Source organism: Dermacentor andersoni, chromosome 3 (assembly GCF_023375885.2).
Source record: "Dermacentor andersoni chromosome 3, qqDerAnde1_hic_scaffold, whole genome shotgun sequence".
In the NCBI taxonomy this organism is placed as follows: domain Eukaryota; kingdom Metazoa; phylum Arthropoda; class Arachnida; order Ixodida; family Ixodidae; genus Dermacentor; species Dermacentor andersoni.
The window spans coordinates 23,452,475-23,524,563 of record NC_092816.1 but is presented as its reverse complement, the minus strand read 5'-3'; the positions used below and the strand labels follow the sequence as shown (position 1 = coordinate 23,524,563).

The following is a 72,089-nucleotide window of genomic DNA, read 5'->3' as shown; positions in this document are numbered from 1 at the left end:
GAAGCAGCGAGCGAATTGACCTTTGTGCTGCCGCTCGCATCAACGTGAACTAAGCGAAAACACAACGCGGAGCGGACGCTGTACACGTCGGAGATAACTTTCAAGATAGAGCGGCCTAGGAAGGCGCGCACGGGCCGCCCGGTGGAGAACGCGTCCACCCCCCCCCCCCCCCCCCTTATTCTCCCCCTGGAGCATTGCGCGTGACAGAAGACGGCGCGCTTCCTCCTTTCGGGCTCAAGATTGAGCCGCGATCGCCGGCTCACCCTCGCACGCTTTCACTTGTACTTACAGGATACGGCGAGCGTTGACGTATTTTATCGCCCTTGGACTATATACAGAACCTAACGGTTCTGTATCAAGTCCAAGGAAAAGTCTATAATAGGTGGCGTTGCTTTGCCGCGCGCTCAGCGCGCTCCTTCATCCTTTCCTCGGCGCGCGATTCTCTCCAACTCCAGGCGCCTTCCTCCACTGCTTCCTTCGCGGCTTTGAACAAACATTCGCCGATTGCGTTAACTGGCCAGTTACGCTTGCGCGCAAAAGAAAAATAACGCCGCAGTTATTGCTCGCCAGAAGTGATGCATGACCTAGAACGTCGACAACCAGCGCGTATCACACGCATGACTTCCGAGATTGGGCACCACCTGCGGCACATTGAAAAAAAACTTTCAGAGGCGATGTGCTGGGCGACGTGCACTGAGCTTTGCCAAGATTGGCTTTAATAGTACGAGGGCAAATCAAGAAGTCCTTGCCCTTATTTTTTATTAGCCAAATTAAGCTACATACAAATAATTACAAATATACGTACTACTCTACGTACCTTATACTATTTTACCGCATAGTCCCCACAGCGGTTTAGACATTTGTCCCGTCGCAGCACTAAATTTGAGATGCCCCTGTGGTAGAATTCGTCCAGCGGACTTCAGAGCAGGCTGGTGGCCGTTCTGCAACGACTGCTAACCCATCGCTCTTACGCATCGCAGGCCTTCCTGACAAGACATAGCTACCGGCAACAGCCCAAAACAGTGGCGGAGTAAAAGGCTCACCGACTGCACGCACGCGCATTACCGCTTGCTTCCCAGCACGTGCCATCATCGACTACAGCATATCTACCACGGGATTGATCACGGGATATCTATGCGACGGGGGGCGTTTCCTACGCCTTTAAAACTGCACCGACACCGACGGAACCCACTTCAGAGAAGGCTGGTGGCCATTCTGCAACGACTGCTAACCCATCGCTCTTACGCATCGCAGGCCTTCCTGACAAGACATAGCTACCGGCAACAGCCCAAAACAGTGGCGGAGTAAAAGGCTCACCGACTGCACACACGCGCATTACCGCTTGCTTCCCAGCACGTGCCATCATCGACTACAGCATATTGTTGGGGTTTCGGTGCTGACGCCCGTTATTGCGAATGGGTCGCAAGCCCCAAGGGTAGCGTTGGCCTGGCGGCCTGGGGCACTGGAAGCATCCGAAGGTCCCGGCAAAGCATGAGAAGACTGGTAACAGAACAACTTGTTTATTCTAACATAGCAAAAGAGCGGCCGGTCAGGTCGACCGAAGTGGAGAGACGGGAGAGCACGTAACTCAACAGTACAAATCGGAGCCTCTCTCCTAGCGTCCGGGGGCAGCTGCTCTTATACTCTCGGCGTCGCGGGCCAGAAGGAAGGTCACGGGATGAGCCCACGCGACGGCGGAGCATGAGCCCACGACGGCGCGCACGGTCGAGCCGAGAGACATGGTGAGCCGAGTGTAGTGACGCATCGCCAACCCGCCGACGGACAGACCTGCTGGCTCCTCACTTGGGGAGCTCCGCTCCCCGGCTGCCGCGCTTTGACAAGCGTGGGCACACACACACACACGCACATACGAAGACACGTGGCACTGAAACACGCCTGGACACGCTTGGCGGGGAGGCGTTGCGGCGGCGTCGAACGGGCCAAAATGTCCGCCGCTTTGAACGAAGCCCCGGCGTCCGTTGCATCCGCGCCGGCATTACCGCGCGTTGTAGGCGAAACGTAACAATATCTACCACGGGATTAATCACGGGATATCTATGCGACGGGGGGCGTTTCCTACGCCTTTAAAACTGCACCGACACCGACGGAACCCACTTCAGAGAAGGCTGGTGGCCATTCTGCAACGACTGCTAACCCATCGCTCTTACGTATCGCAGGCCTTCCTGACAAGACATAGCTACCGGCAACAGCCCAAAACAGTGGCGGAGTAAAAGGCTCACCGACTGCATGCACGCGCACTACTGCTTGCTTCCCAGCACGTGCCATCATCGACTACAGCATATCTACTACGGGATTGATCACGGCATATCTATTCGACGGGTGGGCGTTTCCGACGCCTATAAAACTGCAGCAGGCAACAGCAGATTTGTTGAAGGATGGTGGACAGATTGTTCTAGAAAAACTGGCCACCCTGTATATGCAATGCCTCATGACTTCGAGCATACCGGAATCTTGGAAAAACGCTGACATAATCCTAATCCATAAGGAAGGGGACGCCAAAGACTTGAAAAATTATAGACCGATCAGCTTACTGTCCGTTGCCTACAAAGTATTTACTAAGGTAAAATTTGTCATTTCTGATTTCTCATTTCAAATTTCTCATCCACTTGATTCACTTTCGCGCGGTGGTGATGTAGCCCTTTTTGTTCATAACAGTCGCACCTATACTGAGCATTGCCCAATGTCTCCTGCAGCACATCTGATATCGAAGCCTTATTTATCAGACTGGACAGCTCTGTTATCATAGGTGTCGTGTATCGACCACCTAATTCACCTGTAGCTTTATTTCTTCAAAAACTTGAATCTATATTTTTCACTCTAGTGTCACGACGCAAAGGTCCGGTTATAATTAGTGGTGACGTTAACATAGACACAAGTCATACAAACCATAGTGACTATACGTATCTACTAGAGTCCTTTAATTTTCAAAATCTGATCACTGTCCCCACTAGAATAACAAATACATCAGCAACTGTCATTTATCACGTTTTAACTAATATAACCTCGAATATTAATGCCGGGGTATGCAACCAACCCATCTCAGACCATCTCCCCACCTGTGTAACGGTCAAAAACGTCATAAAAACAAAATTAACGCACGCCAAAGTATGTACGAGGATTGACTACGCTTTGCTGACATCGAATATCCAGTTAATCGACACTAGTACCATATACCACGATGACGTCGACATAGAATTCTCCAATCTAATCGACGTCCTGACTTGCATTAAAACTAGCAGCAGTATTAAAACATCTGTTCTCTCATATAAGTTGCCCGTCTCACCCTGGATCACAGAGCAGATTTTAGCAGTATTACAGCAGAAGGACTTTTGGTATCATAAATGGAAACGGCATAAGGATAACAGCTATTACTTGGGTCAGTACAAAAAGGTACGCAATAAATCTGTGGCAGTTATGCGTACACGAAAAAAAGAATACTATGCACGTTTAATCGAACAGACCTCCGGTAACTCTAAAAAAACTCTGGGAAATCGTGAATAGTGTTATAGGCAAGCCACACAAACAAACGGTTCCCGACGTGGTTGATCGTACTGTTGTAAACAGCTTTAATTCATATTTTACTACGATTGGAATATCTTCAGGTACCAATGTAAATAATACAGATATAAACTCTTTCTTACCAAACCCACTCCGAAACTCATTTCGTACGGATGACATTGAACTTAACGAGATACACTCAACATTAGCAACTATGGTTAGTAATAAAGCTGCAGGTGTAGATGAAATTACAGTACGTATGTTAAAAGAAAATATTGATGTTCTAGGTCCTGTATTATGCCTTACTTTTTGCCTACGCAGATGACTTGTCCATTGTCGTCCCGGACGAAGCATCAGCTTTCGGCGTCTTGGAGGTCATGGACAGTTACTGCAGGACGAGCGGTGCAAGGTTGAATAGGTCGAAAAGTGCAGCCATGTACTTGAACTCCACTCCGTTCAGTCCGCAGCCCGTTCATGGTCTCCCCGTGAAAACGCGGCTGCGCATTCTAGGCTTCCAATTCGAACCAGATGGTCTGTCTCCTGAAAACTGGCAACAGGCTAAGGAGAAGCTTGAAACCAGAATTCAGGAGTTCAGCGCGTTGTCATGCCCATTGACTGCTCGAGCGACAATTCTGCGCTCACTTTTGTTTTCGTTCCTGGCGTATGTGGCGTGTGTGTCTCCTGTCCCAACCCGAACCAAGCTTATCTTGGAGAGGGTCCTCTTTCGCTTCCTTTAGAAGGGTACAAATGGTTGTGTAGCTAGGCGGGTGCTCAAGTTGCCCAGGGATAAGGGAGGACTCGGAATTCCCGACCTGGGCATCGTGACTACTGCACTACACGTCAGATGAACCCAGGTCGCTCTTAACTCGGATATGCTCCTGACTCGAAGCTTTACCTCGTTTTTCCTTAGCACCCGACTCCGCTTGTTTTCGCAGAGCACATTTTCCCACTGTGTTCCTCGCTCAGGTACCCCGTCCACCATTTATGCGGCGGCTGCCAACTCTTTGGTAAGCCTCCGCACGGTTTGCCCCGACATCGACGTAGTTTCAACTCCACTCCAAGAATTAGTAGACATCCTTACCCCAGGCTTCCCCCCGCATTGCCAAATGTATGACCTGTCCATTCACCGGCCAAACTGGAAGCTCATCACGGCCAGTTTCCTCGACGCTAAGCGAGCCACTTTCATGTATCGCCTGGCGCGAGGGTGCCTGCCGTTGGGCTACTGGCCCTTCACAGCCGTCCCGGCTAGAGGAGTGTGCCCGTTCTGTGGCGCTCGTGAGGACTCGGTTCATGCTTTTGCGCAGTGTTTGCTTCCTGCAGCTCTTCTCCGTAAGATTTCTAGTCTTTTTAATCTCCCAGGCGTCCCTTATCAGACAGTTCGATTTTTGCATCCTTTGCCTAATCAGGCTGTCAACCAGTTCGTGCTTCTCCTCGCCGAGTGGTCCTACCAAGTGTGGTTGGCACGTCGCGATGCAGTTTTCGGGGGGAGGGCACCGGGCCTTCACGAAGTGCTTGCGAAAGCACGGAAGGAGGTCTGGTTCCATCTCACTCGGGAGCGGCACCGCTTGGGCGAGAAGTTTCTCGAAGTGTGGGCCCGTCCTGCGGTGATTTTTTATGAGTCAGGTGGAAAGCTATCCATTAAGCTATGATGCATGCTCCTAAGGTCGCTCGACTCGGCCGTGTGTGCCAGTCGATCTACGGGGTTTTGCTTGGTTCAATGGAACGCATAGCTGGAACTGGTGGTGGCGCACCCTTCGTTGGTCGCGCTGCTCCGCGGACGGCTTTGGTGCTCTCCATGGTTGTATGCCTTGGCCTGTTCTGCGCCGAGGCAGTCCGAGGGTCAGTCAGGCTTGAGCCCTGTAAGACCGACATGGCTGTTTGCGTGTTGAGTGCAGTAACTCTGTGTTGCTGCACCACAACAGCCCCCTTGTCCGGGAAGGACCGTTGGCCCGAACCAAAGCCCCCCGCCCAGTCAAACCGGGTTGAGGGGGGGAACCGGGGTCAATGTATCGAATGATGCTGGGTTGATGAGTACACGAAAGCTCATGGACGCGGCGCCTTCAAAGGTGCCAAGTCCTCTTCCCATCTGACAACGGTTCTGCGAGAACGCCTCGCGTGGCCTGCCTTCGAACGCGCCACCGTTCGCGTGACCGTACGCGCGAACGACCAGCGTTGGGATCCAGCATGGGGCGAACATATTCGCTCGTTATCCGGTCGCGGTGAGTCGGACTTCTAGATTTGTCGCGCGCCCATCGGCATGTTTTGTAGATAGCAACTCGGCTAGCAGGCATTGATCTGTGAAAGGTGCAATAAATGCCCTTGTGATTGTTTGCACTACTGTGTTGTCGTTCCTTTGTCCCAAGAGTACGGATGAGAATCCCACAATTTCCATTCACGTGGAACCAAACCGTTGCGCCAAGACTCGTAATGATTTAGCTGCATGAGTCGTGCTTTCTGCCCAAGATTCGCGAGCGCCGTGTAGGTAACGCCGTCTGGCCCAGGTGACGAAGAGCGCCTGCAAGTCGCCAGTGCCGCTTCAAGCTCCTCTACCGAAAACATTACATCCATGCGGGAATCCCGTGGCACAGTAGTGGCACATGGTGTAAGTGCGCGTTGGAGCTGCGAGCTGGCAAGCCTTGAGCAAAATTCTTCAGCAATGTCTATTTCACTGCGACCTTGGTGCAAAGCGAGGGATTTGAAAGGAACACGCTGTTGCGGTGATACACGAAGTCCACGCACAGTTCTTCATATCTGAGATAATCGCTGACGTGGATCCAACGACTCACAGAAACGTTTCCATCTTTGTGATTGTAGTGCATCAATGCGGCGTTAAATCTTCTTTTGCATCCGCCTTGCCTCTCTGAGATCATGGATGGATTTGGTTCTCCTGTACCTTCTTTCAGCACGCCGGCGAATTGCTCGTAGTCGCTGCAGTTCGGCTTCAAATTCTTCGTATTTCGGGAAAAACTTAAAAGCACGTGTAGCATCTTGCATGACTTTGAATTTCGTGTTCCATACTTGAATGGTTCCCTTGCTGACATACTTCCTCCATGCGCGACCGAAACGCTGACCAGTCAATTCGCCGGGCGGGGAGTCGTGGAGGAGCATTTATATAGTCCCTTGATCTTCAGGTATGTGGGAATATGGTCGCTTCCATGTGATTTAATGTCTGGAAACCATTGCACGTTTCTTTCAAAACGCTGAGAAACCAGGGTCAAGTCTAGGCAGCTGCTATATGTAAGCCCGCGTAAATATGTCGGACTACCATCGTTGAGGTAGTAAAGGTTGTGCTGTGTGGCAAAGGATGCTAGTTTCCTACTCCTGGAGTCCATCTTCAAACTCCCCCAAAGGGGATGGTGAGCATTAAAATCTCCGGTGGGAATCGTATGGACGGGTGTTGCTGATAGCAGGTCGTGCAGTCGTTTAGAGCCGAAGCCACTTGAAGGAGCAATGTAAACAGCGAGGAATGTGAACGTAAGCTTCTTCGTTTTTACAATTAAACAAACGTACTGGTTGTCGTCACGTATGTCAGATCCCATCTAATATATACAATGACCTTGCTCACATCACCACAGGTAGAGCACATGAATGCCTCATAGCCAGAAATGCGTATGACTTTATACACGTTCTGTTCTCAAATTACGAGTATGCGAAAACGGTTTTCGAAGACAAAGTGTCTAAAATCTGAAATTCTCGATTTCAGGCCACGGGCATTCCACTGCAATAGAGATGCTTTCTTGACTTCCTTGTGGAAGGGCAGCGAGGGGCGGGCCATGGTGCTATGTGATGCTTTTAAGTACTGGAGTCAACGCGTCCAGTACTTGCAGTGCCCTACGAGCAGCCGGAGTGTCCATGTTTGTCAGTAGTAGCCGCATGACATTAATGAGCGATTTGAGCATAGCAATCACTTGTGAATTCTTGTCTCGCATTTGGTCCACTGAAGTGACATTTGACTTTAAGTGGCGAGTCATGTGCTGTAGCTCTAGCACGTGGCATGTCTTCGGCAGTGCTGGCCACACCTCACTTCATGAAGTATGAAGAGCATGGCTGCTTGTTTCGTTGACATTCGTGCTCTTACTGGAAACAGATGGAATAGGAGGCGGCGTTGCCGGACGAGACATTTTCCTTGAACCGGAAGAGGATTTCGTAGACTTTCGTTTGCGGGAGCGATGCAATCTTATCGCTGCAGAAGTATATGTGCGTGATGATCAGTCTCTGGCCATTTTTCTCAAGATTTTCTGCTCTTTCTTTAGGCGTGGACAGTCTTTTGAGGATGCAGCGTGCGAGCTTTGGCAATTTGGGCACTTGAGCTCTGTTGCACGGCAAGTGTCAGTGTCATGTTGTTCGCAACATCGTGGGCATGTCGTATTTCGGCAGACAGCACTCATATGTCCAATTCTTTGACACCTGCACTGAAGTGGTTTGGGTACGAAAGGTCGCACCACATGCCGAAAGTGGCCGACCTTTACATGTGATGGTGGGCAGTCACCTTTAAACACGAGCCTTACACAGGTCGACTTGAACAGGCGCCGAGCTTTTAGTAAGGCAACACCATCTGTCGCAGGTTTGATTAAAACTGGCAGGTCGCTGTCGCTAATCGATGTGTCAATATCATAAACAACTCCAGCCGTAGTTTCGTTGTCCTGCGGAATGAGGTAGTGGACATTGATTTTGCCCAGGAGCTTTACTGGCATCAAAGCATTGATTGCGCTTCGGTTATGGACATCAATAGCCAGGACGTTCTTTCTAGTATGAATTCTGATATCTTTGATTTCTCCTGGGACAAGAGCCTCCAGAGCAACGGAAATCGCTTATCGATTGAGGCGGTTGAGGTTGTCGGCAGGTATGTCCGGCACAAGAAGAATGGTGTGCGCCGATGGCCTTCTCTGTGGCATGACGGTAGACTTACTTGACGAAGGCCGTCCGCTGATGTTTCTTCTCTTGGCCTTCCGGTGTACCACTCTTTCGAACCCTTCGTCATCTGAGGCGTCATCGCCTGAGCAGTAGTACAACACAGTGCCCTCGCTGTCAGCTTGACTAGGAGGGCAATTTCTCTTCCTCGGGCCGTTTCCTGCCGAAGCAGTCACGTCGCGTCGGCAGTCTGCCGACTCCACTTCCATTGCCGTGGCAATGGGAGCGGCGTCTCCCAGTAAAACACGGGAAAACGCCGAAAATACTGCAGCGCGAAAAAACAGTGGTCTCTACAAGACTCCGCCTTCTTTCAAGCTCGTTCAGCTGATGCAGAAGACAGCCGCCTATCGATCCCGCTGTCTAGGACAGATGTTGCAAGGATGCTGGCCTACTTGCATGTCAATGCAGTACATCAGAGTGAAACGAAACACATTTTACGCACGCCCGTTTATACACCCTGGATCCAACCTTATAAGCCTCCGACTTCCACCCAGACTTCCCCGAAGAGCCGCGACCCTTTCGTGTAGGCTATGGTTGGGCGTCGCGTTTACCAATGCCTACGCGTTCCACATAGGGATCGCCGACACCGCAGCATGTGGCAATTGTGGCGACGTGGAAACGATTTGTCGTGTTTTTCGCCAGTGCATGCCCGCAGTACAGTGTGCAGAGACAATCGCTCTCCGTCATGCTGAACCAGTTGAATGACCAACTTCTGCCGGAAGAAAGAATTCTGAAACATCGACGCGACTTAACATCGCATAAGAAGGCCGTGCAAGCGCTACTGCGCTTGTTGAGATCGACCGGCCTGTGTGAACGCCTGTGGTCTGAAAGCCTTTTCTATTACCAGTTTCCTTTTACTTTCTTTTTCTTCTTTTCTTCTTTTTTTTATTGTTCCTTTTTTTCTCCTCTCGCTCTTTGTAGCCTTTACAACCCCTATATTGGGGTGGAGGGGTGGAGGAAAATCGCCTGAAGCTACCGGAACTTCCCTCTGGTTAACCTGCCTGCCTTTCCTCTCTCTCGCGCGCGCTCTCTCTCTCCTGTGAATTTCGATGGGCGTTATTCACTTGCTCCATAGAAATCGAATCACACTTCGTTGCTCGTACACTGTGGACGTGTGAAGTACAATCGCCATCTTGAACTGACAGCAGCGATCTGCCGCGGAACTACCGGAAGATAAGGTCGGGTCGGTCCAACAAAGGTCCACCGCTGGAAATGGATATGTTGACTTCTCATATACAGCCATATTTTGGCTAAAAAAAGAAAGAATAGTGGCAAAGACTTTCTGATTCGCCCTTGTATATACTTCTCATTTAGACCCAAGTTAGCCAAAGTGAAATCCCTTCGCAGTTGTGCTTGAACTCGGACATCCACCACTGTCAGCGGGATTGGCTACTAGACACTATACCAGTGATAAAAAAGGAAGGAAAAATGAAGTGGGTGGTTAAAAATAAGGCCTCAACGCACATTTTTATCAGCTGCAAATGATTTTTTTCAGTTGGTTGGTGAGGCCGGGGAGGCATTTTTTGTCCAGCTCAGCTACATTTACAATTATTCGTGTAGCGTGAGACCTGTTATACTTGGTAGATTTCCGCAGAGGGCACTTTGTATACTCACTCTGTAAATGATTCCGCACAGGGGCGTGAGTTCTGCGTAGCAACCGCTTGCGTGCGTGCTTGCGTGCGTGCGTGCGTGCGTGCGTGTGTGCGTGTGTGTGTGTGTGTGTGTGTGTGTGTGTGTGTGTGTGTGTGTGTGTGTGTGTGTGTGTGTGTGTGTGTGTGTGTGTGTGTGTGTGTGTGTGTGTGTGTGTGTGTGTGTGTGTGTGTGTGTGCGTGTGCGTGCGTGTGCGTGCGTGTGCGTGTGTGCGCGTGTGCCTGCGCGTGTGCGAGTGCGCGCGTGTGCGTGTGTGCGCGTGTGCGTGTGCGCGCGTGTGCGCGTGTGTGCGTGTGTGAGACAACTTTATTAAATGTCATGGCCTGGGTCTAGTCCGCGCCGGGGGCAGCAGAGAGTGCGCGTCTCTAGGTAGTTTCCCTCCTGCTGTTTTAGTGCTGTTTCCTTCAAGTACGAAATACACCTCGCAAGCATCGTTATCGGTTTTACGATGGCGGAATTAAGGAACGTTGTGCAAGATTGCTACTACGCACGTCAAAAGCGTCTCAGTTTTACTTATCTTCAGTAACCAAGATTACTTTCGTTTCGTTTTATGACGCAGCCCTGCCTCTTATGCAGGTTTTTTTTTTATATATATTTAGAGGAGGGGCTGGCTTACGGCATAACAAAAAAAAAAAACTGCAGAACCCATCTCACGATGACTCTCAACGGTGATGATTTAGCATTGAGTCAATATCGCGACACAACGTATTGCCATTGTCGAAACGAGTTATGTATGAGGAGGGTATTGCGGCGGCACTTCTTTTTCGCATTTCCTTAATTAGGAATTCTTGGCGCCAACTAGCGACGTCGCCGCGAAGCCTGCGCTTGGCCTCCGAAATGCGTGGCGCGCCAGTGCACGCGACCACTGAGAAACGCGCCATGCGGCAGCCGGGCTCCTCTTTCGCGCTTCTTTCTAGACACAATGCGCCATCTAGTGGCGCTTCCGAGCAGTCCGCGCGTGACCTCCGAGATTAAAAGGATGGTGGCGCACGGGTGCGTGTGAACGCCGAGAATCGTTCTTTCGCTTGCCGCGCACCCAGAGGCACGTACATAATGAACCAAGTTGGCGAGAGGTTCACTGAATAGCGGCGCATACCCAGTGCATTTGTGGCGCAGGCTTCTATATCGCCGGATTGCTGTCCTTGAGGAAACCGTGTGACGTGGGTTTTATTCTACTATACATCGGATAAATTTAGAATGTCTTTTTTTTGTCATTGCAGAGCGACACACACCCATTGGCACAGTCCCAGTGACCCTACTTGGCATCAAAGATGTACTGTGAAGACCAACACAGACCGAGTGACACATGCCAAGCGCTCCAGGTTGGCGTCAAAGAGCTTCATCGAAGAGCGGTACATATGCAGTCCCGCACTTACAGTGACCCATCTCGGCGTGAAAGAAATTCGTTGAAGAGCGGCGCACATGCACACATTGCCACGTACTGAGTTACTCAAGTTGGTCCAACGGATGGTTTCGAACCCTGTTCTTTCAGCATAGCAGTGCGATGCTCTAACCTTTCGACCATGGACTACGCAGTGGCACAAGTGGGCAGGAAAACAGTTAGATGCAAACATACATAGATAATTAGCAGCCGAAACGTTGGTGGACTACCCTAAGAATGCTAACGGACTAAAACAACAATATTAATGCAGCCCAGCATTGTGCAGAATGTTCAATAAGTCTACAATCAAAGCCATATTGACACACTGCCAGCACCGTGTCCTCCGCGTCGTATTTATGCTTCTTGTGTATTGAAATACTTGTGTTATATGGCTCCCCCCCTTGCCCTCGCCCAATATGTAGTACCCCCCTCGCGAGGGTGTCTATGGCCATGAAAACTAAACGAACAGCAGCGCTGTACTGCAATTCCTAGTGAACGGAGGATACAGTTTTCGGTAGCACATGCCGAGATTTCGCGTCTGCAAATTCATTGCTCGCTTTGAGGCGCAAAACAAAAACAGAGTCCAAAAACAGGTCCAAAAACAAAAAAGCCTCAAGCGCCTATCAGTGGCACTTTTTCTAGATATAAAAGGAGCATACGACAACGTCGCCCATGAGGCCATACTGAACTCACTTGAGACTGTTGGAGTTGGTGGCCGGATGTACCAGTGGCTTCGGGACTATTTGACAGAGAGGTGTTTTTTCCTACAGACCGAAGACGGCCCAACTTCTGAACATTAAATCTGCCGTGGTGTGCCGCAGGGTGGAGTGTTGAGCCCTATTTTGTTCCACCTCGTTCTGGTAGGACTAGCGGAGTACCTACCACAGACAGTTCATGTCTCAATATACGCAGACGACATTTGCATCCGGGCCTCTGCGGTGCCTCGCCCTCAGGTACGAGCCAGACGTCAGCGGGCGGCAACCATGACGGCGTCCTATCTCCGAGAATAAGGCCTCAGTGTGCCTCCTGAAAAGTGCGCATTGGTTGGCTTTACGCGCAAACAAATGTCATTGTATCCTGTTTCAATCAATGGTCAAGCTGTATCCTATGTTAAGACGCATCGCTTTCTGGGTGTAATCATTGACCGCAACCTCTCGTGGAGCCCTAACTGCGTCTATCTGAAGAAGTTAGCTGCCATTGCACAGGTCTTCAAATTTCTCTGCGGGAAAAACTGGGTTACACCAGTCCATTCTATGATGCAGCTGTACAGGGGACTGTTTCTCGGGCGCCTACGTTACAGTCTACCAGTGTTGTCAAATGCATGCAAGACGAACTTTCGCGCTTTGGAGAGCATACAAGGTAAAGCCCTACGCACGTGTTTAGGGCTGCCTCGGTGCACCTCAACAGCAGCAACAATTGCCATCGCGTGTGACCATATCATCCAGAAACATGTAGCTGTCGACTCTCTCAGAGCGCACATTCGCCATCTGTCAAGCATCCCCGACCATCATTTGACCTCCCTACCAGTCGAGAGACCTCAAGCGACCTTTTCAAGAGTGATTAACGCTCATCAAGAGTGTATACCGTCATCTTTTACACCGGCGGCGAAGCCTTCATCTCCACTGTGGTGCCTGCGAAAGCCTCAAGTGAATTTTACTATCCTTGGAATTACAAAAAAGTCCAATCATCCATAGCCGGCTCTGAAGCAACTTACGCTCCTATTACTGCACCAGACGTATCATGACCGCATACATATATATACCGACGGTTCGACCTCACCTACTTGCTCAACTGCCGCATTCGTCGTTCCAGCTCAGCAGGTTACAGTTAGATTCAAATTGTCACACACGACTACATCTACGTCTGCAGAACTTGCAGCTCTCCATGCCGCTATGACGCATGTCACCGAAAAGCCACCAGAGAAATGGGTTGTATTTTGTGATTCTAAGGCAGCTCTTCACAGTATCACGTCTGCATTACACCGCAGAACTAACGAGCAGATGAACTTACGAGCGCTCGCTTGTGCGGGTACAAAAGCGGGAGTAATATTATGCGATAACAAATTAGCTATACGAAATTTTAACAAAGGGAGAATCTCGGAAGAAGCCCTCCAAATTCTACTCAAAAACCCTCACAGGAGGGACATAACCTTTATTTGGGTTCCGGCCCATGAAGAAGCCCCAGGCAACGAAGCCAATCACGAGCTCGCCCGAGCACTCTGCCACCGGGCAACTCTAGAGCAGCCAGTTCCAGGGATCAAAGATAGCATCATCACGTACAGGGAAATTGTAAGGGAAATTGTACAGGGAAAGCCGAAAGAAGAATCTTTCCGCCTCCGCATCGGTCTCTCTCTCTGAAGGACGCTCGCATTTGGCGGCGCCTCCAGGGAAACAATTATACATCCCCACATTGGACCTACTTAACACAGACGAGGTACTATAATGACGCCCTCTGCAAAATTTGTAAGCAAAAAGGTACGCTAGACCATGCAATATTTGAGTGTGCTAGCTCCCCAGGGGCCAAGGAAAACATTCACAGTAGGGAAGCCTGGGAGGCCTTGCTCCAGAGTGAGGCTGAAGACGACCAGCGTCGAGCAATCCGCCTGGCCGTTGAGGCCGTGAAGACTCACCGTCCTCAACGCGCGGGGACTGCTTCGTCCTCCCCCACTACCTACGTGTAGGTTAAGAGGCGGGCACCTCAGCTAGGTGGAATACTAATGTTTTCAATCAATCAATCAATCAATCAATCAATCAATCAATCAATCAATCAATCAATCAATCAATCAATCAATCAATCAATCTGACATCAGGGAAGTGCACCGTCATGCTCTAGAAAGAGGGCACAACATCATATTTCAGTGGATTCCTGCTCACTGTGGCATCGTCGGCAACAACCTAGCTGACAAGGCTTCCCGATTTGCCCACGATGATACCCAGACGCGTTCAACACCTTTGGAGAGGTCGGACGCTGCCAGGGAACTTCGCCTACTTGCACGCAAAAAGTCACAAGATCTCCGGACTTCAAGTGCCTTCAATTACCGATTACGTAAACTGGACCCCACGCTACGGCTATAACTGCCATCTAGCCTTTCCCGCGGCGAAACAACCTTGCTGTGCTGTTTGTGGCTGGGAGTGGCGTTCACGAACGCATATTCCTATCGTTGAGGAATGGCCGAGAGCCCGATGTGCGACTCCTGTGGGCGCGAGGAAACCATCGAGCACCTACTGTGTACCTGCCCTTGCTACGATGTTCAACGCCTCTCTCTGCGGGCGACTTTGCACCGACTGGACTCAATACCGTTCTCTGAGTCAAAGACACTCGGACAGCAGCCACACCCGTCACTGGCACGAAAAGCGGTTCGTGCACTAGTGCAATACTTGAAGTTTAAGAGACCGTTTATAGTGTCCCTCTGTATAGTGTCCCTCCCTCACGCATACAGTGCATACTCTCTCCCTTTTTCCTCTTTCTATTCCCCTTTACCCCACCCCCAGTGTAGGGTAGCAAACCGGGTGCTCTTCTGGTTGACCTACCTGCCTTTCCTGTCCTTGCTGTCTCTCTCTCTCTCTCTTGAGGCACAAGTGTGCAGCCTGGTGCAGATTCTAAACTGGCACCGGCATGGTTGAACGTACGAGCGCATTCGCTATAATTATAATGCGGCACCGCCATGGACAGAGCTTGGAAGGTGAGCCCGGCTGGATGCATTGCGCTGAAACAAACACTGACACAAGCACGCATCTGTTATCGTTGAAGATGTAGCGCTATTATTTTTTTTTTACCAAGCGGAAAGTGTCAACATATCTTATTCGCACACTCAAACATCCGTACAGCACCTCCTGGCCAGCGCTAGTTTTCCTTGCAACCGCTGGCGTTTGAATTCAACGTGAAACCCTGTACAACGCGCTTCTTGCCCATTTATATATCTATCTATGGGTCCTAATATACGATCAGCCCAGTCATCGTCGTGCAGCGCGTGCGCGGTACCTGTTTGTTTTCCGTCCCTCCAGAGATTTTAGTTAAATTCTAGGGTTTTACTTTTTTTGCCACAACCACCATATGCTTATGAGGCACGCCGTAGTGGGAGACTCCGAATTAATTTTGACCACTTATGATTGTTTACCGTGCATCTAAATCTAAGTATGCGAGTGCTTTTGCATTACGCCCGCATCTAAGCGCAACCGCTGCGGCCGGGATTGGATCCCGCGGTCTCGTGCTCAGCAGCGCAACAACTTGGCCACTGGGCTATCGCGGTGGGTCCTAATATATACTATCATGAAGTATTGCCGGGTGAAGGCAGCATTTTAAAATAATGATAGTGAGCTTAAATACCATCGGGTTTGATGGGGGGAGGTAGAGAGAAAAAGCTAGGGGAAGCTTGACTAGCTCTGTCCTCCCCTAACGAAAATATATCTTGTTTCTTTAATTTGCAGCATCAGCGTAAGCAAAACATACATACATAAACAAAGCTGAAAACACACACGCACACCCGCACACCCACAGAGAGTAACAAAAAGTGACAACACTCCAGCACATAATGTTGCTCTTGGAACATGCAATTATAAAGAGCACAGATTCGGTTACACATAGCAGTGAAAGAAATTCGTGAATAAAGCAAAGACCATAGTAATCTGTAGAACAGGCGCTAATACATGTAGAATCCCTATATAAAAATAGAGTAAGTATAATAAATAATGAAAAGCAGAGTTTGAGGGTCTAAAGTAATGCTTAAGGCGAAACACTTATCTATTTTTTGTCATTGGAACAGGGTTTAGGTTATTATAGAGGCATAAATTTAATAGTTTAGTTGAAGTGCGCTTTTAATTTCTGTACTTTATATTGCTCTGCAAGTGTATATGTGCCACGTCTCAAGTTTCGGGCGTGTATGATTTAACTTTTACGGAGAAGTGCTATTTCTTTAAGATACGATACAATATTGTTTACTTCCATTCGACACTGTTACATTAGGTGGCAAATCCAAATATAGCATACCTTTATTATACAGGCTCTCTCGAACAGTGATGCTGAAGGGTGGTCATACGCTAGATTGTATACATTTCTTAACATTTTTTCTTAAGTATATGAAATTTCTTTAAATTTGCCAGTGATGTATTTCTACATACTTTACCCACTTAAGTGAAACCTCTTTTGTATAACGCAGTGTTTTATCCGCATATAAGTTACTGTCACTTAGACAGCAATATATATGCGGATAAAACAACGCGTTATATATATATTTATTTATTTATTTATTTATTTATTTATTTATTTATTCAAAAGAACCTTACAGGCCCTATGCCAAGGCATAAAGTAAGGGGGGCATACTAAACAGTAAAGGTATAAAAAGTACAAATTTCCAACAGGAACAGTGCTATAAAAAGATTAACGTGTTACACAATATTGAAGGCACTAGGAATACAAAGCAATATCTGAAGGCACACGAACACTTGTTACTGTTAACAGAGCGAAGGAATACCGTTTATGGAAATGATATACAACATGGCAAAAATGCACGATAACATACACTAGACTGGTCAGTCGTGAACGGTATTAAATGGGAAAAGCATGAGCAACTGAGAGCGGAACGTGTCGGGATTAGATATGGAGGCTATGTTATCAGGGAGGTCATTCCAGAGACGAATGGCACGTGGTAGTGCAGATGAATTAAATGCATTTGTTTTACCGTATATGCGCATGAAACTGAACTGATTATGTAATCTGCGTGAAAAAGAGTGGGGTATTTGTAGTTGAAACCGGGTTCGTTTATTAGTGTAAATATATTTGTGGAATAAGCACAGAAGAGCGATGTTGCAGCGGATATCTAATGGCGGCAACCGTAGGTCTAGTTTAATACAAAAGAAGTTTCACTTTAGTGGGTAACAAGTGTCTGTGCTTAAGTTAAACCAATAATACTTGCTAATCTCTTTGTTATGTGGTCACTAAGTAAATCCCACGTCATGTTTTCGATGAAGAATTCACCTAATGTTTTAAAAGCTCTTACTATCTCTATTTCTTTTTTCATATCGCATCATTGATGCATAAAATTTTGCTTTTATGACGATAAACAATAGCCTTCATTTTACTCGCGTTAATATACAATGCATTATACTGTGACCGTATATGAAGCCGCATGAACGTGGTGCTAACTCTGGTGATTAACTCTGAGATAGTTGGAGCGGAAAATAGTAATGTCGTATTATGTGTATTATGTGTATGTGTGTATGTTATAATTCAAGTATATATTAAGAAGAAAAGACCAAGAATGCTCCCTTGAAGGATTGCATATAGGATTGTTCTAATGTGAGGAATGCCCACCTGTATCCACGTATTGCTGCCTGCTACCTATAGACACTGCTCTGATAGTGTCAAACTTTTACCTCGAAATTTATAAGTTTCTAGTTTCTTTTAAAAGAAACATGCGGTTAAGGTGGTCAACCAATTTTAACAATTTCCAACCATTCGGGCTAGTTTAAACGTTAAATGTCACAATTTATCACAAGAGAGTGGCCTGCAGAAACAATGGAAAACTGAATGGCGGCCACCATCTTTGCGCCAATTTCTGGCCGTGTTGCCGGATCCGAGATAAAGATGACGCGTGCCCGCTAGATGGGGCAATGGCGGGATTTGCGCGCGACAGGCATAATAGCTGCATCGCTGCATGAGGCCACCCCAGATAAGAGCTGCCGGGGACGCGGGCGCGATGGTGTCACAGGGGCTGCACGAAATTACCCGAGAGACCAGCGTGGAAAGGTCCGGCCAGTATAGCCGCGCGAGCAAACAAGCAACCATTCAGTCCGCTATAGCGATGCGTGGGCGGGTTGCGTGTTCGTGTGTGCATAAGGGCGTCGTGCTTGCGATTGCTGGGGAGCGCCTAGCGCGTTACCCGTTTATGATCCCGACCGGCTGCCACAACAGCGCACGTCTTCGAGTTCAACGACATCCACAAACAGCGCGCATTTCTTTTTTTTTTTCATTCCTACGCTTACGTGACCAGACGGATTTACCTGGATACAATCTACAATGTAGGATCGCTCTCGTGGGTACACTGTACTGCCTAAAGCCCGTCCTACAGGACAGAACAGCCTTGTTTGGCTGTGTTAGATGCAACGAAGCCAGGCAAACTAGCACTAATTCATCAGCGCACTCTGACTAGTTTCATAGTAAGGTCTCAGTATAGAACAGCAGTGATGCTATTTTATTTTGCTGCGCTTTGCGGCATCTTGGAAAAGAAGCTACGTACCATTATAGTCACAGAACCCAGTTTCCTACTAATCTGCTGGAATCAAATTCACGACTTTCTTAAGAACTGTTTGCCATTGGCCGGTCCCTTTGGCTAACAATGTGTACGAGATCACGAATAGGCCGCCGCTTGTTCTTACACACAGCTCTTGCGTATCAACTGTTTTGTGAATGCAGGCCTTGATTAGCAAAGCTGGTACAGTGACTGGCTTCTGGTTAGACTGCCCGACTATAACGTATTTTTCATCTGTGGCAGGGAAAATGAGAGAGAGGCTCTTTAATTAAAACTGGAGATGTTGGCCTTCCCGCTCGCCCATCATGAAACTCCGATTAAAGGGAATTCAGTTTTTCGTACAACCCGCATCGGTCCCTCTATACAACTTCTGCTGCAATTATCATTTTGCTGCAACCTACCAGGCTGCCTTACCCGCCAGCTGTTGCGGACACTCCTGACGCAGATAAGGCAATTCGAACATCAAACCAAAAAGACCGCTGGGTACCCATTCCTCTCTCAAGGACAGACGCTGCGAGACAGCTTTGCGTTCTAGCACGCACACTCTCGTTAGCTGAGTGAACATGCAATATCAGAACACGGTCCTCACCGATCATCGGCTCAGAAGGCACTAAAAGCACTTTGCTTTCTGAGAACGTCTGGCATGTGCGAGCGCCTTTGATTCTGTAGTGCTGTTCGCGGACGTCTCTCTACCCTCTCTCTCTTTCTCTCCCTTTTTTTCTATTCCCTTACTCCCTTACCCCAGCGCAGCGTAGCCAACCGGACTCTCTGACTGTTTAACATCCCTGTCTTCCTTATATTATATATATATATATATATATATATATATATATATATATCCTCTCTCTCTTTCTGTGAAGGGTGGCACTTACCACACCAGTCACTTACATGCTTGGCCACAATATCTCAATAGACCATACGGAGATATCTGCCCATATTGTCTGGATTACGCATTCACAACTACCATGAAATACATCTTGTGGGCGTGCGAAGGCCTAAGCCATGTCCGGTCACCTCCTGAAAACAGTGCGCTTTCATTCCAGGAGAACACCGGACTACGCCGGACTACATCCCTGGCTACATGCCCCTACCACCGAGTCCTGCTGACGTGTACTGCGGAAGCCGGCCTGTATGTGTATATTGAATAACTTATGCCACTGGGCAAAATTCAGAAAGACAATAGGAAACTAATAAAATGGCTGATAATCAGAACCACGGAGAGTGGATCTCCTGCAGCTACGGGTGACGAGGCGCTGTCAGGACCTTTGCTCCCCTTTCACTCAGAGCAGAATAGCCAACCGTGCTCCTCGTGGTCAGCTTCTCGGTTTCCCGTTGTCATTTCTTTCTCTCTTGAGCAAGCACCATTTGACAATGCCGGGCGTCAACGCCGACGTGGGAACCCCGCTATTGTCGGTTTTGTGCGACGCCTACGCAAAATCGATTGTACGCGAATAATGACGGCGACGTATAGAACCACGCGAACCACTTTTTTTATGCGAAAGCATCGAATGGCCCATTGATCCCCTAAATTCCCATTGGCAGATTATGTGGCAGTCGGGCAAGGTAGCATGACGTCACGGATCGAAGTGCACCGGCCTTGTGCTTGCGTCACGTTTTGCGTCACGCGAAATCAAGAAATATCTGGAGTCTCGCCGGTCTTGTCTATACTGTTCATGGAAATGCTCTGCTGAAGGATCTTCAGGAAGAAGACGAAGTGCCTTTCAGGCAGAACGCCGAGTCTTCCAGCTCTACTCATTTTGTGAATTTCTTGGACTCTGCCTTGAACTGCTGTTTCCTCCTTAACTGCGACGGAGATGGAGTCTCACGCGCGTCCGCCGGACTCGGCAGTGTCCGCGACGGCTGCCTCCAGGAAGCGCAACGGCACCGAGAGCGACACTGACAGCGACGACACGATGCAGTACTATGTCAGCGGTGAAGATTCTTGTGACGACACCTTCGAGCTGGTGCGGAGTCGTAAAGCAAAGCGAAGATTTCTCAGCGCATCATCGAATTCCAGTGAGTCCACCGTGAGATCTTCGCGCAATACCGAGGAGCTCACCATCCTGTTCGCGCCAGTTCTCGCCACTGACAACCTGAGACGCCTCAACAGGCAAGCCGTGTCTTCACATCTAGAGGCGCTAGTTCCGAATGAAATCAAAGACATCAGAGTGAACACCCGTAAGAACGTCCTTGCGATTGACGTAGAACACGCAGCTGCGTTGGATTCTTTGCGCAATGTCACGGAACTTGACGGGATGAAAGTCCGCCCTCATATTCCGCTGGGCAAACAAGTCAGTACTGGCGTAATTTACGATGTTGACGAGACCATTGTCGACTCCGATCTGTCGATCTTAATCAAGCCGGCTACCGAAAACACCGTCATCACAAACGCGTTTCGTCTCGGCACGTCACGGTGTGTGAAGATCATATTTAAGGGCGAATCCCTCCCATCGCATGTAAAAGTGGGCCACTTTCGACACGCAGTTCGCCCATTTATACCAAAACCGCTGCAGTGTTGGAAATGCATGAAGTTTGGACACGTGAGTAGTGTGTGCAAGAACACTACCGTCTGTTCTCGCTGCACTGGGCCCCACACCACTAACACGTGCAAGGCCAATGTGCTGAAGTGCACAAACTGTAGCGGCCCTCACGATGCATCCTCGAAGGAATGTCCTTTGATACGAAAGGAAATGGCAATATTGAAAAAAATGGTTAGAGATCACTCGTCTCACCGAGAAGCAGCAGCATCTATTAAGCGACGACGATCACGTCGCCGACGTCGATCAAGAACCTCCAAAGCCTCTGCAGAACGCCAGCCGCGGACATTACCACCCGCTCTTCCGCCCCGGCCAAACGCAGTCAGCTCAAAGGACACAGGTGCATCGAACAGCACGGCTGCTGACGCTTGGCCTGCACTCCCGCGGCTACATGCCCCTACTGAGCGAAATCAGAGCTCTACAGCAAGGGATACCTCATCTGTTCCTGATAAATTGTCAGACCAGGATCAACAAGTTGTTGTCATGATAAGCTCTCTGATGAGTGCTATTCGTGTTCTCCTGGACAAGCTACAGACACCAACAGCTCGAAGTGCGTTGCAAGTGCTGGATGCCATCAATCCGGTTCTTGAGAGCCTTCAGAAGTCCAGTGCTTGAGGGCTTCTACAGCGGAACCATGGCTCATCGACAACAACAGCGATCGTTCCGGGATTATGTCAGAAGTGCCTCCATATTCCAATGGAATGCGAGAGGCTTGAGGTCACGTATTTCGGAGTTGCGGCAGTTCGTGTTTGACAACCACTTCCCTATACTGGTTATCTGTGAACCGAACTTATCAGCCTCCATAAGACTATCAGGGTATGAACCTTTTGTTTCAACCACGTGTGTCCGAAGTAGTAAGGTTTTGGTTTACATCCGCAAAGACCTTACGTATTTTTCCCAATTCGTAGCGCCAAACGACGGTAACCAATATGTCTGTGTTACTGTGAAAAAGAAGAGGCTGTCTTTTACTCTTATTGGCGTCTACCTATCCCCAACCAGTCAGTTTGATAGCAAAAGACTAGAAGATATCATGACTGCTACTCCCGGTCCTTGGATAATAACAGGGGATTTCAACGCTCACCACCATATATGGGGAAGCTCCAGGATAAACTCGAGGGGCAGGTCACTAATATCTTTTGCATCTGGCCACAACCTATGTCTTCTAAACGACGGAAGCCCGACATTTCTGCGAGGAACAACGTACAGCAGCTGCCTTGACTTGACTTTTGTGTCACGTTGCCTGACTTCGAGCGTGCAGTGGTTCACCGATATTGAAACCCATGGAAGTGATCACATACCGACCTATGTGAGAATCGATGGATTAGACGCCGCATTACCGGTTGTATCTCGCCAAATCGACTGGTCAGTCTTTCAAGCTCGTGTAGAAGACACATGCAAGAAACGTATTGCACGCAAATTAGAAGAAATAATTGCTGACGCAATGCAAGATTGCACGCGTTGCTTCACACATTCATCAAAGCGTACAGAGAATGACATTGAGTTGGAAAGGCTTCGTGCACTACGTCGCCGAGCTGAAAGGAGGTACAGGCGCACGAAGTCAATTCTTGACCTCAGAGAAGCTCGGCGCATGCAAAAGAAGATAAAGCGGCGAATGGATAAGCTAGCGGATCAAAGATGGAAATGCTTTTGCGAGTCACTGGACCCCCGCAAGCCATTATCCCGTGTGTGGCGTACCCTACGGGGTCTTAGCTCAAGCCCCCAGCAACGACGCCCTTTCAACGCCCTTGCTCTCTATGAAAACCGCCGCGAGATAGAAGTTGCGGAGGATTTTTGTGCGAAAGTCGCCGGCGGCACAAATTTAGTCTTTGACATGACTTTAGGTGACATCCCCGGTCCACGAGATACAAGTATGGACGTTCCATTCTCCATGGAAGAGTTAGAAGCTGCTATGGCGCTCTGTAGGTGTTCATCTTCACCAGGGCCCGATGGGATAACATACAGTGCTTTGCGCCACCTAGGTCAAGAAGCACGAAGAGAACTCCTCAGCCTTTTTAACAGCTCATGGCGAGATGGTGTCGTCCCACAGGAATGGAAACGAAGCCGCCTGGTACCGCTACTAAAAACTGGAAAGTCACCGCTCGAACTGGCATCGTATCGGCCGATAGCACTTGCCAGCTGCGTCGGGAAACTCTTGGAACGTATGATCCTCATGCGTCTCGAATGGTACCTTGAACACAACAAAATTTACCCTGACTCAATGGCGGGATTTCGACGAGGCCGTTCATCGATTGATAGTGTCATCGATCTGGTATCATCTGTAGAACAACAAAAATCTCGGAAGCGATTATCAGCAGCACTCTTTCTTGACGTGAAAGGCGCCTACGACAATGTTTCCCATCAAACCATTCTAGACGCACTTCTGACAGTTGAACTAGGAGGGCGAGTATATCGATGGATCAGAAACTACTTGACACAAAGGTCCTTGTTCGTGCGTACGGAAGATGGTCCGACTACCGACCACTACACATGCCGAGGCGTTCCCCAAGGCGGTGTTCTAAGCCCTGTTCTTTTCAACCTCGCGCTTCTTGGGCTGGCTGAATCCCTACCGGAAACAGTGAGTGTTGTTACGTTTCGCCTACAACGCGCGGTAATGCCGGCGCGGATGCAACGGACGCCGGGGCTTCGTTCAAAGCGGCGGACATTTTGGCCCGTTCGACGCCGCCGCAACGCCTCCCCGCCAAGCGTGTCCAGGCGTGTTTCAGTGCCACGTGTCTTCGTATGTGCGTGTGTGTGTGTGTGCCCACGCTTGTCAAAGCGCGGCAGCCGGGGAGCGGAGCTCCCCAAGTGAGGAGCCAGCAGGTCTGTCCGTCGGCGGGTTGGCGATGCGTCACTACACTCGGCTCACCATGTCTCTCGGCTCGACCGTGCGCGCCGTCGTGGGCTCATGCTCCGCCGTCGCGTGGGCTCATCCCGTGACCTTCCTTCTGGCCCGCGACGCCGAGAGTATAAGAGCAGCTGCCCCCGGACGCCAGGAGAGAGGCTCCGATTTGTACTGTTGAGTTACGTGCTCTCCCGTCTCTCCACTTCGGTCGACCTGACCGGCCGCTCTTTTGCTATGTTAGAATAAACAAGTTGTTCTGTTACCAGTCTTCTCTTGCTTTGCCGGGACCTTCGGATGCTTCCAGTGCCCCAGGCCGCCAGGCCAACGCTACCCTTGGGGCTTGCGACCCATTGGCAATAACGGGCGTCAGCACCGAGACCCCAACAGTGTTTCAATATACGCCGACGACATCTGCATCTGGACATCAGCGGTCACTCGCCTGCAGGTTCGCGCAAGGCTACAGCAAGCAGCAACACAGGCATCTGACTATCTTCGGACACAAGGGCTTACCATCTCAACAGAAAAATGTGCGTTAGTCGCTTTTACGCGAAAAGCGATGTCTGGTTATCCAGTGTACATCAATGGCCAGCCTATCTGCTACAAGAAAAATCATCGGTTTTTGGGTGTCATTGTTGACCGGGACCTCTCTTGGAGCCCTCAGGTTGCCCACTTGAAGAAGAGGCTCACATCTATTGTTCACATCTTCAAGTTCATCGCCGGCAAAACATGGGGATCGTCAGTGGGCTCCATGCTACAGTTATATCGAGCACTCTTTATCGGATTTCTACGCTATAGTTCTCCCGTGCTTGCTAAAACATGCAAGTCAAATCTTCGAGAACTTCAGAGCGTGCAAGCACAGGCACTACGTGTTTGCCTAGGCCTTCCGCGGAGCACCTCAACAGCAGGAACCATTATAATGGCTCAAGACCATCCAATCACGACTTACATCAGCACCGACTCGCTTAGGGCCCATGTTCGTCATATTTCACGGATTCAATCAAGCTTTCTTGCCTGTCTGCCAGAACGACGACCACAGGCATCCTTCTCCAACGAGGTCAGCAAGCATCGTGCCTCCCTACCATCGGGCTTCACACCATCAGCACGTTCAACCTCAGCTTTGCGGTGTTTAAAACAACCTCAAGTGCGTCTTACGGTTCCAGGGATAAGAAAGAAGACCGACCTGCCTACCTTGGCCTTGAAGCAAGCAGCTCTGGATTGTTTGCACACTTTCTACTTTGACCGCGTCCACATATATACGGATGGCTCTTCCACCCAGACCAGCTCCACCGGGGCAGTGGTTATACCATCACGATCACTAAGCATCCGATACAAGATTTCTCACTTGACAACATCGACCGGTTCGGAGCTTGTTGCCCTCCGAGGTGCCGTAGATTATATTAACAACCAACCGGCTAATCGGTGGGCAATATTCTGTGATTCAAAGGCGGCCTTACAATGTCTTCTGTCATCTCTTCGTCGCGGGTCCTGTGAACAACTAGTGTCGGAGATACGAGCAATGCACCATGGTATCATAGTGAAAGGACACGACGTCGTGTTTCAGTGGCTGCCTGGCCATTGCGGTATCTCCGGCAACGACGTCGCTGACGAAGCTGCTAAGAAAGCACATGAAGGAGCAACCCTTGTTTCTATACCTTTATCGCGGACTGACGCAGCCCAACACTTAGGCAAGCTAGCGCACCGTATGACATTGGAGAAGTGGCACACACCTGATTTCACTCAACATCGATTGCATTCCCTCGATCCATCTATGCAACTGCGGCTGTTACCAGGGCTTCCGCGTAATGAGGAAACAATGCTGTGCCGCTTACGCTTGGGCGTCGCATTCACGAATGCATATACGTTTTTAATTGGAATGGCTGATAGCGCCGAGTGCAATGCCTGCGGTGTCGAAGAAACTATAGACCATCTACTGTGCTACTGCCCATCATTTGAAAATGAAAGACAAGCACTCTGCACAGCTCTCAACCAGTTAGATAGAAAACCGTTCACCTTGAACAAGATCTTGGGACCATGGCCTCGCATATCGCAGCTACAAAAGGCCACAAAAGCGCTGCTGCGATATTTGAAAGATACAGGGTTGAGTCAGCGTCTGTGATCCGGACTGAGTGACTGAACGATATCCCCGGTGGACTTTCTCTTCTTTCTTTAATCTTTCCGTCCCCGTTTCCCTTTCCCCAGTGTAGGGTAGCCAACCGGGCTCAGTCCTGGTTAACCTCCCTACCTTTCATTTATCATTTGCTCTCTCTCTCTCTCTCTGCTGAAGTTCCGAGAAAGACACAGAATAAAGAACCACGTAGACGGGGACCAAAGGCATAGTCACATCTCTCCCTACTGCGTCTATCTTGTGATTGCAGTAGCGCGTTTCAAGGAAGAGAATAATTTATTATGGGAGCGGCATAGAAGTCGACCTGAGCTATATGAACAGCTACTGGTCTGGCATGCTACTCTGGACAGGGGAAGGAGGAAACGGAATAAAAAGAAAGAATGATGATGAGGAGAACAGGAAGAAAGGATGGGTGTATTGGTCCTTTTCGCGAAACAGTTCTAATAACCGCCGCCGAAACCGCTGATGGCGGTTTCGGCGGCGAGCCGTACGTCGCCTCAGCCACAGCGCACGAATACGAAACCAAACCGCTACCACCTTGCTTCTGCGCGATCAGTTGTCGGAAATGCAAGTGAGTTTCCGCTAACGCACTGTGCTCCAATCATGCCGGATTGAATCATGTAGATTGAAGACGTGTGCAGTTGTTGGCTGCAAAATTAGTGACTGGCATACTAAGGAATGGAATCAATCTGTGTAGCCAAGCTCGCGGGCCGTTGCTGCAACTGTCCGTACGTGTTACCGGCACTTCGAAATGTACGCTTTTCTTTGAGGATACAGCCCCGGAACTGCTTCAGTCCTGGAAAGACGGCAAGAGTGGGCACCGCTCCTTAAACAATGACAAATGGAGCAGCACCGCTTCCTGTCATAGTATGTTTCGCGCACAATATCTACCCCAACTGACACGGAATCGTACGGTCACTGTCGCCAAATTATATATATATATATATTATATATATATATATATATATATATATGTATATATAAGCGCAGTGTAAGCTAATGCACAAACTAACCCATTTGAATATTGATGCTAATATTTTAAAATGGCTCGAATGTTTTCTTGTTAATCACTCACAATGCGTTACTGCTAACGGCTACAATTCACCGATTTGCTCTGTTGCCTCCGATGTGCCCCAAGGATCGGTCCTCGGTCCATTGTTGTTCTTAATCTATATGAACGACCTGCCTTCGCAAGTTACTTCTGACATTCATCTATTCGCTGATAATTATGTTACTTTAGAGAAATTACTGCAGATTATGATACTAAACGCCTTCAATATGGCCTAGATATAATATCTAACTGGTGCAATATATGGCTAATGGAATTAAATGTTAACAAGTGTAACGCTATGCATGCATCTAGGACACCTAACTCCTCTCAGGTATACTACTTAAATAACCTTCCTTTAGAACAGGTAAGCTCTTAAAAGTACTTAGGAATTCATATTAGATTCAACCTTGCCTAGGCAACCCACATTAATAATGTGGGGTAAACTTTTTTAAGGCTCCAGACGCTTTGAAGTTGTTGCTTTATAGAACATTAATACTCCCTAAATTAGAATATGCTACAGCAGTCTGAGACCGAAATACCATAACTAACACATAAGAATTAGTGCAAAATAACGGTGCTTAATTGTTTTATTCATTCGAATTATAACAGAACTACCAGTGTAACAGCCATGAAAACTAGCCTTTTCTCTTCATCTCTTGCAGCTCGACGTAAAGTTTCCCATTTATCATTATTTCACAATATCATTCACCATACAACACTGCATGATGTATTCATTCACACGCCACACTACGTATCCCGTCGCATCGATCATTCTTGCAAGCTTACCCGCCGTGGTTGCTCAGTAGCTATGGTGTTGGGCTGCTGAGCACGAGGTCGCGGGATCGAATCCCGGCCATGGCGGCTGCATATCGATGGAGGCTAAATGCGAAAACACCCGTGTACTTAGATTTAGGTGCACGTTAAAGATCCCCAGGTGGTCGAAATTTCCGAAGTCCTCCACTACGGCGTACCTCATAATCAGAAAGTTGTTTTGGCACGTAAAACCCCACAATTCAATTCAATTCTTGCAAGGTTCACGTTCCTTCTTGCTGCACAAATACATTTTCCCAGTCAATCGTACCTCGACCTTCACTAGAGTGGAACCGCCTTCCCGCAAACCTTGTAACCATCAGCGATAATTCCTCGTTTCGTGATGCCTTAGGCAACATTACGCACTAGCACGCGGGTTCATGTACCTGTATATCTTGTATTTTTGTAAGAGCTTCTTCTTTTCCCTACTCATTGTATTCTTACCGTAATATTTGTCAAATTGTACTTTTTATGTAGTATTATTTTTCTCGTGTAATAGTTGATATTACCTGTAACCCACTCCCCTCTGTAAAGCCTCCACAGGTCTTGAGGGTATAATAAATAAACGACGGACTACACAGATAGCGCACGAATGGTCGAAGCTGAATGTTTCGCGACGGTCCACAAGAATAAGCGAGTTGCTAGCGATAATACATATTTGCTACAAGGTTTTACAATGTACAAAATGGCTATGTTTCAAGCCTTGCGCGCAGCAAGAACAAATCTATCGGAACTGAGCACACCCGCGAGCGATTAGGCAGAAAATAATCAGATAGTGACCGCATCGAGGAACCTTAATGAATCAGAAAAGTGACAAGCGGCTGCTTTAACATATTTGCTAAATAAAGAACGAAGAGCAAAAAATACTAATCCTGATTCAATTCACGAGCGTAAACTTTGAATAGCTTGGAGTAGCTTGGCCTCGTTTTTAAAACAAGCACCATATAAGTTGCTCGCGCCGTTTGGACAAAGCTTAATCAGCTTCCAAAACGCTTTTGCATGTTTTCTGGAGCTGTGGCCAAGGCTTCGTGTCGTCCACCCAGTCACCGTCTACCATATCTCCCGAAACAGATGTTTGCTAAGCCGCACCGGTGTCATACACACCCATAGTAAACGCGGAGGCCACGGAGGCAGTTGAGGCACGCAATGGACGCGTCACCACGTGATCAAACGTTGCAGCATCGACGGAATCGCGCGAAAAGGGTCAATACAACAACCACACAGTGGTTTACACAGGGACACTAAGAAGAAAAAAAGTTTAGCTATATTAGCAAAATTACCTCAATACCAAGAAAGACACTAATACCGTGAGAGGGGATTAAAGACGCACTAGAACGAAAGATGGGTGGGGACGCCACCTCAAGTCCGCGCGACAGCTCACCATGATGTCATGAATTTTGATAACGTCTGTTCAAACCCGGTTCTTCTTTATTGGTAAAGTTCGACCACATTGTATTGCAAAAGAGAGGTTGCATGAAATTTAAAATGTTTAAAGAGCATTTACTGAACGGCGACGGTCAAAATAAATAAAAGCACTCTGAAACCGGTGACGTCCCACCGACGTCACAACGCTGGGGTTTCGGACCGCAGTTCGAAAGTTTGGTCTTCAGTTTTCGAATAATGAACCTATTACCACGTAATTTACGAGAATAGGTTTCTGAAACTGGTACTTTATCGGTCTAAACTAATTAAGTGTTTCTCTTTAGTGTCCCTTTTAAAGTCTCGATCGAATCTAATCCAGTGCTCTGCAAATAGTTCATGACAGCACTTGTAGCTCTCTTTACTGCTGTATGGTAACACACTGAGACCAAAGTAGTATCCTCCGACAGTGCATGGTTGCTAGGATGCCTGTGTATCAATCAACATGTACAAGCAATCAGCCCCAACAGTAGCTCTGACTGCCTAGCTAACTGTACAGAATTTGCGCCGCTTAGTAGACAAGCCCTTATACGTTCAGTGATGTCACCATTGCCAATGGCACTTTGTGTACAAGCTTTTGTCTCGCTTGAATTCTTAGTCTTCCACTTTTGGGAAACGCGCTGAGAGGCCGCATCTCAGTTCCCTGCATATCGGCCTACCAAACACTTCCTTCAGGCGATAATGACAACTTCGGGCTCGCAGCAACCTAACTAGTGCTGACAGTGTTGCGTTGATGCACACGCAGGGATGAAGCTATTGCTACCTGACCGTTGCAGAAAAGCCAGAAAAAAAGTAGTCGCGGAATAAGGCTTCAAATCCCCTAAGCCGCGCTAAATACTTCTTTTTTGTCACATTTCTTAGCAACTACCTCAATATGTGGCGGCTTTAGCTGGCAGCGTTAGACATAGCTGAAAAAGATGTGCTAATACGGAGCTTATATGGACGCCGTATATTGTGGAAGGCTCCGGATTAGCTATGACCATCTGGGGCTCTTTTTTTTTATGTGCGCCTTAATTTAGGCACACGATGCTCTGCCTTACGATTACGCCCTCAAATGCCCACGATCTCGTGGGCATTCAACCTGTGCCCTCATATTCAGTTGCAGAACTCCATGGCAACCTAGGTGCTGCGGCAAACAGGTTGAGATAAATCAACTGGAACAGCTAACAGGGAGCACTTGCTTCTGGCTACAACATGTCATGCCGCTTGTAGCCCGAATTTTAGTTTAAGCATGTGCTACGTGACTCCAACGGTTTAGAACAAAGTTCCACACCTACTGCCTCGGCCGTGAGCTGCGCCGGCAAGCAACTCAGACAAGATTACCTTCACATAGGCAATGCTATGTTAATGGATTCTCTCCATTCTGCGGCGCGACAAAGCTTAAAATCTTTGGTTCGTTTATAACTCGCACGTACTCAACTCGCGTGGGGAACAAACATGACTGCAGGCGTTGCACGTGGTAGAACTGAGGGCACAAAGAAACGTGGCTATACAGTGGCGCAGTACTATATTGCGTTAAGTTGCTTACCCTTTTCAACCGCTACGAGGCAGATGACTGCGTAGCCGAGCACGTTTTCCTGAACGCATTCACCGTCATTATAGCGTCATTGCGAACGATTGAATTATAACGCAGTTAGATAGATGCTCGCTTAATCAAATACCATCGGTATGTAAGACGTCATTGAAATTCGCGTGTCTAAGTGATTGCTTTGTGCGAGCTCGTGGAAAGAATTCAAGCGGCCCGCACATGGGTCGATTTCAATTAATGTTATTGACCAATAATTCTTGAAAGTGCGCCAACGGACGCATGGATGGATAGATACCTATAAGCATCCCCTCTGAAACTTCTTAGTGACTGATGCAAGTAATAATGGCGGTGTATCCGCCATTATTGCGGAGGCTCCGCCTTCCGCGTGCAAATAGCTTATTGAAGTGAATTCGGTTGCTCATTTTATTTGTTTCAGGGAACCGCCGGATTACACAGAGACTGCTAAATCAAGCCTCTCGCGCTTTTTATTTCTTCAAGTTCTTCCGGGTTCCTTCAAAGTTACAAACAGGAATTAAGAAGAACGTCACCTGCTCTTGGATGTGGACACGTGCTTTGTGAAACCGATATCGAAGCCCACTGCGGTACCCACTGATCTCCGAATTTAGTGGAGGTCAGTGGCGTATACCCTTTGGTTAAGCACCTGCAACAACGATGACCTCCACTTTTCAACAAGCTGAACGAACAAGTCTCTGTCGGCCCCTCCTAGCCCAACGTCTATACCCTTAACTTCTGTCCGCTTACCGTATCACATTTTTTACATTCAAGGACGTAGTATCCTTCAGCTGACACGCGCAGCCAAACGCGTAGAATGCCGCTGATTAGACGTTCTTGCCCGCAAGGGGCGTTGTAAAAATCAGCCTCTTCGCACGTGAACAACACGTGAAGTGAGCAGGCGTCACTCGCGATGTCCACCCGTCGCGGATCAGGTTGGCGCTATCAGGGGCAGGACCTTTCCTGCTTCTTTGTTGTTTATTTCTTAGTTCAGCAGTGGCTGTATACTTCGTCGTACTTTTGTGATGAAGTAAACAAACACAAGCTGTTTGTCCATGTGCATCTTGTAAATGAATAGCTAGTTACACGTCGCAGATTGCTTCGAAGGTTCCGCGCTGTCGAACTCGACAGCTCAATCAACTATATGTAGAATGAGAAAAAGTTACAGCAATATAACTATTCACTCGAAATAAAAAAAAAAAGAAAAGACGGATACAAAATTGGTCTTTTGGCAAAATATAACAAATCAGGATGTTGGATTAGTTGGTGCATGTAGTTGTCGATGTTTGTGGTACAAAAAGTAATTGGAAGAAAGAAGAAATGGACAGAAAGAGCACCAACTCATATAGCCCAATGTAGACCCTATGCCCTCTACGTTTCCTCGTGCCCTCACTAGCCCGCCACGCTCTGTTGCACATGGTATGGGTCTGTCAGCGTAATCCAACCCTAGACGTATACCTCCTAATCCCTGTTATGAGCAGCGGGGGAGAGAGCTGACCACCTCGCCCTGAGGACCAGCTCCGGCTGGTAGACGAAGCGATGACGACAGCAAGATCTACCGAGGTCCTGAACTGAGGACACCGCCAACCACGCGAAATTATAGAGTTTATTCCTCTTTCCCCCTAAGCTGTCTTTGAGACTTCTTTGAACATAAGCTTTCGGAGTCACATCTATATAGGCGCGCAGGTAGCCAGTACAGCCGCTATATATGGTGCAAGAATATCGAAAGGGCTCGACGTTTAGCTACAACGATATGAAGGAAAGAAAAAGGGAATCGTTGCTAGTTGGTGAACGTCAAGGCTTGACAACACAACGCTCAGACAGACGAGGGCCTAGTCTGTTCTAGCGCTGTTTTTGTCTCGCAAGAGCCGAGGAAAGCATTGAGGAAATTTTTTCCTTTATTTTTTGTACAAATGTAGAATGAGGGCTAAGTTTTCGATCAGCCTCAAATTGGTAATGAAGGAAAAAGGGGAATGAAAGTAGAAGGGAAGGCAACTTGACGCCGACCAGAGTCGAATCCGAGGCAACCTCCGCATGCCGCATGCGATTTGCTCGGCTACCTCTCCGTCCGCTTTCTTGGGTGTCCGCTTTCTTGGGTGTTCTTTGTAGAAACGTACTAAGCCTAGTATAGTTAAAGCGTTGGCCAGCAGCACTCACGACCATGGCGGCGGATGCGGAACATACTTCCAACCGCAAGTACATACTAGTAAACACTTCTCGCTCACTAACCTCAAATATGTGCTTGAAGCGTACACGCACTTTGCCCTGGTAAGAATTTCGTACAGTGGAGATGTCTGACATGACTGTCGTCGTGCTTGCTTCAGCGTTGCAGCTATAAATGAAAGTGCACGTGCGAGCGCTGATAAGGACGTCTTCTTTTTTTCTTGTTCTTGCTGCGTCATCACTCGTTGCGTTGCCGATCTCCGCTGCAGAAGTGGTGCAGCAGTTTCTCAATGGCGACTGTCAGGAAAATAACAAGGAAAGCTGGGACAACTGAAGAGAGGTAAACAATAAACAGTTGCTTAATAACAGGAGACGCGACGAAAGCTGCAGTTTACTTATAATTCAATATCCGTATATATGCATTTAACGCGCCCTCCTCCCTACCTATCTTCCACCCAATAGCCTCGGGCTCAGCAGCCCAACGTCCCAGCTTCTAAGCTACTACGGCTCTTAACACAGATATTTTCGAAGTTCTACGCGCGTAGGGTCTCTTCTCGTACATGAAAGCATCACACTAAGCAACTAAGATTGGGAAAGAAAATATTTTAATTTCATAATAAAAGTGTCCCGATATGCCGCACATCACGTGACGTCATGACTGAGAAAAATATTGCTTTCATCGTATAGCAATGCGTCTAGGTATATGATGTCGCTGCCACGAAAAGAATTCTCGAGTGCTGAGCGCGCTTCTTTTCAGTGTACTTCACGTGCGGCAGCCTCAGGGATCACAGGAACGGTGCGTGATGACGTCATGACGCACCCTTAAGCGGGGGCTACATGGGGAGTCTTTCTTCTGCGATTATCGCGCGCCAAAAAAAAAAGAAGAAAAAAAACGCGCTGGCGGGACGCCGGCCAGGCTACATGAGGCGTACGAGCGGCGAACGCCGCCGCAGTGTGGCCAGACAAGGCAAAAATGTTTTGGCTACCACTAAATGAACGAACAATGCTTACATGTTGTTTGCTTGTGTTATAATTAATAAATTGTGCAATAAGTACCCCACTAATATGTCTATACACATTACCAGGTATGCTTTCGCCGACGTAGCCATGGTGCTGACCAGCGCACGCGCGCGATGTGTTCAAGGGACGGGAAGGAACGGTGCACAGAGGAAGGAAACTAAGGAGAGGCCCTACCCCCTCCGCGCGCTAGAAGAAAAGTGTGGCGGAAATGACGTAGTAGGTTCTCATTTTTTTGCTGCTTTTTTATTTTTTTTGTTGTATGGCCACGCCTTTTGGGCCACAATGGCGGCGTTGTTATGGTTTTGAGCGCTCACACGTGTTGCTCTGGTAGGTTTCGGGCCGTGGCAAAGGCGCTGAGTGGGTGGGTTTGCGTTAGTCACCGTGTCTTGTTGCGCTGTGTTACCTGCACTGTGCTCTGCCAGATGTTGCGCGAGCGCGCGACACCACGCGCAGCGCGGCGTGGTTTCGCGAAAGATGTAAACAAGAGAGGAGGGTGGCCCAAAAGGCGGAGCATCGCCATGAGCAACGCCAAATTCCGGCTTCACTTTTGCTTCACAAAGAGTGACGTCAGGGCCTCTCCTTAGTTTCCTTCCTCCGTGGAACGGTGAGACGGCTGGCCGCTCCCGCCGAAAACAGACGGAAGTGACTCCGACAGGCACTTCCGGTAGCGTCAGACGCGTGCGCGCCGCGTCAAAATCTAACCGGTCCTGATCGGCGGCGGCGGGCGTTTTTCTCGACGCCGGGCGTCAAATCGGCGCCGTGAGGCGAAAATCGCCTCAAAAACGCTCCATGTATTCTGGGCTTTACCCCTGGGTCGAAACCGACCCTCGACGAAACCGAAACTGGTTCGTAGAAGCAAGCGTTTAAGTAAATTATGTGGGACGCTCTAGCGCTTGCCAGTATTTCACTTAAGGTTTAGGGTGTCTGGACTTTCATGTAAGTAAAGCAAAATGACAAATCTAAAAATGGCACGCCGTGCTCTTATGGCCTAATACGTAAGCTATACAGTCTGAAACCCTCCTCCTTCCCCTCCCCCCCCCAAAAAAAAACAAGAAAAAACAAACAAGTTTGGAAGTGTGGGTGCAAGAACAGTCCAATGATGTATATTGAGCTGGCGTTAGCCAATCATGGCACCTACTGGCGCGATCACGCCCTCCAGGATCAGAATTCTCTACTGCTGTAGCATCAGCAGAGCGGCTATGGGGTAGAATCTCGGACCGCCAATGTGTTAGTCGAATCCTCGCGGCACAATGAGAATCTTAATAACCTCTGCAATTTTCACGCAAATAATTTCGGGAAACCAGCGACGACACTGACGAATATCAATATGTCCAGGGGAGTGAGCCCATGTAAGTTATCGCTGTAAAAAAAAAATACAAAAAAAACACGAGTGTAGCAAATAAATAACTTTGGAGGAAATGTCGAGCGTCGACCAATTGTTGATTGTGCGCAAGGCCCCCGTAGCGGGGCCGAAATGTCTGTCGTTTTCAACGATTGGTCGGCGCTCGATATTTCCTCTCATGAAATTTCGCTACCAGACGTGTTTCCGTGGAACCCTGGATTTCAATAAATAATATTTTTTAAAAATGCGCAGTTTCGCCCGAAAGGCGAAGCATCGATTGCGATAGCAGATTAGTGGACGGCTATACGAAGTAGGGATAGTTTTATCGGCCGTATGAACTTGTAAACGTAGGCATACTAAATTAATGAGCAGGCAAGGCGTCACGTGCGCACAAGCAAACATGAACACATTTAACTCGATGACCGCGCACACTCGCTGTCAAAACGCTGGAGTGAGAAAGCGTAGCAGCAGCAGCGCGCTAATTGACCTTCGTGCTGCGTCTCACATCAAGGCGAACTAAGACGGGAAAGCACAGCGCGCGGCGGTCTGTGTCCATGTCGCAGATGGCTTGCGAGATACCGCGGCCTGGGCGCGTCCGCCCGCCCGCGCCGCCCTGTGTGATCCCCACCCATGGCGGACCTTGTACCCGTCGCAGGTGGCTTTCAAGTTACAGCGGCCCGGGCGGGCGTGCGGTCGCCCGGAGTAGAATGCGCCCTCCCCACCCTCTCCAGAGAGCCTCGCGCGCGACGTTTCCGCCCCGCTTTCTTCCCTTTCGTGCGCGCGATTGAACCGCGATCGCCGGCTCACCCTCGCACGCTTCCCCTCGCACATACACCATACGGAGGAGATGTTATCGCCCTTCGACTTTATGCGGAACATCACGGCTACGGCAGAAAATGCACATGGAGTGTCCACAGAATTGCTACTGCAATAACTCCCCTGAACATTGCGTTTGCAGCCTGCAAGTATCCTTCTGGCATTGTATCCATTCAACACAAACCTTGTCCTCAAGTGACACTCCTCCGCTCTCGGCTTCCCTTTGCAGGAAGGAGTGATTGATTTTCGGAATCAAGCTCTTATTTATGACATTGCTGAGTGCTTCCTACTGCTATTTTCTCAGACATTTGTGGGCAATGTACCTTTGCTGAATGACTGCATTGTGATACAGGCAAGTTTATGCTCTACATTCTATTCATTGGTCTATCTTATTTTTTATCATTGGTTTATCAATAGTATGCAGCTAGCATCTGTATCTTACAGGGTACATGCCCCGTCAAGCTGACTCCAAGCTTTTAGCCTGTACTCTAGATATCTGTAACTGGATGTCGAATAATGGTGATTTGATTTCATTAGTTGACTAACTCATTGCTTACTGCAAGTAGCCGTATTGTGCTAACCCTAGTGCAGTATTTCATGTTCAGTCCAATAATGGCTAATGTTTTCCGCAATCCACTTAGCAGAATATATGTGGCATTTTCCCATGCCACTGTTAATATGACAAGATAGATAGATTAATGGGTAATTAAAGGGTAACTTTCACACTTTATGAAAACTAAGAAAAGTTGAAATAGGGACTTGGTACAGGTATAACGAAAGACAAACAAAAGTCTGTGGTAGAAAACAGTACTTTCACTTCAAATGATTCAGCGTGAGAATATGTAAAGATGTTGATTAGCTTCTGTACAATCCTAAGCATAATTATTTTTATGGATGACCACATAATACACGAAAAAGTAAAATACAGCGAAACATTTTCGGTAAAGTGAATCTAAAGAAGTGTCAGCATATGTGGACACCTCTTGGCTAGAGACTTTTTAATTCTACTAGATTGTGCCAATCTATTACGAGAATAAAGAAGAAATAGCAAATAGTGCCTACATAAAAAAAAGGATCTGTAAATGTGACCATATGCAACAAAGTATATGTCCCATTGAAGGCAGATGCTTCCTTGACACTATCTAAAAATCCTTACACAGTACTTAGGTCATACCAGGCTTCATGCTTTTATTTGATGACATTTTTTTTACCCCGTTAGCTTCGTGGCAAATATGATAAATAAAAAGAAAGTATATAAGACTCACTCAAAGATGCGAAGAGCACGTCATGTCAGCACTTCATTTCACGTGATATTTCAACATATGCAATCTATCATGTTGGGGGCACTGTAGCAACATTTGCTTTGTGCATGTGTATCTATAACCTTGCTTTGTGACTGCCATTACAACAAATGCGTGTGCAGAACTTTTCTGTCCCTTGTGAAATGCACTTTTCTTAATCTCCACAGACAAGAAAGAACATGAGGCCTTATTTGCATATTCTATAACAGTGTTTACTCGAGATACAAGACACCCCGTGTGCACATTCAGTAACAACTACTAGTGACGTCCATGCCCTTTGCTTTATCATACACATTGTATGTACACCGCAGCAGTCGAGATAAATTAGAAGATGCTATGTGAGGTGAAGCTTCCTTTCAGGACTCTTCATCAGAGCTCAGCTCTTCGTCCTCAAGCTCAGGCATCGGGTACCTCAGGATGGCTGCTACTCCAGTCAGTTGGTCCAGCTCTGAGAGATAGAAACCACACAAAATGTCACTTAGAAGCTTACAACTGGCAAGCCTAGACTTTTGCACAAGACTTGAAGTCTAGCCATAGGACCTAGAATGGGCACACTCAGAATGGTTAAGCTAACATCCATGGGTATGACTAAAAGCTTATTCGATGGACTTGGGATAGGCAAGTCTAGACCTATAGGCACAGCTAATGTCTAGCCAGTGGACCTGGAATGGGCACGCTTAGAATGGGCAAGCCTTCTGCGACAGCGTGGCACGCAACTCTGAGTGCAGTTTCAGCAACAAAATGGATGGGAAGACTGGCAGCATGGTGTGGTATGGCAGCAGCATTTGACTAGAAATAAAGAGGGGTGTGGAAATTATAAGAAACTTTAAGATTATTAACAGAATATTGTCCTATTCTACTTGGTCCTTGAATCAAACAGTCACGCTGCACAAATTCGAATATCTTAGAGTATCTTCCATTGTCAACTGTGCACGATCAAACAACACTGCAGCAAAAATGCAGTCTGGTGTCTCCAGATAAGGACAAACTATAGGATGGTCCCAACTATTTTTAGTTTTCCACCAAATTTTTATATGAGGTGGGAAATATCTCTGTAGGAAGGAATCAGCCTTAATTTTGCAAAACTTAGCAGGGATTTCTTCAAAAATTCTTATTCCAAAAGAGCATTTTAAAGGCACACTAAAGCGAAACAATAAATCAGTTTAGACTAATGAAGCATTGTTTGAGAACCCTGCAGGCAGTCATTTAAAAAAAATAGTTTGATTATTAGATGAGAAAATGAAGATCCAAGTATCAGTATTTGAATTTCGCGCCGAAACCCCAGCGCCGGTACGTCACCGTGACATCAGGGATCCCAAAGTATGTTTTCGCATTTGGGCCGCGTTGGCTGAATAAAGGTGCCCGAAAGTTGCCATGTTGAATATTTGGTTCCTTTAGGACACAATGTAGTCAACCTGTACCGCTATATATAGTTAGTAGGCCCTAGAAGATGCCATCAAAATCCAAGATGTCGCAGCCCCCAGGTGCGGGAACTTAAGTAGGCATCGCCACCCATATCTCGTTCTTGCGCTTTTTTTGGCTTAACAAACGTCTTATTGTTGTAAGAGTGGTGTTATTGGTGTTGTAGAACGGTAATTTACTGATGCAGAAGAAATCATTTTTCACTTTAGTGTCCCTTTAAGGTCTTGCAGATTTTACAAACTCGAAAGTCTATCACTCTAAAATTGCCACATTGTCACCTGCCAAATTTTTTGGGGGGGCAATTTACACCACCTTTACTATTGGCCTACGGGAAAGTAAATTTATGTCACCTAGAATATGTTTCTTGAAAAATTGCCAAACTTTGGTTTTTGTGCAAATGCCTTCAACTGACCCTGAAATCAGGGTTTTTTTTGGGGCCATTTTAGCCAAGTCAATGAAGCTGAAAAATACTTCTGACAAATCCTCAAAAGGTTTCTCGCAAACTGAAAAAGGAAGTATGCAACTACACCACATATTTATTTCATTATAGAATCCTAAAAATGCCAAAACTGCAAAAATAGGGAGAACTGGAACATTTTAAACACCTCTTAAAAAAATAATCGCGAATTTTTCTGACAACTTTATAGATTGCCCACCTAGGGGTGGTAAATATAGTAATGCAAAAATATGCATACCTGCCAATCTGAAGATTTGGAAATCCATAAAACTATCATGGCGGGGGAGGGGGGGAGGGGTGCACGGCAACACTTCTATATTAAGGGATTTACCTCTTGCGACAAGCTTACTCACATTTTTGGAACCACTAGTGAAATACGTGTCTTGTAGAATAGGAGCGAGAACTCCACTGGGGCACAATTTATTTTTGCAATGATTTTGCTGTTGCCAACTTTGCCTGCTTCAGAAACTTCTCCGTGTAGGTTTGCTCAAAGCAAGTACCACTCTGGTGCCCCTTGACCTTCAGCAGATTTTCGAGTGTTTTCTCACTCACAGATGAGCGAAACTCCATTCACATTTTGTTCACAGTGCTCAATATTCTCTCACATTCAGCATTGCTATGGGGAATGGAGAGAATACCCAGCATAACCATTTAAATTCTGTGGAACCTGAGCGATCCGTTGACACTTCTACTGCTTCCTAATTGTGACCACTGCACATCGCACCTTGGCTCAATCAATATGTTGGCTGGAATTTGATATGCTTGCAAGTTGGCAAACTCGACTTAAAGTGTGTCCATTGCTTTTTATTTTGATTCTTTACTCTGCTGGGGTAGGATAGCACGGAATGCCATAATAAAATGATGTATGCTGTTGAATGAAGCAGCTTCCAGAGCTACTAATTGAGAAACTTCAGCCATCTTCAGACTGACGTCCTCTAGCGGGAATTCGTGGCGAATGTAACCGCCTGCTGCCGTTAAGTACAGACGTACAGCAGAGAAGAACTGCTCTCTCTCAATGAGCTCAGTGTCTCAACCACAGAGTAGGTTGTGCTTCCAATGACTATGTCTTCATCACCTTTCTGTTTCTCTGCAGCTCCATAGTCAACTTCCAGCAATGAATGACATGACTTGACAACACCTGGGCGCACAAATCTAGTCAGGAGATCCTCTAAAAGGCAGATCAGGAGGTCCCTCAGTACATGAATCTGAGGAGCCTGTGCCTGAAGAAGGCAGTCTGCCTTTTAAAAAGCGGTATAACATTTTGGATAAAAAGACAGCATGCCCTGTTTACCTCCGATGAAAAAAAAAAAATAAAACAGGCGCTCCTCACGAGTCACGTGGCTGGCTTCCCCAGAATTCTTGGTATGAAATTTCAGTTCTTTTGCTTGAGGTCCAGAATGAGCTCCTTTCCTCTTTAGCGAGAGTTCATTGCCGTTGGTGCTTTTTTTCCCCGAGGCCTGCAGCAGCCTTGTGAAGATGTGCAGCAGACTTTGGGGCCAGTGCAGGGTTCTTTGGGGTTTGTGAGGAAGCCTTTGGAATTTGGTATGACTCCAAAAACAAGCTCTGCTTGTTGCACTGTTTTGTTTCAGATAAAAAAAAGCTGAGTAGTGGTTTCCACTGGTCGAGCAGCTTCTTCAAACCCTTTCTTAACGACAGCCAACGTGTCGGCGAATGCTTCAACATCTTTCTCACCTCGGCGTCATGCATTTTTTTTAACTCTTTAAGTAGATCTTTCTGTTTTGAGCTTTTCTCTAGGTAAAAAAGAATGTTAACCAAAGCCTCATCAATCTTTACAGGAAGACATGAAGCTCCTTTTTGGGCGGCCAAGTTGATGAGACAGCACGGGCAACCAACTCCTATCAAACCTGGTTGAGCCTCTCTCAATACAGTAGAAACACTGTTTTTCTTGCCGATCATGACATTGGCATTGTATGAACACATAACCAACAGGTTTCCAACAGGAAAATTCCGAGACTTCATCTCGTCCAGGACAAGATTTGCAAGCAATATTGTGACCGGTTGCTTCCCCTTGGATTGTCCGGAGGCACCGAAGGTGGCTTTCGACTCTACTCGTTTCTTTGATGAAATATGTTGCAACAATAGGGTAAAGCTGCGTATCCCTATTTTTGATCACTGCCATCCACAGTGATCGAAAATACCTGCTGTTTTAGGGCATCCAGCTAAGGGATCTCCGCGGTGGCAGCTCTTTCCCGCACAATTGACTTCGTCTTTGTTCGTCCACAGGCATAGCATTTTGCTTCTTTGCACTTGGGGAACATCTTCCAGAAAAGCGGTCCGGCATAGTCGCTGACACTCAGTGCAACGTTGTGTTCAACTAAAAACCTTGTGAAGAGGCATTCTGCACGAATCACACCGAGGTCATTGTTGCTGCGTACAAAACTTGTAGGCTTGGCTGGCTGTCCGCGGCTCGCACGTATCCCCGATGCTTTTTCGAAGTGATGTGGAGCTTGATGTCAGACTTGCTGCCATGCGAGATGTTTCCATTACAGGCACACATAGTGCAGGATCCGAACTCCTCCCCTTTCTTCGACGGCATGAAGCACAGAAATTTTGCTGTGTACAATTTCAAAAATGCTCGTAAGTACTGTCCGGGCTTCGAGCACGCTATTGCACTGCGAAGCTGCTACAGGCCTGAGTCGCACTGCGTCCGACGCAGCAGCTAGTCACACCGAAGGCAAGGCCAACACTGCAGTGACTGAAGCTGACTGAAGTCCAAACCCGTGCGTCCGCGCGAACAAAGGCAACAGCATGGCAACAGGTTTGTGGAGGCACTAGAGGTGCGATCAGCACTATCGAGCTTTGGATATTGATTCGTGACCCCCCTAGTAGACGACAGAAGTCGCTACAACCTTGCAGCTGCTGATTATGATACCATGCATATGTATTGCCCTCTCGTGGCGGTGCAAGGTAACAGGGTGTAGTTTTACTCCATTTTCATGTTTTTTTCTTTTTCGTAAATAAAATGTTTTCTATAAAATTTCAAGCAAGATTCGTAAAATCGTAAGACTGCTCGAAATTCGTACATTTTACGGAAAATTTGGAAGAGTTGGCAGGTACGAATATGTGTCATTATTTTGTTATGTTGTAATTATGTTGCAAGTGAGAAAATCTATCCTATTTTAATACCCATGTATGGTCATCCCAACGATCTGTCCCATTCTAATAATAAAATAAAAACCACACTCATATTGAATTCTGAAGTGATGATTTTTGTTATCGTAAAGAAGAGACTCAGATTGTCTTTTTTGCCTCTTTTTAGCCATGAAATGAGTTGAGCATGAGTTTTCAGGGCTCCTGCATCTGTGTTCCTACTACGGTACGCTGAGGTAACAAGCATGCGAGAGGGCGTACAGCAAGGTTATTAGGACTAGTCAGTGGAAACTATTCTGGCATCTCTAATTCCATCTGCAATCTGAAATGCTCCCCATGTACATGAACAATGCACCAATCTAATGGGAAATCGTGAAGACGCCACCGCAGTGGATGAGACAGCTGGGTATGTTCAGATCAGGACAGTTGCAAAATGGGTCCGAAATATTGTTTTATTTTCACTTAAATTTTGACACATTAGGCTTAAAATCCTTCCTCATTGCAGAACTGTGGCTACTTTTCCAACGCACATTATTTTTTTTTCACATACAAGAAATTTTAACTGAGACAAGGTGCAAAAATCTCATTATTGAGTCGCAAAACGCTGCAAACATTAAAAGCGTGTGGTATAGAGAACACAGTTCTCTACAAGTTAACTCTTTTTCTCTATATCCATACCACCACTCGTACGGAATTAAGGCAAACTGAATTTTGCCTCCATGTTACTGCCGTAGTTATGTCTTGACATTAGTATTAACAGTCTCAGACACATAGGTCGACATATTCACTCATGAGTACACTGAATCATACTCTTTCCATAACGATTATACAGGCGCAATCTAGAGCGTGAGTGAGCGCCAAAGAGGTATGGGCATGAGCATAAATGAGTACCGACTAGTCTGAGTGGATGTAAGTATGAAGAGCGAGTACTTACCAGTTAATGTATCAATGAAAATCGGTGACAGTGTGTTTTAATGGACGTGAGTATGAATGTGAATGGCTAATGACGAGTGTGAGTGGACGTGAGATGAGCATTTCTGGATGCTGGTAAGTGTGACTGAAGGTGATTATAACCATGAGCGAGGGTTAGTGAGAGTGTGCGCTGGCAGCGCAAGTAGGAGCGTGAGCAAGTGCCAATGAATGTAAGCAGACATGAGTACGAAGAGTACAGATGAGCACCTAGTTATTGTGCTTGCCTAAGGTCACATCAAAATGTTTTCGTTTTTAAATGCTGCTGCTTGTGCAGCCAGACCTAAAAGTGTAAATGTGTTAAATTTACCTTATACCATATTAAATTCATTATACCATATTAAAACCATCATTATCAGCCTATTTTATATCCACTGCAGGACAAAGGCCTCTCCCTGTAATCTCCAATTACCCCTGTCCTGCGCCAACCAATTCCAACTAGCGCCTGAAAATTTCTTAATTTTATCACCCCACTTAGTCTTCTGCCGTCCTCGACTGCGCTTCCCTGCTGTTAGCATCCATTCTGTAACCCTAATGGTCCACTGGTTATCTAACCTGCACATTACATGACCTGCCCAGCTCCATTTCTTTTTTTTAATGTGAATTAGCATATCAACTATCTCTGTCTGCTCCCGGATCCACACCGCTCTCTTCCTGTCTCTTGACCTTACGCCTAACAGTCTTTGTTCCATCGCTCTTTGCGAGGTTCTTAAATTGTTCTCAAGCTTCTTTGTCAACCTCCAAGTTTCTACCCCAAATGTTAGCACCGGTAGAATGCACTGATTGTACACCTTTCTTTGCAATGATAGTGGTAAGCTTCCAGTCAAAATCTGCCAATGTCTGCCGTATGCTTTCTAACCCATTTTTAATCTTCTGTAAATTTCCTTCTCATGATCAGGGTCCTGTGTGTAATTGACTTGGGTAAACGTGTTACTTCACAGACTCTAGAGGCTTACTGGCGATCCTGAACTCTTGTTCCCTTGCCCGGCTATCGATCATTATCTTTGTCTTCTGCATATTAATCTTCAACCCCACTCTTACACTCTCTCTGTTAAGGTCCTCAATCATTTGTTGTAACTCTTCCCCAGTGTTGCTGAACAGAACAATGTCATCTGGAAATCAAACGTCGCTGAGATATTCACCATTGATCCTTACTCCTAAGCCTTCCCAGTTTAATAGCTTGAATACTTCTTCCAAGCATGCAGTAAATAGCATTAGAGAGATTGTGTCTCCTTGTCTGACCACTTTCTTCATAGGTACCTTCCTACTTTTCGTATGGAGAATTAAGGTAGCTGTGGAATCTCTGTAGGTACTTTCCAAGATAATTACGAAAGCGTCCTGTACTCCTTGATTACGTAATGCCTCTATGACTGCTGCTATCGCTACTGAATCAAATACCTTTTCGTAATCTATGATTTCTCAATTACATGATTGATGACATGGATGTGATCTACTGTAGAGTATCCCTTCCTGAAACCAGCCTGTTCTCTTGGTGGACTGAAGTCTAGTGTAGCCCTTATTCTATTGGAGACAATCTTGGTGAATATCTTATGTAATACTGGAAGTAAGCTAATGAGCCTATAATTTTTTAAATTCTTCAATGTCTCCCTTTTTGTGAATTTTGTGAAATGTTTGCATTTTTCCAGTTTTCTGGGACCATTGCAGTCGATCGACACTTCGTATAGAGAGTCGCCAGTTTTCTAATCATTATGTTGCCTCCACCTTTGATTAAATCGACTGTTATTCCATCTTCTCCTGCCACTTTCCCCGTTTCATGTCTTGCAAGGCCATTCTGACCTCATCACTAGTTATAGGAGGAGTCTCTGCAACCTGTTCATTACTGCTTCAAATGGAGGTATCATGGCTCCTCTGGGTACTGTACAGGTGAGTATAGAATTCTTCCCCTGCTTTTAATATATGTTCGAGATTGCTGGTGATATTACCCGGCTTATCTTTCAGCGCATACATTTTGGTTTGTCCTATGCCAAGTTTCTTTCTCACTTATTTTATGCTGCGTCCATATTTTACTGCTTCTTCAGTCTTTATGTTAAAATTTCGATTATCACTTATTTTCTACTTGTTCATCAGTTTTGACAGTTCTGCAAATTCTATCTTATCTTTTGAGTTCGACACTTTCATTCTTTGTTGTTTCTTTATTAGGTCTTTTGCTACATGGGAGAGCTTACCTACTGGTTGCCTTGGTGCCTTACCTCCCACTTCAATTGCTGCTTGTGAAGCCAGCCTAGTTACGGTTTCATTCATTGCCTTTATGTCATCTTCATCTCTGTTCTAAGGCTGCATATTTGTTTGCAAGTGTCAACCTGAATTGGTCTGCTTTTGCCCTTACTGCATCTAGGTTGGCCTGTTTCTTCTTAACCAATTTTACTCTTTCTCTCTTCAAATTGAGATGAATCATATAAAATAAATTTTATCATCCTGTTAAGGCAACGTCACTCTTTCCTGGTGAAAGCATGAAATGTTACTCACGTTCTCCAGATATGTGCAAGCTGGAGAAGATCTTCACTTCACCTCCGTTTTCCCGCACAGAGTCAACAAGTGCAACGTAACGTTTCCTTTGCTTAACATCCTGACACCTGAGGACAGAAAAAAAAAGTCATCAGTTTTGCACCACATCATTAAAATGCAATTGAGACATGGCACAACTAAAATCCCAGGAGTCTGTGAAGAATGTGTTGTAGTACTGCGCTTATTGCAATACCAGCAGAAAACAGCAGACTGGGCCTGGCAGTAAAGCAGAACCCTATTCATACTTTTTGAAAAAACACAAGAGAGAAAATGGGCCATCTGAGAAAACACATGATCCGAAGCAACTAAAAAATTTGGCAGACTCAAACTGTAGCTGACACCTACGTAATGCAAGGTGTTGCACGAATCACTGCAGCACGAGACACAACGTGCTCCAATCTGGTAGGGCCCAGGAAGGTTACGACAAGGTTACGATCGGCAAGGTTACATTCACGCTCCTTGAATTCGGCATGGATCAGCAGCTTCTTCAGGAGGGGCATTTTGGCAGAAAGTTTTGACCTGTCCAGGCGGCAAGGATCATTGCGGCACGAAATGTCAACGCACATTGAATTGCAGGGGCCCGAGAGGCCCGAGATGTGCTTTGTTGCTTTCTTATTGCATAGCGTATTAAGGAAAGCAAACCAAAATCGAGCTGGTGGGCGACACTGAAATATGACGTCACCAGAGCTCACTTCACACTGCCTGCAGCAGGGAACTGCGGTGCATTGGATTTTTGACGATTAAAAGTGTGTAGTACACTTGCAACAGCACTATGCCACACACGCTGTGAAACAGGTATCTGAAGATACTTGACGCCAAGTGTTGGCAGCGATAGCTGTGACTGGCGATATGTGACGACTCTTGAGGAGATTAACTGGTACCAAAAGAGGAACCAAAGTACGTGCTGGCATTTTCACGTGAGGCAAGTATAACGGGGAAGCTGCCATAGCGGACGCTACCTGCTCTCGGTCACATGGGTCTTGTGCCTTTTTTGTTCACGTGGGACCTATAGCGGTGGCAAAATGTACGATTGCAGTTTGACGAGGTACTGAATGTTGGTGTCAAAAGATCGTGTTTTCTGGGAACTTATTAACTGGTAAAAAAGAAGTGTAACTGTAGTGGGTCATTTTATGTGTTCTAAATCGCGAACATTTGTGCTGAGGAATTGTATGAAGTGGGATCATATCAATGAGGTTCTACTGTAAATGATGATGCTTCAGATGCATCACTCAACAGCACTGTTCCAAAAATCAGAAACTTGATTATTCTAAGAAATCCTGTAAGGAGCTTGCCCTATTCCACTCACACACGTGATGAATACTGCAAAATTCAGGCAAAAATCGTTCCAGACCCTGTCACATTGTGCAGATGCTCAAAGTTATGATGTACTACTTACGGACCCATAAAAACCTAGCTAGAGGTGTAATCAATTAAGAAAGTTGAAAATACTATATTGGTGCTAAAATCTAGTTCAGCACTAAGGTCAGGCCAACATTCTATAGTAGACACACGTCTTACAAATGCTCACCGAAATAGGTTGTCCGAAATCAAAAGCGTCTCAATGGCCAGTCCCTCGTTGGCACGCTCTACATGCTTCGTGCCATAGAAAGCTCGGCTAGGCTCTGTCTGCAGTATCTGATAGAACTGCTCCAGGGCCTTCACTTCCCCGGCTGCCTTGGTGTCACTCAGCTTTGACTGCACTGAGGGGTCTTGTAAGATCTCTGCAAACAAAGTACTCATTATATCACCTCAGGTGCTACGCTTTTAAAAGCTTGTATTCTAAAAGAGTGCTCTTGCAAGTCAGTCTATACACATTTTATGAATCTGAGGAAACATCACAAGGAGATGACAAGTGGCAAGCACAAACGAAGCTCTGTAAACTATGGTTTCGTGGAGTAGTAACATGGGAAAGCTGAAAGAGGTAAAAAAGAAACCTGTGTTTTGCTGATATAGCAACTTGTGGTGTTACTGAAACCAGAGCCCACAAAGTGTATGAAGCTACTCTCAATTACCAGCACTGTGACACCATGCCACAATTTTCTTGCTAAGAGAGCAGTGAATTGGCACATTTGTTGTGTGTTGAACAGCTGCGTGCATGCACACTACCTCGTTCACACCACTACTTCCACTTAACAAAGTCATACAAGCAGTCAAAAATTTTATTAAATAGAGCATTTCGTTATGTCAACAATTCCATGTTTCAGCAGTAAAAATTACTGCACAGGTTCTTAAAGTGGTCTTCCTGCTTTAGGAAGCAAGCAAAATTCAGGTAACAATTATAGGATCAAATAACTAGCAAATGTTGATTTATTCGCCTTAATTGATTGGGCATTTGTATATGCATACATAAAAAAAAAGTTACATCTATGGGCCTTTATATCTCATCAGTAAATGATGGCACATTACTAACTGTGCATTCCCTGTAACAGGGCAGTATACTATACTGTGCACTACGCCTTCCCCCACTTTATTTATCATTGTTCGCCTACCTTCTGTGAGAAAGCTGGATGCTTACTGTGACAATAAAATCTTTTGGAGGCCGCCTGCATATTACGGAAAGCACCACCACTTATAAAATGTGTGCTGACATATAGCACCTTCTCGCTCTCAGAAATATAACAGTGAGGCAGCTACTAAAGTATCACAAACGCTACTCCTGTGTGGACTCATTATTGAAATGGCGAATAAGATAAAGCTACTACTAGAAGAGACAAGCTTTGATACCTACCTTTCAGAGAGTGCTTGAAACCTGACGAAGCATGTGTAAGCACAAATTTGCCCTTGTTCTCAAGGAGCACCTTAAGGTCAAGCTTTGTTGCAGCCTGGAACATGTACTCATAGAACTGGTCCTGAATAAATGGTGAATTAAAAACCCAATCAGATTTGAAGGAGAACATGCTCTACAAAAACTGGATCACATGCCTACATCCCCAGAATACAATACAGCATCCATTCACTAGCGGTAAATGAATCAGTAATGAACAGTTTAACATGATGGTTAGGCATGTGCGCCTTGTGTTTATTCAAACATTAGAGTGAGTGTGCTGTGCTGTTATACACGGTGCAACTTGCCTACCTTGTGAATTTCATGCCTCATGAACCATAAATAAGTCATGGCCTGTGCAGAATGTGCATGTAGTGAATGTTGTGCAAATAAAAGCTATAGGTATATTACGCAGTGTATGTACATGCACCTTGAAGAGAAAGTTCTGTGCATGATGTGCTTGAACAAGCTGGGAAATTAGCGGCAAGAGTCACGTGTGCATAGCGCCCTTGTTTACCCAATACATACTCAATATGTTCCAGCCTGGTCCATGCACAATCTAGTACAGCTGGAAAACTGTACTTTCAACCACTCTAATGTCTAGTTTACAAGACCAGTGCTCTAATGACTGCTCTGTGAGCCTATCAGCATCAGCCTACACTCAAACACATCACTGTAGCTGGTAAGGCCTGTCATGCACATGAAAGTTCAAACAAAATGTGTGTACTAGGCAAAAGATGGCAGGTACAATGGCGACAGGTTCATTGTGCACAACATAGTTACCTGCACTAAGTATGCCAGGAAACCACGCCATATGAAGATAAACTGCTAAACGTAGGAGATGAAAATGAAAGCAGACAGGGTCACAAGCCCTCACATGAACAGCTGCCATAAGAAAGATGATAGCGCTGGCACAGCTCAAGGGCATTCAAGCTGCAAACAGAAAATGGCTGAAGCTTAACACCATACATTCGAACCCACTTATAATGATCCCAGTTGTAACAATCGATCATTTATAATGACTAAATTTCGGTGCATTTACAGATTCTTCGACCCTACCAAATGAAACTACACCTTAATACTACACAGTGCAGTCTTAAACTGCTATACTGCTAGAACAACGATTTAGACTCCGGTCGTAGTAAAAAGACAGCGCATGCAAAATTCCGAAGCTCCGAAGTGCGACCAAACTAGGAACACGGCAATGGCGTCCCCCTCCTTCGAGTGGCATGACCTTTGAGATGAGTGAGTGTGCCATCTGCATATTTTGAACACCATAAGATAAAAAAATAAAAAAAGGTCATTAGCTTCCAGATTTCAAGCATGCTTTCACAGCACATCTTCAAGAAGGGGCTGATTTGGATGACTTATACCAACGGCCACCCAGCCTTGCTATAGTGGCTTGAGACTGTGTGAACGCAGCACAATGCACTGCTGCAACGCGAAGTTGCAAAGGGTCAGCGGTTACTTTTTTACGTTTCCCATTACGCCGTTATCAGGAAAGCACTGTTTGTCGACAATTTGTTTACGTCATTGCTTGTTGCTGCTAGCAGCTTGTGATATTGTTTTACCTTCAGAAGATTGAATTTTTTCATCTGAAGTGGTACAGAAAATGAAAATTTTATGGCTCTCAGCAATTGCAGCCTCTTGCCGTATTAATGGTGAGACCTTTGCGAAATAGCAAACACTGCAGTAATTTTCGCTTCTAACCAACTAGAATGCTTCACGATTGTATGCAGGATGCACTCATGTCTCGTTGATAGTAAAATATATTGCAAGTTGTCAAAGGAACAAATGGTGGTGGCAGTATAGGAATGACAGGTGACTGGAAGTGAACACTGGAAGTGCTACGACGCTCACATTTCATTCTTTAGATCCAGTGTTTTTAACTGAAATTCTGAGCTAGGTGATGGAAAGTCCCAGAAACAAAAATGAAGATACGGATAATGTAATTATTGGACTAGAGTGGAGTTGAACTATAACTGCATGCCTACGCCAGCTTCAGTGTTGTTTGCACATATTAAAGGGCAAGTTCACATGTAACAAACAACTGTGCTGATACAACAGCCACTTTTCATAGACCTGTCGAGTTCGCTATAAATGGTTTCAACTGTAATGCATGTGTCATAATATTCAATGCGTCATGACATTTAATGTAAATACAAAATACCGTATTTTTGTATGTGTAACCCACACCCCAAATTACAACAGCTCGGAAAGAAAAAAAAGAGATATCCACATGTATAACCCGCAGAAATAACTGCATACAACAATACTCAAATCCTTGCAAAAACAGTCTCCACTCATAGATGCGCGACATGTCTATGCTGTATCTTTGCCAGCAGCTGAGTTTCCCCCTTCCTTGGCAATGGTGGCAATGCTGGATTCACACCTGAGATGTTATCACGAACAAACTAGTCACCGTATATGTGACGTGAATGTTCATGGATCATTTCGCGGCTAGCACTCATATGACAGCAGGTGACAGCGCGGACAGAGAAGCCTTCACATGCGCAACAATGATGGAGCAAATGCGATTGAGCCGAAAATCCCAACAATGATTTGGCTCGCCACCGTATCACAGAGCTTTTTGTGCGGACCAAGGGAGCATAGTGAGAGTGGGCGATGTACGAGTTTGCCGGTGCTGCGTTTGCTATTTGCTAGCTACTGTAATAAACACAAAAGGGTGACCTGTAAATACGAGGAGAATGGGTGACCATGAAGCGGGGAGATGGGAGCTTCAACACGCAGGGGTGAGGAGAGGTTGGGGCTTCCTAAGAGATAACGAACTAATTCTGTCTGGCATTTTTTTTAAGGCTATTTGACTAGTAAAGGTATTGCTGCACACTTTACAGTTCATGTGGTCATTAGACTTTTTGCTGTGCACTCATCCTTGATCTCTCTGCTTCGTTCCAGACATGGCATGTGATGTCACTAAACATGCTGACCTTGCAGCAGTGATGGTACAAAAGGGACTTGCTCATGCCTGTCTTGTCACGTCTTCCCCGACTTTAGTGCAAGCTAAGATTGATGTCAGCATTCTTCGCGAGGAGACAGCCTTGCAAAGTGGCTTATACGGGCAATTCACGTATAACCCCACCCCCCTTTTTACTGCTAAATGTTTTGAAATTTTGGTGTGGGTTACACACGTAAAAATACGGTAGTGCCCTGAGTACACTCGCCTTTCATTTTTAATCATAAAAAAAAAATCTGGGGTTTTACGTGCCAAAACCACTTTCTGATTATGAGGCACGCCGTAGTGGAGGACTCTGAAAATTTTGATCCCCTGGGGTTCTTTAACGTGCACCTAAATCTAAGTACCACGGGTGTTTTCGCATTTCGCCCCTATCGGAATGCGGCCGCCGTGGCCGGGATTCGATCCCGCGACCTCATGCTCAGCAGCCCATCTTTAATCATGCTTCCTGTGCTGACACAGGTCATCAGATATTGCAGCTGGTGGTACAATTACAGTATGCATAATGGTTGATGTTTATGTCTTATAAAAACCATAGAGTATGCATTAACCCACATCAAAGGAGAGAAAAATCAGGCATATTGTGGGCCTCCTAGAAGAAGCAACAAAAGCGAGTTTCACTTACTTTGACAAAGCCAGGACTGGCAACCAATACACACTTGACAACTGAAAAATGCAATGAAGGACAGCACAATACAATAATTTCACCAGTGCCTGTTTGTAGATGACATAATAACTCACCATCAAAGTTCACATGGCGCAAAATTGCTTGCATCACAGCTTCGTAAAATCTCTGCAAACCCTAAAATAAAACAAAGCAGAAAATAATCAATTGAAAGAACATCACAATCAACAATGTTCTCTTAGCTTCATGTGCTGACGGGCTTGTACAAGAAAACTGAGCCCCTAGCGAATCAGTATACACAGTATAGCTATACTGTAGCTAGAGTCAGACACTTCTAACGCGACAGCGTTGCGGGCCCCCTGTCGCAGAAAATTCAGCGTCGGACGTCGTTTCGGCAAAAAGAATTTTTTTTTATTCGGACCACCCATACCCAGGTCCTCCATGTTGTGCAAGGAAGCTAATGAACAAATTGAATTTTTAAAGCTAAAATACGTAGAAAAATCGTAAAGTATGACTTATACACAACCTGCAGACATGATAGCATTGGAATGTAATTTGACTATATGAGAAAATATTTCTGTTACGCGAAAACTCAAAGAAGCCCCTTTTCCAGCGTTTCTACCATTCATAGACCAATGAAATTGAAATTATGGGGTTTTACGTGCCAAAACCACTTTCTGATTATGAGGCATGCCATAGTGGACGACTCCAGAAATTTCGACCACCTGGGGTTCTTTAATGTGCACCTAAATATAAGCACCACGGGTGTTTTCGCATTTCACCCCCATCGAAATGCGGCCGCCGTGGCCGGGATTTGATCCTGCGACCTCATGCTCAGCAGCCCAACACCATCATTCATAGACCAGCCACAGCATTTGCCATTTGTGCATGCTGACGCGTGAATATCTTGGAGGCCACGGAGCATTGCACCTGGTTCTTTGCAATACCTCCGGATGGCGCTTGCCTCAACCGCATCGTGGTCCACGCAAGAGGTTGCGTTTCTACCAGAAAGCCCACATTTGTTAGCATTCACAGCCAGCGCTTCTCAGTGAACATCATGGTTACATACGCTCCAGCTGCCAGGAAGTGTGAGAAGCAGTCAGGGAGCTTTGAATGCTATCGCGCTTAAAGGTGCAGCTTCAGCGTTCTCCATCTTTTTGGTTTATCTAGTGCGGAAAATCAGGTTCAGAACTAAATTCACCAAGTTATTACATTGCTGAGGTATGACTTTTGAAGAATTGTGAGCAAAATATGAACTTTACAATTATAACACAAAAATAACCACGATGCACAATGCAACTGTGAACACAGTAGACTCGTTACACTGAACGGTTAAGCCATATTTTGGAATATGAAGAACAGTGTATGGACATTTCACTGGTTTCCCACAGACGCCATACAAAAGAAAGGAAGGATGCAAGAAAAATTACACTTAGTCAGCTAGTTTTGTTAAGCTGAATTTCAGCAGCTGCCATTCTCGTCTTCTACTCAGTTGTGATAGTAGACTTGGAGGAGGGACTCTACTAGCTACACCAGAAGCAAATGATAATCATGTTGACATAAACAGCTACACAAGCATCAACGATGGAATGGAAGCCTGCAGTGCTGACACCAAAGAAGCTTTAGTGAAGAATATTAGTGCCTTTCGAAGAAGCAGAATGTGCTGCTCACACAGTATGAAGATGCCGACTCAGCAGCTAGAGGCTTACTCTGTTTTTGTCCGTTTATAAAGAAGAATGTTGGTCACAAACACCCCATTATATTTGGTGGAGGTGCTGGGAAGAAAAGCACAGTCAAGAACATCAAAACAATAATTGAGGAGGTCCTCGATTTGCCTCCACAGGCTGGTAATTGGGCGAGGGTAAAGTCCAGGGGGCCACAACAACAACCTTCACACATGACACAACTGATAATGGCATGAACGCTTTTGTTGTACCGGCTACTGTGTCAGAGGCCATGCTGCAAACTGTGCAAGCGTGATGTTTTTTTTTTTCTACCTCGCTCTGTCCCTTTTCCATTCCCTCATTCCTGGATTACTATATAAACACCCTGCAGTTGACAATAAATGTTAATTTTTGCCTGTTTCATTCCAAGGCGTATATGTACGTTCCGTTCCTGCTGTGGCCTGCAGGTGGCAGCTACGTTACAGCTTTGGTGGTACTTTTTCAACTAAGGGCACTGAAAATCGTAGCTAATTAGGCTGTTGGACCTAAGTGGTCCTTAGATGAGCTTTCTTGAATATTGACTTTAGATGTACTAGCCTCTGCCTAAAGTTTCACGGGGCTGACGTGACACCTTCGGCTTTAGGTTAGGTGCTATCGTACTTATTCGAATCTAGGTGGGTAGCTTTTTCAAGTCATTGTACACCAAACTCTAGGGTTGGATAGACTCAAGGATCTTAAAAAAACGCGCCAGCAGCCAACTGAAGTACACAAGCGACGTCGCCATTTTGGCCTGCGTCGTATCAGCGTGCAGCTTGGCGTTACTATTGCAATGACCCCAAACAGGCGATGCCACTATGCTGCCACTTTCAAACGAAAAGTTGTGCTAGCTGCAGAGTTGTGCTAGCCGATCACCAAATGTTCAAGCCCGGAGGGACTTCAGCATCAATAAGAAAAACGCCCATTGTTGGAGGGGGCAATGGGAGACGCTCTTTGCATGTGCTGCAACAAGGAAAAAAAAATAAAAAATTATGTGGTTTTTACGTGCCAAAACCACTTTCTGATTATGAGGCACGCCGTAGTGGAGGACTCCGGAAATTTCGACCACCTGGGGTTCTTTTAACGTGCACCTAAATCTAAGTACACGGGTGTTTTCGCATTTCGCCCCCATCGAAATGCGGCCGCCGTGGCCGGGATTCGATCCCGCGACCTCGTGCTCAGCAGCCCAACACCATAGCCACTGAGCAACCACGGCGGGTGCTGCAACAAGGAGACGACAGCGATAAGGAAGATAAGCATGCAATAACGAGCAGTTGTTCACCGAGATTGCGCCGTGTTTCGACGCGTATGAGCCATGCTGCACTGTCCGCACATGTGTGAGCGCGCGGACGTGAGCTTGCGCGCATCCGCAAGCGTATGAGGCTAGCTACGATGATGACGTAGGGTGAGCTTGGCATGTTCATATGTATTAAATAAATGCTGTCTTCATGTTGTGAATGCTGTCTTCATGTTGTGAATGCTGTCCTCACTTTTTTGCTTGGCCTACATTTGAGGGTCAGTTTAGTATTGGGGATGGCCTAGATTCAAGTAAATACGGCATGTTACAAGCATGATATCCAATACAGCATCCAGTAAAGATTCCCCCTTAATCATAAGACAACAATTACAACAAACTGATATGAAGTCAAGATACCACAACAAGTAGTCAAAGTGCATGAGACTTGAAAATGCCTGTTCAACAATCAAAAGCAGATCTTTTACGGTTGAACCCACTTATAACAATATTCAAGTGCCATAAAAATTCCATTTTTATAACCAATGATAATTGTTATAACCGAGTCGCATGAAAAAATCAAAATAGGGGGATGGCAGAGCTGATGTGAGAAACCTATAATGATGGAGAGCCCAGTGCAGCTACCTTCCTCCGCCTGGCTGCTGATTGTGTTCACTCATTTGACTGCTTCCTGGGCTCTCCGATCGTGTGGAACAAGCCGCAGCTGTCGGCGTTGAAGAATGGCACTGCTATGGTAACTGCAAAGAGGGGTCACGGTGGCAAGCGATATGCGAGCACTGCCGAGGAATCACTTTGGTGGCCACAAAAGGGGCCTTTTAAAAATGCGAGAAGGCTGCCGCGGCAGCCTGTCAGCTTAAGAAATCCAAAAGAAACTCTGAGGTGAGATCGACACAAGCATCTCGCCTCGTACTTCTCACTGGCATGTACGAGAAAACCCCATGTCTGTCAGCCTTGCATGCTTTACGCGAAGCTTGCCGACATCCTTCTCCAGGGAGTCCAGGTGCTCTACATAGTGCAGTGGAAGCTTCCTCAAGAAAACGAAGCCCCCAAAGGGACTGAATCATCTGCCAGGCCTCCTGTGAGGCCAACGTTGTGGCAGCCTGTCCTACCACATTCATCGCTGCCGTCGTCGCTATCCGATGCAAGCACGTTCGCGACGATCGCCTCATTGGTTAGAAGCACTTAAGTTTCCAAATCTACAGCCGTGCGCTTTCTTTTCACCGGCAACATGGTGCATTGCCGATGATCAGCGGGCGGATCAGTCATCTTCCGTTTCAGCGGCGAGTCAAACAAGGCTGAGAAACCACGTGGCCACGAAAGATTTCGATGCAACCAACAAAGACAAATGCGAGCGATTAAGCTCTTTGCAGAACTGTGCTGAATGATTAGCCAGCGAGCAAGATGCGAGCAATCTGGGAGCAGCGCAGTTGGAACGGTCGATCCGTGTTTTGGAGGGTGGGGCGGCGTAGAACTATGGGCGCAGCCCATTCGTGTTTGGAGGGATGGCAAGGCGACGGGGGCAGAGGTGCGCGGCAGAAGGCTGGAAAATGAGCACTCGGTGGCCGTTGGAGCAGCAGGTTATCGTGCAGCAGCTCGAATTTCTCGTTTTCCTTTTTTTCCTTTTCAAGGATTTCGCATTTCACTACCTTTCAGCTCGGACACTCAGCAGTCAGACTTCATCGTTATAACCGATAATGCGGCATTGGGGCATTGTAGTAAGCGGATTATTTTACCATGGAAACCATACATAAGTTAATGGTGCAGCAGCTTCTCATTGTTATAACCAATATATTGTTAAAACTGGTATTGCTATAAGTGGGTTCGACTGTACTATGCATCACCGATTCCGAAGTTATGCAAGAATCGCAATAGTCACAGTAATAACTATGTACTAATTTTTCCACCAGTAGGCAGCATTTATTTTAAGACATTTTTTAGACTCATTTATTAGACAGATTACTTCACAATAAACAGGCACAGTTCAAGGAGGTGTGCAGCCATTGTGAAAACAAATGAAACCACTGTGAGCATGACTCCAGTTTATTAGTCAGCCTTATGTTGAATTTACATTGCTAAAGAGCTACAGAGAAAGAGCCAAACTCTTGTTCGTGCCCTGTGGAACTTTCTAGTGACTGGAGGTTCTAGTGACTGACAGGCTCAATGCAATGCCTTTAGGACTATGCAACTCTTGGGCACCCAGTGGCGCCATTATTTTCTACAAAGACTGAGCTTGCTGCACTGCTACATCACAAATAACAAAGGCACTAAAAATTCCTTCTAACCTTGTCATGCTGTGAACAGCTTCCTTTCCGCTTGCGAGGAATGCTGACATCAATCTTAGCTCGCACCAGAGTCATAGAAGACGTGACAAGACAGACATGAGCAAGTCCCTCTTGCATCACCACTGCTGCCAGGTCAGCATGTTGAGTGACATCACATGCCATGTCTGGAACGAAGCAAAGTGAACAAGGATGAATGCACAGCAAAAAGTGTAATTATCACATTAACTGTAAAATGTGTAGCAATATCCTTACTAGTAAAACAGCCTTCAAGAAAACCACAAGCCAGAACAGACTAGTAGGTTACACTTTGAGATATCGATTGGTGCACTTGGGTAATTGGCAGAAAATAAGGCAGCTTGCTAGAAATAAAAGTCAAGGCATTTTTCTCAAACTTCAGAAACAAATTGAGGAGGTACTAATAGTGCCATCTGGACGTAATGGTTCTAAGTAATGGTTAATCATTTTAGGCTTATTACGCGAGTTTCTAGCAATACTTAAGAGAGAGTTACAGGCGGCTCAATAAAAGATGGTAATGTTCGCATGACAACTGCATTGTAGCAAAGCATTTCGTGTGTTAATAAACATTAAGTATACTGAATCATGAGCAGTATTGTATTTTCATTTCTATTATTGAAAAGCAGAGTATCAGTCTGAAATCTCATCACCTGTTCCAAGCTTTTACATTAGCTCAAATTCGCTTTTAGACAGCTCTTACAACAATGCCTTTATCATCCTTCCATACAAGCCCATACTAAAAAAACAAGTAAAGCTTTGCTGACATCATACTAAACAGGCCACTAACATTACGTTTGCAGTCTTCTACATAGCAGAAAGTGCCAAGGACACCGGCTTACCGAGCCTCTCTAGATGCACACTGTCCCAGTGTTGTTTGGCAAGTGTGAACTTTCTGTTCATTTCCAAGTCCAACGTGTGGTAAGCACCCATCTGCAAGAGTGGCAAACAGGAGTCGTTAAACTGGAGTTCGTAAATGTGTCTGTACCAGCTGGACCTTGCACCCTGTTTCTGAACAAACTTCCTCAAAGAAGCTAAGTCATCCTTTCTTTTGTTAGTTGAAGCACTGGTCACAAAAAGAAGCCATACCTTGACATACTGGTTCTCTGCAATATTGCGGCCCTTGACACGAAGGACACATGCCTGCGTGTCAAAATCAATGCTCTCAATGCAGATGATGAGTGTAGTTCGAACTCTGTTGCTCCCAGTACTTCCGGTTGCCGACTCTGTGGTGACCTTCCTGCAATTACAGAACATAATGACATTGTGAGTGACAAAATTTTATTTTGAACTATCTCAAGGTTCTCTCCCCAGTGGGTGGCAGCTAGGTATTTTGCTACCTGCAAGCTAACCCCCCTGACTGCCCACTTTACCTCACATGTACTACACAACTCTCATTGTTCTTGCACTATGTATGGCACGGAGATAAGATGAACACCGACTAGGAACGAAGGCACGAACTGACACAAAGAAGTGCATCTTCATGTTATTGCACTTCGTGTCAGTTTGTGTCTTCATTCCTAGTCAGTGCTCCTCTTGGTCCCGTTAGTGTGTGCCGTACATAGCGCAAGAACAATGAATGTTACCAACTAGCCCAATTCATTGCTCTGGTAACTGCACAACTCCTTTACGCACAATGAAATTAGTGTCTGCACCAACGACCCACTATGCCAGGGACACCCAGGACCACGGAAAGTGAGGGCCAACTGCAAAAAGCATGTTGCCCCCTGATTCCTCCATGTAGTAACTCTCCTGGTGTAATTTTTCGCATATTGGCCCTTTTAGTGCAGGCTATGAACAGGTGCCACATGAACAGGATGGTGTAGCAAACAGCACCACCAATGAAAAGTGTTTGATCCTTGATATATGAAGCAGGTGACACTTTGTAGAAGTGCCAGGCATGCAGCACTATCTATCTGTGCCTTCTGCCGTCGCTTTAAACCATTCACTTAACATTTTGCAAGTCCAACTTCTTCGTTTTAAACATTAAAACGCTGCTATCTGCACAAATGATTGCATGCTTATGAGATGAGGCTTGCAAAAGAAACACCAAATGCAGCATCAACAGATAATTTGGAGCAAAATATAAGCATGCACTAAACATAATTGAGATATATAACTTAGACTTACAGCATCCTCTTTCGGTGCCTCTGCAGACAGCAACACATGTAACTGTGTTAACACATTCAGCAATCCCAGATTTATTGCGTTGGGGTCAAACTGCAAATATTACTTTTGGCTCCCATCTCGTGTCACCAATATGACTCGACCCTTGTATCAGTAGATAAAGAGGCAGCTACGCAAGCATGGAAGCAGGGTCAAAGCACTAGTTTGACAGATTTCCATTATGGAATTGCATACTCAAATGCTGAAAGCTTCAGATAACCATTCATCATCATCATCAGCCTGGTAAGGCCCACTGCAGGGCAAAGACCTCTCCCATACTTCTCCAACAACCCCGGTCTTGTATTAATTGTGGCCATGTTGTCCCTGCAAACTTCTGAATCTCATCAGCCCACCTCACTTTTTGCCGCCCCCTGCTACGCTTCCCTTCCCTTGGAATCCAGTCCGTAACCCTTAATGACCATCGGTTATCTTCCCTCCTCATTACATGTCCTGCCCATGCCCATTTCTTTTTCTTCATTTCATTAACTCGCGTTTGTTCCCTCATCCAATCTGCTCGTTTCTTATCCTTTAACGTTACACCCATCATTCTTCTTTCCACAGCTCGTTGCGTCGCCCTCAATTTAAGTAGAACCCTTTTCATAAGCCTCCAGGTTTCTGCCCCATACGTGAGTACAGGGGTGCGATCTTGTATGCGTTCCAAAATTGAACGGAGGCAGTCCGTTCTTTACGTCACGAAATAGGCGGTCCGTTCCGTTGCGTTCGTCCGATAGCAGACGACACGGAATGATTGACAGCAGATATCACGTCACAACTGACGTCATGGCATTCATCATGGTTCAAATAGACCAATCGTATGCGGTCCGGTGGAACGGACCGCCTCCGTTGTATATTGGAACGTGTACAAGATCGCACCCCTGGTAAGACACAGCTGTTATACACTTTTCTCTTGAGGGATAATGGCGACCTGCTGTTCATGATCTGGGAATGCCTGCCAAATGCACCCCAGCTCATTCTTATTCTTCTGATTATTTCAGTCTCATGATCCGGATCCGTGGTCACTACCTGCCCTAAGTAGATGTATTCCCTTACCACTTCCAGTACCTATCGTAAACTGCTGTTCTCTTCCGAGACTGTTAAGCATTACTTTAGTTTTCTGAAGATTAATCTTTAGACCCACCCTTCTGCTTTGTCTCTCCAGGTCAGTGAGCATGCATTGCAATTTGTCCCCTGAGTTACTAAGCAAGGCAATATCATCAGCGAATCGCAAGTTACTAAGGTATTCTCCATTAATTCTTATCCCCAATTCTGGTCTCTGAATACCTCCTGTAAACACGTTGTGAATAGCATTGGAGAGATCGTATCTCTCTGCCTGACGCCTTTCTTTATTGGGATTTTGTTGCTTTCTTTATGTAGGACTATGATGGCTGTGGAGCCGCTATAGATATCCTTCAGTATTTTTACATATGGCTCGTCTACACCCTGATTCCGTAATGCCTCCCTGACTGCTGAGGTTTTGACTGAATCAAATGCTTTCTCGTAATAAATGAAAGCTATATATAAGTTTTCGTTACATTCCACACATTTCTCTATCACCTGATTGATAGTGTGAATATGGTCAATAGTTGAGTAGCCTTTACAGAATCCTGCCTGGTCCTTTGGTTGACAGAAGTCTAAGGTGTTCCTGATTCTATTTGCGATTACCTTAGTAAATATTTTGTAGGCAACGGACAGTAAGCTGATCGGTCTATAATTTTTCAAGTCCTTGGCCATTGGCCAAGGACTTACTTCAAGTCCTTGGCCAGATAACCATTACTTACAGCCAAAGCTGCATTTCTAGAATTTCATAGTAATGAGTTTTGCACATTTTTGTAACACGCTTCTGTGCCTGCTGAGCTTCTGCAAGCAGCAGTCCAAGCCACTGACAGCAGAGTTGTATACTTTCATTATTGCTGTGCGTGTGTTTTCTGTTACATCTTTTGGTCTAGATGGGTCATCTAGATTAGTAGCAGTTGCCTTCTTGTTTCCAGAAGTGATCTGAAGTAGCACTTATTGTATTCTTGCTCTTGAAGGACATTGCAGCATTGCATTGTATGAAGGTTAGGGTAGGTGTTAGCACTGTAGGCAGTGCTAACACATAAGGCGTTGACGAGTCGGAGATGCATTTAAGCTTTCGAGGTCCTTGTTCTATCTTTAATTCAGAAAGCAACATTGCAGTATGGTTGAAAATTACAACATAAGTTAATGCAAAAGGGGGAGTGAGCAAGATACAAACATCTTTCATTCGGCGGGCACGCTTGATGGCATGGGAAGATCACATTTGTTTGCAATCTGAATGTTTCAGTGATGCTGCATTCAGTAATCATTCTCATTTGTGCGTCTTGATCTCATAAACACGCAAACAGTTGTGTGGGAAGCAGCCTTTCTCGCATTCAGAGTGAACAAAATCACTTAAGAGTTTGACAGAAACCCATCTTGTGAGGGAGGAACACGATGAAATTAAAACAAACACTCACCAAGAGTATGATAAAAAGATGAAAACTTGACCCGCATGGGTCCGTTGTTCACAACGACAGCGAACATAATGGTTCTTGTTTACGTAGGGGCGAGATGGCACAGTGTGCATGCATAGGTTTTGGGCAGAATACCACATGTTCTGTTGATCGCTTGGTGCATTGCCTGAATATGCAGTGATTCTAATAGTAATACCGAAGACAATAACTTCTCCATGTTGACGACTTGAAGGGGCCCTGAACCACTTTTTACCAAAGTAGAGAAATGCATTTGAATAAAGAGAAAATCAGGCATCCACCCATTTGTAGCAATTGCTACAAAGGAAACCTATACGGGTTCCTCGAAAGAAAGAAAAGCCTCATAGTTGAAGAAAAATTCGTCCTGGTCCAGGACTCAAACCCAGGACCACCGCCTTTCCGGGGCAGCCGCTCTACCATCTGAGCTAACCAGGCGGCTAGCAGATGACAGGGCAAAGTCGAATTTGTTGACAACACGAAGCAAAGGCAAGTGTTTGACGTAGTAGTTCTGCGGAAACCCGCAAGGTGGAGAGAAGTAATGAATAAAGAGAAAATCAGACATCCACCCGTTCGTAGCAATTGCTACAAAGGAAACACATACGGGTTCCTCGAAAGAAAGAAAAGCCTCAGATGGTAGACTGACTGCCCCGGAAAGGCGGTGGTCCCGGGTTCGAGTCCCGGACCAGGATGAATTTTTCTTCCAACTATAAGGCTTTTCTTTCTTTCGAGGAACCCGTATGGGTTTCCTTTGTAGCAATTGCTACGAACGGGTGGATGTCTGATTTTCTATTTATTCATTACTTCTCTCCACCTTGCGGGTTTCCGCAGAACTACTATGTCAAGAAATGCATTTGCAGTAAAATTAGGTTATTTCATAAATACTTTGCCGTAAGGAGTACTTCGATGAGTTCAGCACAAGCGGAGTTATTGGCAATCAACCATCCCGTTCGCAGTGCTTCCACTTCTTCTTCAATGCTTTGCACTACGAAGTGCTATAGCAGAGGGAGGCTTGCCCACAATGCTCTGCCTACTGAACACCACCGTGGCGCGCAGTCCAAATTTGATTTTGGATGTTCATGTAGACGTCACTACTTCCAATTTTGGCACGTACAACGCACCAAACGTGGTTGTCTTCAGTGAGCCGCAGTGTGCTCAGCCAGTGGACTCGTCGCTACATCCCGTGGCAGCCGCGGTATCTGCGCTACGTAGCAGACTGCAGCTACATGCAAATGCAGTAGGCATGTGGAGCGCCAGCTTTGTGCACGACAGGGCTTGAGCGCATGCTCGCGGTAATATGCTCCAGTCTGGCCATGCTACATGGTGTGAACTGGCTTTGTCCTGCACGGGCTTGCCCGAATATAGTAGCCACCTCCAACTTGCACATCTTGAAGCACTATTGTCACGGCTTGTCACCCGTTTGCCGTCGGTGCAAAGTCATCGATGGGGTATACAAGCCGGTTGGTCGTTCCATACTCAAGCGAACACAGCGAAGGAATCAGAGTTGGGAGAAAGAGAGAAAAAAAAAATATTTATTGAGTGACGATACACAAATTAAAAGAAACATAAAAACACTACACGCATGAACTTAATACAGATCAATGATGACAATGAAAGAAATACAATGAGCAATTAACAGTGAATATATAAACAAACACCACACAAGAATAAACTTAACGGTGGTCCACTAAACAGAGTTCAAAAGAGAACAACCGGCGGCATAAGCATGGCTGAGCAGCAGCAGCAAGTCCATAAAGCGTGGAGTCGACGGCAGAGTTTTTCCGAAGGATGCTGGCGAGCCAATCTCGTTACGGTGGATGCGATTGCTGTGCTGGGTTTCCTGGGAGTCTAGATCTGATGACGTCCCTCGTGCAGGTTGAGTTAACTTGAGGGGAACTACCATGAGCTTCGTTGCAGACGTTGCTTTGTCATCTCTTACGTCAACCAGCCACTCGGAGTTCAGACGCGGCTAGGCAGCCCAGGCGATACTGGACGGCACTAGTCCCTCGATGCTTCTCAGCAGATCATAGGTTCAGCTTCTAGACTGCTTAGCTCGGTCTAAAACTTGCATTTAAATAACTTCTCCTTTCCCTAGTTCCCTGTGTTGGGGAAGGGCAGATATTGGTGACGATCCAATCAAGCTCACCCCATTGTATCATGGCTCCTCCCAAGGCATTGGCCGCACCCCTTTTAATTAGGGGCGAGGGAACGGGTGATTCACCCCTGCTGTTAGAGGTGGTGCACTTGCATTGCCCCATACACAAACACACGGACACCCTTGAGTTCTTGGCGGGCCTCTGTTGTCTGTTCAGAAACGCAGAAGAAACGACAGCAGTACGCCATACGGCGTCAAACCGTCTGACACACATACGCTGTCAGCAATTCGTGGACACGGGATTGCACAGAGACACCACATATTTCGGGGTATTCGCGCCCCTGCCATCTCAGCAAGCTTCTCAATGCACGCGCGTGGCAGAGGATACACAGGGGTTCCTACAAAAAGCTGTTGAGGCATCACGATCGCGCCAACAACAACAAAAAATAATCTTAAGCCTGCCTTTGACTTTTTTCGGCCGTTTGCCCGAGTGGCCGGCAATACCCTTCTTGCTCACCGATTCCTATTCCCATGACCTTTTGGCACATGTTGATCGCTGCTTCACCGACTCGAATAATGCCGTACCGTGACAGCTATCAATAGCTCAATACGAAGCGAAGTCTGCCAAGGCATCTAACCAGGAGTAGCCAGGAGTGAGCGCGCGCTGGCAAGCATACGTGTGGTCTGGCCTTAAGTTTCGAGTGGTTCGAGGCTAGTTGAGCATTCAAAATTAGTCTAAATTAACGAGACCCGACAGCTACGACACTAATAAGCAGGGTGGCTAAAGTTTAATTCCTACGCAGGCTGCCCGCATCCGTGTGTGAGCAGACAATAGTCAGGTTTTTCTGGAAGTACATAATTTTCATCGAAATTCGAAAGCATATTTTTGCTTACTTCAGCCTGTTTATTAAACTTTGTCAATAAATATACACAGTAAAAGTAGGAAAAAGCGCACTAATCCAAACACCCTTCTTGATTAACATCAGTGATTCACCAATAGCAGTCTCATATGGGAATCTGGGAATTACAAAATAAAGCATCCAGAAAAGAGTGAGGAGCAGGCTTCTGTTGAAAAGAGAACATTTAAGAAAAAGGTGACTGCGTTCCGCTTGTGAGCTCCACATGCCGTGCATGACTGCAAAACTTGGCTGAGATGTTCAGAGCAGTGTATGCTATCCACGGAATATGTTTTTTCACCAAGGCCGAGGGGAGATTCAGGATGCCTTTAAGGAGCCGTTGAACAAAGCTTGACATTTTGAACACATTTTAAATAAACACATATATTGTGTATAAGATGCCATGACAGTCACCTTTCATGAACATGGCAGCATTATGCACAGTGGATAAGCCGCAACTTCAAGAAACAACCCATGCCCCTCTGCAACTGTAGCTATTGCTGCAGAGCCTGGAGTTGGTGAGAAAAGTAATGTGACAAGCATGAGAGAGTGCTCATTGATAGGGCAGCAAAAGTGTGAAACACTACAGCAACCGAGCAGTCATTCATTAAACACCTGTAACTCTGCTTTATGGCATCAGTTACTTATGACTGTACATTTATTACAATGTGGTACACAGCTGCTGCTATATAAATAATTTGCCAGCTCAGAGTGCTTTGGGGCTTTTTAAGAAATGTAAACATTTTAAAGCCATAGAAAAATGCACTGATTGCAATGTGTGTTCAGCAATTCTCCTTCAATCTGCCGCCTGCTTCACACGTCACTTGCATGCCCCAGACCAAGTCTCTGCTACAGGTGGCACTGTTCCCTACAGTCCGACTGGCAACTTACAATGTACACATGGAAGCTATTGCAAGAGTGGTGGATACAAGGCCAGAGGCTTCAGTGACTTGTTTAGAGTCCCATAGCTACACCTGATCTATGAGTAATGCTGTAATGCTGGAATTCAGGCCTGGGGGGTTTTCCGTAAGAGTCCACCTAGTGTACATTTTGGCCGCTACTGATTGGCCAGGGCCGCTCGTCTCCTCCTCTCTCGTACAGCTGCATCCAATCAGTAGCGACCGAAATGGACAGTCCACTTGGTGGACTCTTACGGAATACCCCCTCTGGTTCAACCACTTCGGTTTCTTTCATCTTCATCAGCCTATCTTACTTTAATGTGCACCAAATGCTATGATACAACAGTGCTTTTGATTTTCGTGATCACTAGCTTCTGATACTTTCCTGCAAACCATGGATAGCTTTTTCTGGCATGCGTGCACTATTTGCAGCAACAAGGGCCGAGTGTATGATCACAGCCGTCAACAAACCTGATTGTGGAAGCCTTGAGGCTGTCGCCCTCGGACATCAAGTTATAGGCGTGCCACATGTCCTCGGCTTCTTCGGGAATGAGTGTGACATTCCTGAAATCATATAATCATCACATCAATGAAGGTAAACACATCTGCAACAACAACTTCTCAGGTTTCCAGCTATCGATCAAACGCCGTATGATTATTAAGCTTTTCCCCTATGTAGTTTAGCAGAATGCGTTGTTGGGCAAGTTGGTTCATTGTGTTTGGAAAGATTGGATGCGCTTTGTAGATGATCACATCTGGATATAAGTCCCTAGTACGTTCACTAAGAAGTAGGACAACAAAATATACACTGAAGAGTGTATACACTTGGACAGCATGTATGATCACCAGAGCCACATGACAAGGTGCCAAGTGGGCAATAAATGACTGGATGTAGCAGGAAAGTGGGAAACACAGATGGAAAGCAACAAAGTTTTAAGTGTTTACATTATCTTCAGTAAAAAAATATGAAGGAGGAGTGTTGTGGAGGTGGTGTGTTGCTAGCTATAGGCACACGTCAAAAACACTGCTTGTAACTGCTCTGCCGAAGTGCCACTTATCAAGTGACGTAGAGCCTAGAGTCCCTCAAAACACATACGAGGGAGACTAATGGTGAAGACAGATTTGAACAAGGGTGCACCATTCACTGTGCGCCAATAATAGTTTCAGCTACTACGACAAACAGAAAGAATTGCCCTTAGACTTGTGGAATTAGTACCATGGAGGTGGAAGTCTTAACAGATTCATACATCATAACATGAGGTTACTGTTTTTTATAGGAATTTCACATCAGCCATTCATTCCTAGAATAAAATATTCATGGGTACTCCGATTGCTTCTTTTAGACCACATTCTTAGGCGCAATGGACTATCTGCCGTATAACTTGGAAAAGTAGAAGGCCATTTAACCAGGTTAACTAATTCACGTTACTTACATTATTTAAATTAGACGACAGAATTGCATCGGATGCTCAGTTCTAGAACGAAGTGATTTAGAACGTTCGAATATCTCCAAGCACAAGCAAATATTTTATTTTTATTGGCAACAAGAGCATTGCGAGCATGGCACTGCGATCAAATGATCAGCCTGTCAGGTGATACATTTATGGATGCGGATCACAAGCTGGTTTTACCAGCGAAATGAACATAGTAAAGCGTTGCTTGTAAAAATTTCCATGTGCCAGCGGGCACTCACTAAGTGCACCATCCTTGAACACTCATATACATGCGCGTCTTCATACATAAAATGAGTTGGCAGTTAAATTCTGGTGTACGGTTCGGTAGATTTGACTAACGAATACGGGGGTGCACTTGGTTCAAATTTGCATGTCCGATCAAGCTCCGCACCGCGCTAGGAGCTTCCCACAAGCTGGCCATATATCAATCAAGAGATGAAAATAAAACAGACAGCTATGTGTAAGATCATTAGATACAATTTATCGTTTGACAATGCCCATTGCGGTAACTCAAATCCCGGCTGCCACGACTCCGGCGATGTTACTTGTTCATCCAATGGCCTTTTTTGGAATTGCTTACCCACTGCCGTCCTTTTCGAAGAACTTATGAACAAGCTTCATTGTTGGAGCTTTGAAGCCTTCGTCAGTTTATAAATAAATGGTTGAATCTGATGAATGGGAAATAGATAAAATCAGAACTGAACTTCAGATGCTTTCCAAGCTCACCGACATCCATGATTCTGCTCCACGTAGCCGCCCCGTGGCTAACATCAGCAACGTTGAAATCGTTTTATTAATGTACAAGCTGTTACTGGTAGGAAATAAAATATTTTTAGGGTGTACTGGTGCACTCAGGAAACATATTTAGCACAAATATTTGGTTGTTAACATGTAACATTTTTTTTTTGTCTGAAAGCGGGAAATTTAAATTCATCTGACAGAAGAGGCGGGGCGCATTGTACATCATGCTTACTCGAAAATTTTTTGCGATGCACGAGGTGTTTAAAGAAGCATGCCCTGGTTTACAAGTATCAAACGCAAATGTAACACCAGAATGGGAAGGTGGGGGGAGGGAATGGGAAGAGGGGCCATCATCAACAAGGGGAGTGAACAAAGTAGCGACATTCCTCCTCGCCCGGTCATTGCTTCTCCTCGCAGCCCACACCACGGTGGAAGAATAATAAGTTTATTCTTCCACCGTGGCCCACACTTTCCTTCGTCGCCCGCCCTCGCAGTATGCGCTTTCGCCCCGTGACGCGTAGTCCCGCTTGAAAACGCGCGTACCCCGTTGGTGTAATCGTGTATTCGGCATTTATTGAGTGAATAACTCTTGGCGCAATAGCCTAGGTATTGTTAGGCGGGCCAGAGGTACAATTGTAGTAAAAGATGCGTTGAAGCAGGCGGAGAGAAAACTGTAGTATTTTGATCCAAACAATATTTCGCGCCCATGATATTCACGACTACTGCAGAAAGCAATTGCTAGCTCTAGCTTGGTTATCTGTTTGAGCAGGCCCTATGTTAAGCAGCGCTTACGGAATCGCTAAACAAGCTCATACAGGTCCTAAATGTCATATCACATGAATAATTTTGGACCCTAGTTGACGGTTCTAATCTTTTCTTACCTTTTGTTGTAGTCTTACGCTAAGCAAGAGGCAAAGGAGATGGTCGCAAGATATTCAAGCACACATGTTTGTAACCTATTATGCGTTGCATATTGCAATCACTCAGTTCAGCCCTTGGGCGCGGCCGGGCAGCCACCATTGACCTTTAGCGCAATCACGTGACGTGACGTCACGACAGCCGGAGGAAAAGCTGGGCCCCAACTCGCGCGCAATATGCAGCGCATTCTTGGCTTAACCAAGCTAAGCCTGGCCATTTTTTATATTACGTCATTGTCTCTTGCCTGGCACTAAGCGATAAATCTGGCACTGCATGAAAAAAAAAGAAGGAAAAACATTGGTTCGGTTGTAACCTTATACTCATGCATTTGCAATTCGAAGACTCGACAAAATGCTGTTGTTTATTGTGATCGTGCCTTCTTCATAAGAGGCTTGAGATTGGCAGAACAAATACAAAGCTCTTCGCTACTTCGCTGGGCTACTTGGTTCACACCCATCAAAGATGCGAAACTCTATAGGAACGACCTAACAGAAAAGAACGTCGTTCGTAAGTACGTTTATTTAGAGAAGACAGGCGCGCTTTTTAAGGTAGGTGCCGGCGCGCCAAGGCACACATTCGCCGACATCAGATCAGATAGCAATGGGAGTTAAATTGCCGACATGCATGTTTATTCTAGATACGTATACTCGAAGAACTGATGTTGATTGCTGCTCGGGCTCATAAGCGTATCACTGACGTTCTTTCCTGTCTGGTAGTTTCTTCATATGGTTTGGCGTCATTAGTTTACGTCACATTAACTACGAAGCTCAAGGCCTTCATAATAGGAGCGTGAGCACGAAATAAAAAACCACGCCTTCAGCATGCAGCTGCACTATCGATGTGTCCATGAACATTATTAAACGTTGTTTGTAGTTGGGGGGGGGGGGGGGGGGGGAGTAAATACTGTATGCGATAAAAGAATGAAGAAAGAAAAGCAGACTCCTTACGTTTGGAGCGCATTGGCAACGAAAATAGAGCAGATTGAGCTTTCACAACATATAAGCAAGCACTAGTCCGTTCGTACACTGTACAGCTTTCGTAGCTCATCCATATTTCGCATAATTGTTATCATGTCATGTACTCCACAAAAAGTGATTTCGGTAGTTTGGATCAACAGTGCACCCAAAACGAAACAAACACCCCATATGCACAAATTTGCCGACCGCAACGCAAGCACGCTTCCATTCACGGCTAATAAAATTTAACCGTCCAATATCCTTCGCATCGGGGGATGCAAAAGTCATTAGACGTAAGGCAACCCCATTCTTCAGACTTCGTAGAAGAGCACTACCCAAGAGAAACATCGGCGATGACACAAGCGGCAGCGGAACTTGTTTCGAAAGACGCCTAACACATTGCCGTCCGCAGCGCAGTAGGAGCAAGTGTCATGGCGCCGACGCAACTAAAAAAAGAAAACAAGAAACTATGGGGACATTTAAGCAATTCTTATGATGTGTAAATGCGAGAGCATTACTTGTCGCTGAGCGGGTCGCTGAGTTTAGTGTTGTGTCGAAATGTTGCTGAGTTTAGTGCTGCTGAGTAAATGTTTCCGAGTGTAGTGTTGCTGCTCATGAGGTCGGAACGACGCAAGACGACAAACTGGCCATATTGAGATCTCTCAGCTAAGTTTTATTTAGGGAGTTCTCATTAAAGCAGTGTTTCACGCACAGTGCGTTGAGTGTTCTTTGTAGATAACACCACTTTTCAGCACGATGAAGCGACTTTACCGAGCGATGACAGTACTTCTCCGAGTGGCACCATGGTGTTGACACTAGAGAGAGAGAGAGAAGTCACAAGGGAAAGGCAGGAAGGTTAACTTGACTCAGCCTGGTAGGCAGCCCTGCACTGGGGAACAGAAAGGGGATTCAAAGAGGAGAGGGAAGAGAGGTTCACAGTTTGCTCAGTTACACAGACAAGCGTTCATCGCTAAGTTAGTCACATGCGGTCATACAGGCTAGTGCATTTAAAAAATGCAGCAGCGCCTTTGTAGCCTTGTACATAGCAGACGCATGAGGCCATGGGCACAAGATCTTCTCCTCTGTAACGGGCTTGTCATCTAAGCGTCCCAAAGCTGTCCGAAGGGCACTCCTCTCATCCTCGTATATGGGGCAGTCACATAAGAGGTGTTTGATGGTTTCCTCAACACTACATGTGCTGCAATTCGCAGTATCCGCCATTTCAATTCGGAATGAGTATGCGTTTGTGAAAGAAACTCTTATTCGCAAGCGGCGCAGTAATGCTTCTTCCCGCAGGTTAGAGCCCACTAAAAGCTTCAATTTCCTGTGTGGGTCCATGGCATATAGGCGCCGGTTGGTAAACTCCGGTGTATTTTCTTAGAGTTACATATATGGGCAAGACCGCTGAGACGCCGCGCTGCATCAGTTTTCGACAATGGTATCGAAGTTCTTTCATATTCTCAATGTGCCTCCCGGGCAGCTTTGTCGGCACATTAATTGCCAATGATGTCGCAGTGCCCAGGTAGCCACTGAAATACAATGTCGTGGCCTATGTCCACCGCTTGATGGTAACGTAACCGTATATCTGCTACCAGTCGTTCATGCGGTCTGCGGCGCAGAGCTGATAAGAGTGACTGCAGGGATGCCTTTGAGTCACAGAATATAGCTTATCGATTTTGTGACTATTGGTGCACATAAAGCACTGTGC

General features: G+C 46.2%; 1 protein-coding gene across 1 annotated transcript; it reads right to left on the bottom strand.

Annotated features, from left to right (window-relative positions):
• Positions 1–37,860: 37,860 nt before the first annotated feature.
• pelo (pelota mRNA surveillance and ribosome rescue factor) lies at positions 37,861–68,518 on the bottom strand. The gene is made up of 11 exons (XM_050168570.3): positions 68,347–68,518; positions 66,784–66,876; positions 58,860–59,010; positions 58,613–58,703; positions 57,759–57,922; positions 52,638–52,698; positions 52,522–52,562; positions 48,887–49,007; positions 47,687–47,879; positions 46,120–46,226; positions 37,861–38,121 (listed from the first exon to the last, which is right to left on the bottom strand). The coding sequence occupies exons 1-11, from the start codon at positions 68,385–68,387 to the stop codon at positions 38,030–38,032; spliced, it is 1,155 nt and encodes a 384-aa protein (XP_050024527.2). The 5' UTR covers positions 68,388–68,518; the 3' UTR covers positions 37,861–38,029.
• Between the last annotated feature and the right edge of the window lie 3,571 nt (positions 68,519–72,089).

Excerpts from the sequence above, each read along its gene's own strand:
- pelo (XM_050168570.3), bottom strand. The coding sequence starts at position 68,387 with ATGAAGCTTGTTCATAAGTTCTTCGAAAAGGACGGCAGTGG. Across the intron at positions 58,704-58,859 it reads CAGAGAACCAGTATGTCAAG|ATGGGTGCTTACCACACGTT; the intron begins GTATGGCTTCTT and ends CCACTCTTGCAG. Across the intron at positions 52,699-57,758 it reads GCTGTTCACAGCATGACAAG|GGTTTGCAGAGATTTTACGA; the intron begins GTTAGAAGGAAT and ends GTTTTATTTTAG.